At 37.7% G+C, this 72,089-nt stretch overlaps 4 protein-coding genes across 9 annotated transcripts in view; 3 read left to right on the top strand and 1 right to left on the bottom strand.

The window, feature by feature from the left end:
- Window positions 1-9,318: 9,318 nt before the first annotated feature.
- On the top strand, window positions 9,319-11,658 carry LOC112189854 (protein LTO1 homolog). Of its 6 annotated transcripts, XR_005806808.1 has the most exons (4): window positions 9,320-9,491; window positions 10,097-10,120; window positions 11,393-11,427; window positions 11,520-11,658. XR_005806808.1 is itself a non-coding variant. In XM_024329230.2 (3 exons), exon 3 carries the CDS (start codon window positions 10,551-10,553, stop codon window positions 10,968-10,970), a length of 420 nt encoding a protein of 139 aa, XP_024184998.1. In that variant the 5' UTR covers window positions 9,337-9,491; window positions 10,097-10,120; window positions 10,451-10,550; the 3' UTR covers window positions 10,971-11,369. The 6 variants fall into 6 exon arrangements, 3 of the variants coding, with proteins under 3 accessions (XP_024184998.1, XP_024184999.1, XP_024185000.1); XR_005806807.1 differs by having other exon boundaries at window positions 9,319-9,491; window positions 10,033-10,120; window positions 11,393-11,658; XR_005806806.1 differs by having other exon boundaries at window positions 9,321-9,491; window positions 11,393-11,658.
- Window positions 11,659-30,855: 19,197 nt separating this feature from the next.
- Window positions 30,856-35,712, top strand: LOC112188705 (probable transcription factor GLK1). Its single transcript, XM_024327879.2, has 6 exons — window positions 30,856-31,671; window positions 32,158-32,298; window positions 32,518-32,910; window positions 34,410-34,490; window positions 34,619-34,738; window positions 35,257-35,712. The coding sequence occupies exons 1-6, from the start codon at window positions 31,105-31,107 to the stop codon at window positions 35,404-35,406; spliced, it is 1,452 nt and encodes a 483-aa protein (XP_024183647.1). The 5' UTR covers window positions 30,856-31,104; the 3' UTR covers window positions 35,407-35,712.
- A 29,457-nt stretch (window positions 35,713-65,169) lies between these two features.
- LOC112188889 (protein E6-like) lies at window positions 65,170-67,344 on the top strand. Its single transcript, XM_024328120.2, has 2 exons — window positions 65,170-65,496; window positions 66,748-67,344. The coding sequence occupies exons 1-2, from the start codon at window positions 65,202-65,204 to the stop codon at window positions 67,221-67,223; spliced, it is 771 nt and encodes a 256-aa protein (XP_024183888.1). The 5' UTR covers window positions 65,170-65,201; the 3' UTR covers window positions 67,224-67,344.
- A 1,100-nt stretch (window positions 67,345-68,444) lies between these two features.
- LOC112187375 (26S proteasome non-ATPase regulatory subunit 2 homolog A) overlaps window positions 68,445-72,089 on the bottom strand; it is a 7,541-nt gene continuing 3,896 nt past the window's right edge. The window contains 14 exon segments of the mRNA XM_024326141.2: window positions 68,445-68,895; window positions 68,992-69,170; window positions 69,277-69,385; window positions 69,532-69,617; window positions 69,704-69,817; window positions 69,909-69,968; window positions 70,327-70,542; window positions 70,621-70,734; window positions 70,949-71,170; window positions 71,397-71,501; window positions 71,615-71,634; window positions 71,637-71,754; window positions 71,841-71,945; window positions 72,029-72,089. The exon segment at window positions 72,029-72,089 is cut by the window's right edge and continues 47 nt beyond it. Of these exon segments, the coding sequence (XP_024181909.1) occupies window positions 68,823-68,895; window positions 68,992-69,170; window positions 69,277-69,385; window positions 69,532-69,617; window positions 69,704-69,817; window positions 69,909-69,968; window positions 70,327-70,542; window positions 70,621-70,734; window positions 70,949-71,170; window positions 71,397-71,501; window positions 71,615-71,634; window positions 71,637-71,754; window positions 71,841-71,945; window positions 72,029-72,089 (1,582 nt within the window). The 3' untranslated portion in view covers window positions 68,445-68,822.

A 72,089-nucleotide genomic window follows, 5' to 3' on the forward strand; every position in this document is an offset into this window, starting at 1 on the left:
AGACCGACGCAGCCGGACGACCAGTTGCTACCCTCGACCCGATTCGGCCATCTCCAATTGGGCTGTTGACTCAAAATCTGAAAAAAAAAATAAAAATAAACAAAACAAAACAAAAAAAAAAGAGAAAAGGGGGGGTTGACTCGTCCTAACAATAAATAAATTAAAAAAAAGAGGTGTTTCCCAGCCCAAAGTAAAGACTCGGCCCAAAAATAAAAACAGGCCTCTGCGGCCCAGAAGAAAAAAAAGAATAAGAAAGAGGCCTTGCGGCCCAGAGAAAAACAAAAAGAGGAAAAGAAAAACATAAGAAAAAGAGAAAGAGAAAAAAAAAAACTCCGGCCCACTACTGAAAAAAAAAAACATCGTTACGCAAGCCTGCATCAACACGCGCGTGCCCTAGGATTGTTTTATTTTCTCCAAACTAAGTATGTTCTCTTTTATTTATTTAATTTCATACTATGATATATTTGATTATTTATAATTAGAACTTTTGAGCATGTTTAGTTAGATAATTTTGATTCTTTTAAGCATGACTTGTTATTTATGTTTTACATAATTATATTTAAGCATGTTATGCTATTGTTTATACTTTATTTTGAACATGCCATATATATTTTATTATATATTATTTATGCAATTGTGAGCATGTTTTGTGAATTTTATTTACGCTCATATAATTATTCCTAAGCATGCCTTCATATTATGCTATTGTTTTTATTTTATTTTATGTATGATATATTATTGCTAATTATTATGTGTAGTATATAATTTATTGTATATGTGTGAAATTTGAGCATGTCATGTAGTTTATTTCTTATATATGCTATGTTTAAATGTGTTATGCTTATTTTTAGAATGCAACATATATAATCCGCTTTGCCATGATAATGAAAATTCATGAGCATTATACATACATACTTACCGTGATAATGCATTTTCACGTAGCATTGAAAAAAAATGTGACCATTACGAATCTTGGTCTTGAAATCTAATTCACATATTTTGGAAAATAATTTACGTGGATGTCTTTATGACTGCGTAATTTATATCTTCTCTCTTGTTTATGTAAATGGCTGATCCAACTCGACCTGAATTTGACATCTTGGACTCAGAAGAACTTGAGTACCATCGTTGGGTTTCGGATATGGAAACTGCCTTTGTGGCAAAAGACTACACTGCCACCATTACTGACCCCAAAGATGATGAACTATCTAATAAGGTGAAAGCAGATGCCTTAATGTTTCTGAGGCGACATATTGATCCTAGCCTACGCTGGGAGTACCTTCAGTTGAAGACACCCAAAGAATTGTGGGATGCCCTTAAGGGACGTTTTGGGAACATTCATGACACTTTACTCCCAGAACTAGCTATTCAGTGGAATGGAATCCGCTTGCTTGACTACAAAAAGGTCAATGAATTCAACAAGGACATGTAGCGCTTAAAGGCACGTCTTAATTTTTGTGGAAGGGAAATCACAGAAAATGATATGATCTACAAGACTCTTACCACCTTTCCTACTTCAGCCTTTATACTAGCGAACCAGTATCAGTTGGAATATGACAACAAAAGAATCACAACCTTCAATAAGTTGATAAGCCTACTGCAAGTGGTTGAGAGACATAATGAGATTCTCTTGAACAACAATGTCAGGCCACTGGGACAAAGAAAATTCCCGAGGCTCATTATGGAAAAATGAAAGGTGGAAAGAACTCAAATGTAAAGGGGTTTAGACGTGCTAATCCCTACCCACGTGGCAACCATGCACCACGTGGAAAGGGACATGAGGATCATGGAAACAAGATGCAAAAGGAAAGAGTTGACAATGAACCATGCTATAGGTGTGGATTCATTGGGCATTGGTACAAGAACTGCCAAGCAAACAACAGAGTAGCAGCTAATTACAGGAGGTATAGAGAGTCTAAAGAACAAGAGGCTCACTATATGGAAGAAGGAGGTCATGACCTAAACGTCAACCTTATAATTGCAGACTTCAATGGCAAAGAGGAAATTGCTAAGTCAATGGATGCTCTCAATCTTGATTGATCTGCTTTATTCATTTTATTTTCCAAAGATAGTTGTGAAGGCATAATGCCTAATTTTTAATTAGACTATTATTTGGTCTTAAAGAATGGTTTGATGAATTAGATTTCTGAACAAAGACCTTGATTTGATTATCGTTGGCTTATTAATAAATTTTGAATTTTATTCTGAAGCACTGAATTTATTCAAATTTATTTTCTATACACATATTTACATGGTTCGAAATAGCACTATAAAGATGTAAAGCAATACATCTAGAAAAAAAAAGGAAAAATTATTAGAATGAAAAGAATACCATTCTACGCAAATAGAAATACTCTAAAGAATATGAGTTATATTTTCTAAATACCTCCCATTTATTTGTAGGAATGAATGGAGGAGAACTTGAGTGCTTAGATGATAGTGGGACTACCCACACAATATTAAGAAATAAGCAATTATTCATTGAACTAATAGCCTATAATTCCTCTGTGACTACGATGATTGGATCATCATAACTAATAAAAGGGCGAGGAACAGCCAAATTTTTGCTGCCTAATGGCACAACATTTAAAGTCACAGACGCTCTATAAGCACCAAGAGCTAATCGAACCTTGTTAAAGTTTCAAAGCTATTTGTGCCAACGGTCATCATGTAAAAACACACCGTGAGAATGGAACTGAATACCTTGATATTACATCTAATGAATGTGGAAGGAAACGCATCTTAGAGAAACTTATGAGTCAATCTAGTGAACTGTACCTCACTACAATTCAGATCATTGAATCCTATACTGTCACCAACAATAAAATGTGGGACACTGACTCATACAGGCTTTGGAATGATCGCCTAGGGCACCCCGATCGTGACATGATGATCCGTATTTTAACGAACTCGTATGGGCATCCCTTCTTTCGAGTGAAAAATAAAATGGGACAAAAATCATTCACACTGCAAGGTGTCGGTTCTAGTACTGCTCAAATGCAGTCATTGCCTTCTGAAGTACCAGAAGCACTACCACTCTCCCATTATGCCCCATTGACTATTTCAAAGGCACATCACTCGTTTTGCAAAGCCTGCTCTTAAGCAAAAATAGGATCGAGACCTTCCTATGCTAAAGATATAAAATAAAACATTTCATTCTTACAAAGGATACAAGGACATATCTGTGGACCTATCCATCTAGAATGCGGACCATTTTAAGTACTTTATGGTTCTGGTGGATACTTCGACACAATGGTCACATGTCGCTTTATTGTCCACAAGAAATTCTGCAAAACTCCTAGCACAGATTATACGTTTAAGGGCTCACCACCCTGATAAAGTCTATAAGGCTTGATAACGTTGGAGAGTTTACATCAAAAGAATTTGATGAATATTGCATGCCTATTGGGATCGATGTAGAGCATCTTGTACCCCATGTGCATACACAAAACGGTCTCGCAGAAGCCACCATCAAAAGGCTACAGATGTTGGCTAGGGCATTGATTATGCTCACCAACCTGCCTATATCTACCTGGGTTTATGCAATATTGCACGCAGCTTTATTTATTCTTTTCAGACCCACAGCTAGCCAACCATTTTCTGCGTACCAGTTGGTAACTGGATATGAGCCTGACATTTCACACTTACGCATATTTGGTTGAGCAGTATATGTGCCTATTGCGCCCCCACAGCGCACTAAAATGGGTCCTCAGAGACGATTAAGTATTTATGTTGGATACGAATCCCCAACAATTATCCGCTATTTGGAAAACTTGACAGGCGATCTCTTTACCGCTAAATTTGCGGACTGTCACTTTGATGAGACAGTCTTCCCGTCGTTAGGGGGAGATAGGAAAAAGGATTTTCCAAGGGAACGACAGGAATTGTTGTGGTTTGTCCCCACTCTGTCCCATTTTGATCCCCGCACTTCACAAAGTGAAAGTGAAGTGAAAAGAATAATCGATCTTCAGAACGTAGCAGATTCGATGCCTGATGCATTTACTGATATTCCAAAAGTGACGAGATCACATATACCAGCTGCAAATATGCCTGCAAGGTTAGAAGTCCCTAACAAGGGGCACGGTGCTGCAGATAGAGGCACTGCAACCGCACTTAGTGGAGGTGTGGTTGAGGTCGTGGCTCCCCAAGGAAGAGGGGGAGACCACTTGGTTCGATTGACACTTACCCAAGGAAGAAGAGGGTGAGTAAGGCACAAACCAATCATCAATGTATAGAATCTCTCTCATGAGATTGTCTCTGATTATAGTTATGTCCATCAATCAATACTGGAGGACGCTCCGATGTTAAAAATGATTCCAGAGAACAAAGAAATCTCAAAGGATTATGAGAGTGTGTATGAGTTGATAGAAAGATCTTCCATACACATTGATGATATATACTGTTGCTCAAGGAATCATAGAGCACGATGATATCGAACCACGCTCTGTTACAAAATGTCAACAAAGAGCAGATTGGCCTAAATGGAATGAAACAATCCAGGCAGAATTAGATTCTCTGACAAAGAGACAGGTATTTGGTCTAGTAGTGCTAACCATACCAAGTGTAAAGCCTGTAGGACATAAATGAGTCTTCGTTAGAAAGCGCAATGAGAAGAATGAAGTCATGAGGTACAAGGCTCGCCTTGTGGCGCAAGGTTTCTCACAACGCCCTGGAATTGACTACGAGGAGACATACTCTCCCATAATGGACGTTATAACGTTCCGCTACTTAGTTAGCTTAGTAATTTCTGAAGGACTGGAAATGCAGCTCATGGATGTGGTTACTGCATATCTCTATGGGGATCTAGATTCAGAGATATATATGAAAAGTGCCTGATGGCCTTACATTACCCAAGTCAAGTGACTCGAAACCACAGAGTGCGTTTACAATTAATTTGAAACGCTTACTTTACGGATTGAAACAATCCAGGCGGATGTGGTATACCCGTCTAAGTGACTACTTGATTGGGAAGGGATATAAGAACGATGAAGTATGCCCATGCGTATTCATAAAGAAAACAAGTTCCGAATTTGCAATTGTAGCTGTATATGTCGATAATATGAACATAATAGGTACTCTTGATGAAATAAGAGAAACCGCGAGCTACTTGAAATCCGAATTTGAGAAGAAAGATCTTGGGAAAACTCGATTCTATCTAGGCCTTGAACTAGAACACCGAGTTTGTGGAATACTAATCCGCCAGTCTGCGTATGTCCAAAAGTCAGGCGATATAACATGGACAAAGTGCATCCTGCTAGCACTCCCATGATCGGTCGAAGCTTGGATGCAAGGAAAGATCCATTTCGTCCAAAGGAAGATGACGAAGAGGTGTTGGGAGCTGAAATTCCTTATCTAAGTGAAATAGGCGCATTATTGTACCTAGCCTAATGTACTCGACTAGACATTGCCTTCTTAGTGAACTTGTTAGCTAGATTTAGCTCAGCGCCAACGCAGCGTCACTGGAATGGTATTAAGAACATTTTCGATACCTAAAAGGAACCATTGACTTGGGACTGTTCTTTCCCTACAGAGAGAAAAGGAAATGTTGATGGCGAAAGGGCCACTCACTACACTGAAACACCAAATGACGTTTTGGTTGGTTTTGCTGATACTGGGTACCTCTCTGACCCACATAAAGGTCATTGCCAAAATGGTTATGTATTCACGATTGGGAACACGACGATATCTTGGAGATCAACCAAGCAAACCCTTGTAGCTACCTCCTCGAACCACTCAGAGATCATTGCTCTACTTGAGATGGTTCGTGAGTGTATATGGTTAAGAGCTATCATTACACATATTCAAGGGACTAGTGGTTTGAGTTTTACCACTGAAGAGCCTACTTGCATTTATGAAGATAATGCAGCTTGTATCGAACAGATGAAGCTAAGATATATCAAGGGGATAATACAAAACACATATCGCCAAAGTTTTCCTTCAATTGATCTGAGGAGAATGTGGCAGATTTGTTCACCAAATCACTGCTTGAGGCCACATTTGAGAAACATGTGAAAAGCATAGGAATGCGAAGACTTTCCACGCTCACTTGATTAATGTAAAGATCAGGGGGAAGTGTAGACGTCAGGGGGAGTCTAACACACATATGTCATTCTCAAATGTAGAAGGTGCGTTGTGCTCTTTTCCTTCTTCCGAGTTTTATTTTTTGTCCCACAAGATTTTTATTGTTACTTGGTAAGGATTTTAGTGAGGCAACAACTTATGCACCATTTCGTCTTTGACTTTGCACAAGGGGGAGTGTTAAAGGAAAAACATATTATGTGCCTTCGTCAAAGCGATTGACGGAGAGGGAATCAAGGAATCAGCGATTACCATCAATCAACACAATTATAGATCAATCAGCATTCGATGTATTTAATGTAATTAATATTTCCGTTGTAATTCTATCCCTATATAAAGGGACTATGAAATGAAATGAGTAAACCAATTCCATCTCACTTTTACTTTAACAGAAATTTTTTTATGGATTTCTTAGACTTTGTGACCTATGAAGAATATTTTCTAAAATATTCTTAATATAAAATATTCAATTTAAAAAGTTCGATAATAAATCTCGCAATTTATTATTGCGCATCGGACAATGTAATGATTGCGCAAGAGATCCTTCACAAATTTAAAAATTCAAAAGGTGCTCAAGGTTTCCTCGCCTGGAAGATTGACTTGTCTAAGGCTTATGATAGACTGAATTGGTCTTTCATTGAAATGGTCCTTTATGAAACTCAGCTGCCTTCTATGATTGTGAAACTTATCATGAATTGCATCTCATCTACAAGTTTCCAAGTTAACATGAATGGTGAGTTATCTCAATCCTTTCGTGCTTCTAGAGGAATAAGACAGGGAGACCCTCTATCTCCCTATATCTTTGTTTTGTGTATGGAAAAGTTATCTCACCTCATATATTCTACTATTGAGGTAGGCCAATGGAACCCAGTTAGAGCCTCTCAATCTGGACCCAAGATCTCGCATCTCTTTTTTGCTGATGATTTACTTCTTTTTGCTGAGGCGTCTTGTCAACAAGCTACTGTTTTAAGGAAATGTCTTGACATTTTTTGCTCTTTGTCAGGCCAATCTGTTAGCTTCGAAAAGTCTCTTGTTTTCTGTTCTCCTAACACCGACAAGAATCTTGCTAATGATATCAGCTCCATCTGTGGTTCTCCCCTTACTGATAACCTGGGAAAGTATTTGGGAATGCCTCTTTTGCATTCTAGAGTAAATAAGCATACTTACAATGGCATTCTTGATAAGGTTCAAGGAAGGCTAGCCACCTGGAAGAGTAAGACCCTCAATGTGGCAGGAAGATTGGCTCTAATTCAATCTGTGTCTTCTTCTATCCCAATCTATGCTATGCAAACAGCCAAATTACCAATGAACCTTTGTCATAAATTGGATAAACTAAATCGGGATTTTCTCTGGGGTGATACTGTAGAGAAAAAGAGAGTTCATCTTGTCAACTGGGATACTGTTTGCTTACCCAAATATCTCGGTGGCTTGGGACTCAAAAGAACTGCTGACATGAACCAAGCCATGCTTGCCAAAGCTAGTTGGAGGATTTTTCAAGGTGATAATGGCCTTTGGAGCTCCATCTACAAAGCGAAATATCTTGCCAATTGCTCTATTACTGACAGAAATTATAGAACCCCCTCTGGAAGCTCTAGCACTTGGAGAGGTGTGGTTCATGGATCTGATTTGCTCCGTAATGGCCTTGTCTGGAGGGTTGGAGATGGAAGAACTATAAAATTCTGGACAGACGTATGGATTGGTAAGCTTCCGCTTTTTAATGTAGCCCTGCCTGATGCTCATATTGATATGAATGCTCTTGTTTGCTCTTTTTGGGATAACAATGGTTGGAATTTGAATTTACTATCTCTATGCTTACCTCAAGATATTATTCATGAAATTCTTTGTGCTCCCCCTGGCTTTGACGGTTGTGGAGCTGATATGCAAATTTGGGGTTACACTACTAATGGATGTTTTACTGTGAAATCAGCCTATAGTAGTGTTTTTAACCCTCTGGAACATAATCGATTCCAATGGAAATTCATTTGGGGAATGAACATTCCTCCCAAATTAAAAACCTTTTTATGGACAATTGTTCATGGTAGACTTCTTACAAATGTCCAGAGAGTTAGAAGAGGGTTTACTGAAAATGATAAGTGTCATGCTTGTACAAGGAGCCAAGAAACTCTTCTGCATCTATTTAGGGACTGCCCTAAAGCTATCACCATATGGGAGTCTCTCAATTGGCCTACCACTATCAGAAATGCTTTTCAATTGGATTGGCCTAGATGGCTTTCTGCAAATCTTCATTGCCTTATCTTCTACACTGAGAATTTAAGATGGTGCATTATCTTTGTTTTCACTTGTTGGTACTTATGGAAGTGGAGAAATAAGGTAGTTTTTGAGGATAATTTCCAGCTGCCTACCAATGCTACTCAACTCATCGTTAATGCTGCAAATGAATGGATGAATGCTCAAGCTCAACTCTCCAGGTTAGATAGTTATTGTCTTAATATCCTTTCTTGGTTGAAACCTCCAATCGGATTTATGAAACTTAATGTGGATGGCACCAGATCCAATCAATCTGGGTTTATTGGAGCTGGTGGGGTAATTAGAGATCATAATGGAGATTGGTTGTCTGGCTTCAGCATAAACTTGGGGGTTGGCCAAATCATCAATGCTGAAGCTAGGGGGTTGCTTTCTGGGTTGAAACTTGCTTCTGACCTGAATATCAGAAAGCTTGAAGTAGAATCTGACTCAGCTATCTTTGTTAAGTTGCTGATTGATGGTTGCCCTATATCTCATCCTTTAGGCAACATTATCAACAGTTGTAGACATCTAATTAATGGTTTTGAAGACGTTAGGATCCGGCATATTTTCAGGGAATGCAACTATACTGCTGATGCTCTTGCTAAGGGAAGTCTCAGTCATGACTATGGTATTGTGATTTTTGACACCCCTCCCCCTCATGTTGCTAGTGCTTTCACTGATGATCTTTGCAATCTCCCAAGAGCTAGGAGAGTTAGAACAAGGCCTGAGGGTTAATTTTCTGTTTTTCCTTTTGTTTCAGGCCTTTTAGGCCTCCTTTGTAACCAAAAAAAAAAAAAAATCTCGCAATGCGACGAATTCGTAAATTGTTTTTGGAAAGTTTTTGGGGCTAATTATTATGAATTTATAAAACTTAAAAATTATGTAAATTCATTTTAAATAAAAGAAAATTCGCAGTGCTATCTGGACCATTAACTCCAAAAAATCACTGTCTAATCTAAACCATTGATCCCAGGTATTTAGTGACCTGATCTATTTCAAAAAAAAAAAAAAAAGGGCTTGATACGGATTAAAGTCTTAAACATCCCAGATACTCGATCCGTTTCCCTTTCATTCTCTCTCTGTCTAATCAAAAAGGGGTTCTCGAACGCGCCGATCCTTCCTCACCGCCTCCGACTCTCCGATCCCTCTTCGACTTGGTTTATGAGGTACCCTTTCTTTCTCTGTATCTGCTTTGCGATCTCTTTGCCTTTGCTTCCTCTTCTCTTCTGTAAAGTTTGCTGCTTTTGATTACATGTTATTGGGTCACAGATCTGGTTCTTTATCTAATTGGATTCTTCCAACTATTTCGAGAGAAATATTGATTCTTTTTGGTTGTTTTTCTTGATGGGTTTTGCATGTATGAGGTTATTAGTTCAATTTATTGGTCTTATCTTGCTGTTTCCTATCTAATTTAAGCTCTGTTAGGTTGAAGTTTGATTTGGGTATATCTGGATTTAAAGAAAGGACACATCTTTGATTCTTTGAAACTTAATTTGAGCTGAAGATGGGACATTTTCAATGTCTTTGGTTGTTGTTTGTTCCCTTCTTCATTCTGATCCAGTTTATTGTGGTATGAAATTGAAATTGGATTTGAATTATGGTTAAGAGTTTACATCTGATGGTTCTTCCAAGTATTTTGTCAATCATTGGTGTAATTGTTTGCTGTTCTTCCTTTTCCGTTAAAGAACTTTATTTGGGTTGTGAAAGTTGTAGCTTATATACAAGTTTTGGCTATGCACTGATGAGTTTGGATGTGTTTTTGTATTCTCAGCTCGAAGGAGAGACCCACTCTCGGGTGAGTCTTACTACATTTTTATGTTTTTGGGATATGCTTTGTACTTATACGTTAACTCATGGCAATATTGTATCTTAAATTGTATAGCAATCTGGTTTCCCATCTATCCAAAAATATATATAAATTGAAGCTCGGTTGAGTTGATAAAGTATATGCTTTGGACAATGTCGGCAATGTTGCCCCAACCCTTGGTTATGAAAATTTCTTTGGCCCTAAGCCTCAAAGCTCAATGGGCCAAGGGTACCTTCAAAACTCAACCCATTGGAACCAAAATGTTTAAATTCTCATCCAAAATTCACTAACCACCACCACCACCACCACCCATTGCAGGCAATCGGAGACTGCAGATCACTACACAAACAGCAACAGGTAGCAGTTTGAATCCCTCAAACTTTCCATTTTTATTTTTTCTGCAACAATTACTTAATCCATGGACGACATATTCGGAGAGTCTCTGAACTTCGAAGAGATCCACATCAAGCAAGGCTTCGACGAAGGCCACAAAGACGGCCTGATCGCTGGAAAAGAGGAGGCCAGGCAAGTGGGCCTCAAGGTGGGCTTCGAGGTCGGTGAGGAGCTAGGGTTCTACAAGGGTTGCGTGGAGGTATGGAACTCTGCGGTCCGGGTTGACCCAACCAGGTTCTCGACTCGGGTCCAGAAGGGCGTGAAGCAGATGGAGGAGTTGGTGGAGAGGTACCCAGTTATGGAACCTGAGAATGAGAGCGTGCAGGAGATAATGGAGGATTTGAGGTTGAAGTTTAAGGCGGTTTGTGCTTCTTTGGGTGTGAAATTGGAGTACCAAGGGTACCCGAGAGCTTCATCTTCTGGGGCTAAAGACGTTGCGTTTTGAGTTGAATATATGTTGTTGTAAAAGCTTAGAGGGTTAGTTTGAAATTGAGGTTTTGGTAGCAAAAGTTGAAAGCATTATGGGATGTGAGTTAGCTTTTGGGTTGTGGGTTTTCATTGCTGGTTTAATTCACTCATTTTCTCTAGTTCTACATTTTTGTTTGCTCAATAGTTTCATAACCAAGGGTTTGGGCAACCTGAGTCCAAAGCCGACATTGTCATTTGGTTTGTTATGGCAATTTCGGTTTTGGACTGTTGATGATAAAGCATATACTTTATCATCTCAACCGAAGCTTCAATTTGTATATTTTTTTTGTATAGCATTCTCATCTTACATCGTTTTCTTTGGCTATTTGGTAAGTAGGAGGACATTTTCTAAAATCAAGAATGTCATATTTACACACGTTTTTTTTTCTTTTTGTATAGTGATCTCATCTTGCATCATTTTATTTGGCTATTGGGTAAGTAGGACATTCTATCTCTCTCTCTCTCTATCTGTCTCTCTCTCTATTTTGCTCTATTTAGTCCTTTCAACATGAACATGGATGGACAGAGTGTGAGACAAAACAAACTTCAATGGTGCATTGGTGCTCACTTCCGGCTTTTCTTAGTGAATAAGAAGTTGCTATATCCACTAAGATCCAGTTTTGGAATTGTATAGCTTAAATTGTAAGTAGTAGGTTTTTAGCTTATAAAAGTTGTTTTTTTTTTTTTTTTTTTTGTAAATTTTTTTTATCAATTTATATAAGCAATAACTCAATGGTCTAATATTTAAAGTAAGTTGTCTTACGTAATTTTACCAAACACTTTTAGCTACTTAGCTTATAAGTTAAGCAGCTTTTGTACTGCATCAGCGATGTCAAACTGGGCCTAAGCCATCTTATTAATTAAGAAATGACTACTCGTAAGTTTATTGGCGAGATCAAACACTGTATGATTGATTTGTTGAAAAGAAAAAGATTTTACATTAAATAAGTGGCAAAAGGTAATATAATTTAAAAGTTGGTGATTCACACTCAATTTTAAGTTAAAACTCAATATAGACAATATCAATCATACGATTGTGGTAGTTTAACATGACTAAGACGGATGAACTGGCCAAAGCCCAAGCGAGTTTATTAGAAGCGTTGTGTGTCTGGTAAGCGGCAACAAACAGTAGACAAGCAAAAGAAGGAGGAAGAATGTGGAGAGACAAGCCCCTGGGTTGAAGATTTTGTGGGTCTGGACCCTCGGCACTGCCACTGGTACTGTATTAACTCTACTCTAACCTCCATCTCTTCTACACTCATTGTCATATTCATATCCTAATCTGATCCAATTCAATCCAATTAAAGATGGTTTGGTTCCGTCAGTTAGGCGGTTTAACCCTATATTATATTAAAATACTATTTATGAAAAAAAATATTGTAGTAAAATTTAATCTAAATAATAAAAATTATATTAAATAAGCATAATCTAAATTTAAAATACAATAATCAAATCCAAAAACAATATTCAAAAACCATAATCTAGAATAGATTCAAAATGATTGACTTATTTGATGGCTTAGCTATAAATACTAGGTTAATATGGTAGTATTAAAGGTTCGAGAATGAGAGATTGAGATATGTGATATGAGATGATCAAATTAATCGTAGCGATTATATATTAGACTTCTAGGCCTTTGGGCATTGGATTTGATATGGTAGTATATCATTTAAGAATAAAGTTATAATTGGATATTCAGAACCTACTTAGAATAACTGGATAAATGAATATATATATATATATATATAAATTTAAAAAAATTTCTTATTACATTTCAAACATACTGGTCAATTCGGGTTTCTCGGTTTAAGCAAAAGAGAAACCAAACCAACTCAATTCATAAATGATTTGGTTCAGTATTGAACCGGCTTTCAATTTTTAAAGTTAAAAAACCTTAACAAAACCATATTTACTGGTTGGTTTTGACCGGTTTGGCCTGTTTGTACAGTGCTTTGCACACCCTAGTATGAGTAAGGTGTGAGAAATACTGAACATGTGATGTGGATTATAATCATAGTTCTCCCCTTGAGACGTAGGAGATTAGCTGTGGAGAGTTGATAATTCAGGCTGATGGTTGCAAGTTATTAAGGAGGTTAATTATCATCAAGTGCATGCATGCCTTACCTGGTTGGCAGTATCTTTCAGGTAATATTCTGGTCGGCAGTACCCTCTAGAATATTAGTCTGGTTAGTAGTATTTTCTGATGCGTCATCTGGTCGGCAATACCTTCCAAATGGCAGGAAACTGTTATTGACAGTACCGTCTAACCATTACCTCCTAGTAATCCAATTGGCAGTACTCTTTAAATGACATAAGATAGTTAGTCAGCAGTACCCTCTAGCCATCGGCTCCTTGTATTCTGGTCGGCAGTACCTACCGATGCATCATATGGTCCGTAGTACTCTCCAAATTGCATAAGATGTCAGTCAGCAGTAAATTATAGATATTTCAGCTAAAGTGAGTAGTTGTAAAGTGTAATCCGTCTTTCCGACATCTCCCATTTAGTGGTCGCCTAGTGAGTACTACTGGCGAACTGATCTTAGTAGCCGCCGGGTGAGTGCTACTTGTGACATGATCCTAATGATCGTTTGGTGAGTGCAATGAGTGAGATAACTCAGCTAGTAACCACTTAGTAAGCGCTACGGGTGAAGACAGACGTTTTCGAAGCAATCCTCTTTGGTGGTGTCAATGGCAATAAATGACTATGGTAAGGATCGATGATAAGGGAATTCCTCTTCTTTACTATAACAAATTAAGAAACTATATAAGCACTTATTTCCTAATAGTGCCAAGGTGATGCACTGACGAAAGTGCTAGATCATTAAGAGACCAATGAATAAGTAGGGATACAGTCCCTTACAAGTACAGAGCAGAAACACACCTCCACCCACAAAGAACAGCAAAACTCGAAGTGATCATGTACAAGACGTACACCCTCCATAACAATTCAAGCAGCAGCAGATCCACTTAATTACCAGTGACTAATCCAGTATATATTGCACTTTAATCATGTATATACAAACAAAACTAGCCTCCATTTAGATTAGCTGGAAAGTGCATGCTCTGCGAAATTAGAAACAGAAAGTTGGTGGTCAAATTAACCCTAGAAAAAATGATAACCCCTAGTTAGGTAGACGACAGCAACAACTTTGTGTAAGTCTCATTCAACTGTTTTACTGTTATCATCATTGAAATAAAGGAAAATATCATAAATGATTACTCAACTTTTACCTATTCGATATTTTGGTCACTCATCTTTTAAATATATTACTTTGGTCACTTAACTTTAATTATGTTATTCACTTTAGTCAATTCGTTAATTTTTTCATTAAAAAAAATTATTTGCCAGAATATTAATGATATTTTCATCAAACCAATTGTGAAAAATTGAGAAATCTGTATTAGAATGATTGGTAAAAGTGATTAAAGTGAGATAAAATGCCCCTTAATTGGATGACTAAAGTGATTGACAGAATAATATTTGAGTGACCAAAGTGATATATTTGAAAATTGAGTGACCAAAGTATCGAATGAGTTATAGTTGAGTGACCATTTGTGAAATTCTGATTTGAAATAATTCAAACCCCTTTGGATTTTACCTTGCTAGATGAGCACCAAATTTATTTGTTGCTTGATGGTGACCAATAAAACAGATCGAAGCCCATATCTATAATACTACCAAACCACGTACATACTCTTCGCCACATATATATATGCATTACTTTGATGCAAGGCAAAAGCTTCTTCTCCACATATATTTTCAGTTCCATTTGGTCCAGTGCGCCCTTAAAATATCATTTCCCATATGAATTGACAAGTCAGCATTACTCTCCATTCCTTGTTCCTATTATAGCAAGCACAAGTTTACCATGCATACGACATTAATTTGATAATTTCAAACTCCATTCGTTTATCTCATGATGGACTAGTTAAACATAAACCGAATACTAGTCGAAATTAATTATAGCCCTAGCTTTTTTCTGATAAATTTAATCGAAACTTTCTATTACAGATGCATAACCAGCCGAGAACAGCCATCGAAGCTGAAGCCTTGGCTAATTTTGTTGTAGAGTATGCCACCTTCTACACGATATATTCTTTCTTACGGTTATTGATGTAATAGTAAAAACAACAAAAAATCTGAAGAATATACATCATGAATTCATGATTTACCTCAACATTATGATATTTCAGTCCTGCTCGTGAGGCAATGATCAAATGTGACAATATTGTAATGTAAAGACAATTTATATAACTCTTTCCTTTGATTGATTGTTAGAGCATCTAGCATCTCCATCCATATATCCATTCCAACCACAAAGAATCGTCGCTAGCTTTATGACTGTATTTCAATGGTTATGTCTGGACTGTCGTCCTGTAACTAGTACAGTGCCTTCACATCAAAACCACACCAATTTGCCCCACGTGACCACATATATACTAATTCTAATTAATTATGCATGCTACCCTAGCTAATAACACCTACCTATATTACCTAATACCTATGCTCAGAGTCAGAGCCGTGTCAAAATTTCGGAGGCTTCGTGTGCAGATGAAAACGAAATAATCCTTTTTGGACATTTGTAGATGAAAATTTTCATTAAGAAAAACAAACCGGAAAATGTGATTAGAAATTCATCTTCAATTCATAGTTTTCTGTTTACATATGCTATGCATATGTAAAATTTTTATTATATTGAGAAAAATATAGAAGTTTTTTGTGAAAAAAGAAAGTGAGAGGTTATTAGAGTTAAGAGTGGTTATTCGGTTATTCCAGATCGACATGAGTAATAATTGCCTGAAATTTTATTTTTATTTTTTTATTTACCATACTACCACTCAATTATTAAAAATTAATATAAGGTCTAAAGATTTTATTGTCTTTTCACACCTATTTTAGCTAACAAAACATCTTCTCCAAAATATAGTATAGATTACTTGTATCAAGTATAAAAAGCTTCAAAATTAGGCAAGCCTGTTCTGTCGCCCTTATCACCACAGCATGAGAGCCAGCTCTGCCTATATTAACAAAACACAATTACAAATTGACATGGGTGTAATACACTAATCTATACTATTATTAAGATAAGAGAGCTTGCTCTCCAAAACTGAATTTTTTTACCAATTTAACCCTTATGTATTAAAAAACTATGAAATATAATTAATCAATATGAATAGTATAGTAAATTGTAAAATAGAGAAAACAAAAGAATAAGAATAAAAAAGATAGTAGAAAATGTGGTAGTTGTATAAAAACTTCTCACTACATTTAACTTATCTCCACACATATAGTAATGGCCCGCTATTACCATACAAAAAGAACTAATAAAATATATGAAAAAAACATCACTGACACCCTTACTGATAAGACACTTTAATACCTCCATGGCTCCATTATATTTTATCTTCTTTTTTTTTAATGCATTATATTTTATCTTTAAATATGGAGACATTTTATTAATTTTATCACAAATATTTCCCGATTTAAAGTTAATGCAAGACTTTGGTGCATAAATTATGAAATTAAACTACAAAACAACACATATACCTTCACTCTAGTGAATTCATTTTGAAAACTCAGTCAATGTAAGTTTATCACGTGATGCATGCTCTAGAGGGAGTTTTACGGTCAATGTATCAATACATTAATTAAACTTCGTTTGATATAGAAGTAGTCTAGTTTGATATAAATATAAAGTAGTTCCAAACTAGTTAATCAATACATAAAATTATTTTACCTTTAAATCAAACCAATTTACTTTATATATCGATATATTAATATAACGTAGAGTGTAGATGAACCCTACTCGCAAATAGTTGGTAAAGTGAAAAGAACAATTTTTATGAAGAGTCTCTTTACCTTATTTCAAAAAGGGGAGCAAGAAAGTGATGATAATACGCATTAACATGCATTATGCCCAATTTGGGGTGAATTATTGAAGAATTGGGTCAGGAGGGTCACGGTCAGGGCAAGGTTTGGATTGTTTTAGGGTTGGTGGGAATTGGGGACCTCTTTGAAAACGACCAATTGACAGAGAAGGTTAGATTCCTAATTGCTACATAATCGCCAGTACACAGCCAACAATTATTGTTCTTTTCAGGGCCCATTTTAACATGTACGTCCTTGTCCACTAGGACCATCAAAAAAGATGTGTGTGTCCTTTTTAGTACTAATAACAAACATGTAATTTTCATGTCACACCCCCGAATTGATCTTGCCCCTAAAACTTTGATAATTTTTCTTTGGTCTCGATTTAAGTTGGTTCAAACACACTTGATCGATGATGAAAGTCGCCTCTTCAATCTTGTCCGGTAGGTCTATTTTGATCGAAATTTGGTATCTTTGATAAATTTGTAATGCGGTACTGAAGAGGTCTTCAAACTAAAATATGTTTTTTTTTTAATTGATAAAACATATTTTCAAGTTTGCAGCGAAAGTTTGAATTGGTCAAAAACGTAACAGACTACTCGTTTTACTATCCAAAACAGAAGGACCCAAACTTCAGGGTTGTAGTTTTAGTGAGATCGAGTTTTATGGTTTTTTCTGTTTTTGACTATATAAATTTGTTTCCAAAATTACTTTTAGGTGATTAAAATCATTTTAAATTCGAACAATTTGGATATTTTTTTTTTTTTGTGTGGAGATGTACAGGTCCGGCAGGCCAATGCTAATGAACCAGTTACAACTGGGACTACTCTGACCTCCCAGTTCCTTGGATACAATGATCTTCGTATTCAACATGGTGCCTTCAAGTTTCATGGAGTGCAAACACTTATTCTGCCTCCAATTGCTCGAAATTTGTTTGGTACTCCAACTGTGCACAATCCGCGTCGTCCCATTGTGTTGAGAAGTGAGGATTAAGGCCTGCTGAAGAGAACAACGCCCTAGCATTAGTCCCAGTGGTAACTGAACCAGCTACTACAAAAAGAGGTCGACCTACATCGCCCTACACATCTCCATAAAAGCTGAAAATTCAGTTTGGTGCAAGTGACACTGCATCCAGTTCATCTATGCTACCAAAGAAACTAAAAGTCCCGGAATTTCATACTAAATTCTCTGCTAAGTCTTTGGGATTGATTGAAGCTCCAGGAGTTGTCCTAGTACCTAAGGAAGATCTACACCCAAAGGAAGCCATACCACAAGTCAAGGTGGAACAGAGGAAGAATAAAGGAAGACCTTTGGGCTCAAAAAATAAAAATCTGCCCAAGACAAAAAAGGTTTCTGCTGAAGATCTGCGTAAGGTGATTTGCCCTATCAAACCTCCTAGCCCTAGTGTTAAGGGTAAGGAGAAAGTTTAGTTTTCTTTTGAACTTTGACTATTTATTTGTCTTTGGTAACATAGGTTATAGGCTTTCTTGAATAAGTGAGCATGGGTACCGTCAAATGATCGGACCTAATCTATATATTGTTGTGGTTTACCACAAACTCTTTATCTACCCATAGATGGTAGAGGGAGGATAAGTAATGGTCATTTCTGGCCTGAGTTTAATATATTGACATGATATTCTTCAAAAAAAAAAAATTTAGATTTTTTGTATAACTTAATACACATCCCAACTATTTTACATTTCAAAATATGAAGTAGGTTAAATGACCAATATATATAAACATTTATCTATTAGAAGACAAAAAAAAATTGAATCGTGCATTTGTTCTTCTCCATACCTCTTCTTCTAAACTTAAACAATGAGAAACATCTTTCCTTCACTACACTTCACTTGAATTTCAATCATTGCCATGAATTTCCATACATGTGTATCTATTAAGTTAAGAAATGAACTCATTTTATCTCCAAATTTTTCATACATGAATGTCGTGATGATCTCCAAATTTTTCTCAAGTAACTTGTATTTTTACTGCAATATCTTTAGAGCATGTTTAACTGACTCTCTATCTTTACTCCTTATCTATTTTGGAGAGTATGTTTACGTTTTTATCAATTTTAGCAGCTGCACCAGACTCATAAGTGACTCTCCATTTTAATTTTTAGCTATCCCACTTCTAAATATAGAGAGTGAGATGAGACTCTCTATTATTTTTGTTAGTTTAAAACATTTCTTTTAAGTTATTACTTACCCTTTCAATTGGCTTTTATTTTTTTAAAATTAAAAAACCTCTCCTAATTTTAGGGAAGCTTCTCCTTTTTTCACGGGAGGTATTGCAAGTTTTTCAAATATGATATAGTGTATTGACTATCGTATCCTCATATATATAGAAATAATATTTAGGGTTAATTACATATAAGTGCATCTTTAAATGTTTTTTTTAGTCATAAGGCCACCAAATAGTTTTTTTCCCTCATAAGGCCACTAGATTAAAAAATGTGTTATATTTTAGATATAAAAACTAACATATTTACATAAATGCCACTATAGTAAAAAGTCAACAATCATTCTCTCTCCTCCCCGGCGAGGTCTCCGGTCAACTCCGGCGGGTCTCCGGCAAACTCCGGCGACCACAAAAGCTACTGTGGCTAGCAATAAAAACTACTCTGATGAGATTTCCGGCAACCTCCGGCGAGGTCACAAAAGCTACTATCACTAGCAACAAAAGCTACGCTCCTCAAAATCAAAAGCTACTGACATACTTAGAAAAAGCTACTAACATACATACAAAAAACTACTATAACGCACATACAAAGCTACTAGACCTGTAATAAAAAACTACTGACATAGGTACAAAAATCTATTATAAAACATGTACAAAGCTACTAGACTAATAATAAAAAGCTACAGACATAGGTACAGTAAACTACTATCACACATGTACAAAGTTACTGGACAAGTAATAAAAAACTACTGCCATAGATACTGATTGCACAAAACCAACTGATTGTACATGTTGATAGTGTAACACAAATTCCAAACAAGAAATGCTAGATATACAAAATCACAACAAGAAGAAAATTGAATTTCATTCAGAATCATGCTTTTCCAATTTGATAAGTCATTAACAAAAGACAACTTGTAATCAATCAAAATGAAAACAGAGAACCTACTAACATTAGCTTGAAAAAGATACTAACATAAGCATAGAAAATTACTATCACGGTGTTGAAAAACCACTATAACAGTTATTGAGAGCTACTGATTTGAAATTAATCAAAACAATAATAGAAAAGCTACTGTTATCAGCTTGAAAAGATACTAATGTAACCATAGAAAGCTAATTTCTCTGTATTGAAAAGCCACTATAACAATTGTAGAGAGTTACTGACTTGAAATCAATCAAAATGAAACAGAAAAGCTACTGACATCCCCTTGAAAATACTAAAATAGGCATAAAAGTAGCTTGTGTTGAAAACCCATTATAACAATTACAGAGAGAACTAAAGAAAATATGCACAACTGAAGGAAATTGAATGAATTGGATAAGTGATTTCTACATATTCGTTAACAAAATGCACAAACCACATAATTTGAACACTTCATGCTGTCAATTAATCTAAGCAAAAAGTACATTTAGTCTCACCTTGCTATAATTACCACTACTCGTTGCAACTAAAGGAAGCTCAGAAACTTCTTGACCAAAAACACGAATAATTGAAGTTGATACATTAGTTTATTTGCAAAAGCAACGAATGAGTTTCATGAATCATATCACAAGCAAAGTGCAAGATCAGAACTGCTAGAGATACAAAATCACATAACAAGAAAAGTGAAATTCAATTTGTCAGCTCCCTAATCATGCTTTCCTGAGGCCTGGAGATCCAAGCGGGAGCACGATAAATCAAGACAATGTCGACGACGCTCGAATCTACACCGAGAACGCAATTTGGAAGGGCACCAACACCAAATTCAAAGGGCAGCGGTGTCGGCCTTACATGTGACGGAGAGATCAAAGCCTCTTTCTTCACCGCCGGAGAGATTTGAGTTGGACTCCAGTGAGAGAATCAGAGATGAGTAGAGAATAAGAGAGATCTGAGTTGGACTCCAGTGAGGTAGCTCCGATCGGAACTTCTTCGTCGTCTTCAGGCATGGCTGCGCCGTTTCGAGGTTTTGCAAGCTTGGATCCATTGGAATCTCACCAGATCGGAGGCAGTGGTCATCAGAATCGGGGCGGGGCAGGGGGTGGATGGAGAAAGCATCGTGCCGTAATCAGCGATCGGGTGGCTGGGCTTTGGTCGGGTTTGTGTTGTGGTTCAATTGATGGTGACGGTGATGAGAGATGGTGGCCGGAATTGATTCTTTCCGGTGATTGCAGAGGGAAGAGAAGAAGAAGAGAGATCGGGGAGAGAGAGAGAGAGAGAGAGAGAGAGGGAATGAATTTCTTTTCGTTTTGGCTGGATGATCATGGAGTTAGTGAAAGGGTAAAATTGTCAGGTTGAAAATAATTTAAGGCTACAAGCCTACAAGTGGTCTTATGTATACAAGAAAACTTTGGTAGCCTTATGGCTAATTTAAGTTTCAAACTGACACTTGTATGTAATTTTCTATAATATTTATTAATATTTATATTATGTGAGGGCATATATGGTAGTTCAAAAATTTAACAATTCCCTGAAGAATTGGCTTAATTATATAAGATATATGTAATTTATAAATACATTTAAATTATTTTTTCTTCATTTAATAAATAATATAAATTCAAAATTTGCTTAAATAGAGAGAACTGATGTAGACATATTGTAAAAATGGATAGCATTACTAAAGATTAGGGCTGTTAATGGGTCGTGTCGGGTTGGGTTCATGTCGGGTCAAGGTGTTTGTCGTGTCGCAAAATATAAACCCAAACCCAACTCATTTAATAATCGTGTCAAAAATTTAAACCCAAACCCAACCTGTTTATTAAACGGGTTACCCGTTTTCAACCCGCTTAACCCATTTAATAAATAAGTCGTGTCTTGTTAGACAAAATGACCCATTTAAGCTTTAACAATGGGACCCATTTAACTAAAAAATGCATAAATTAATTAAATTCACTAAAAACTCCACAAAACGAAGAATATAAATAATTAAATCCAATAATTAAAAAGCGAAATATTTCAAATTGTCTAATATTTTGATCAAATACTCCGAACGTCCAAAATTTCAAGAAGAAACATAGCACAATCGGGTTAGACGGGTTCACTTCATGTTGGCAGGTTGACCCATGGCCGACCCATTTATTAAATGAGTCATGGCGGATTGACCCACCGCCGACCCGCTTTTTAATAGTGCGGGTTCCACCCGCTTTATTTCGTGCGGGTTTCGAGTCGTGTTATCGGGTCGTGTCGGAATTGACAGCCCTACTAAAGATGCTCTAAGTAGACTATCTATCTTGGCTCCATAGCTATTTTGGAGAGTCTGTTTAGTTTTTTTTTTCAATTTTAACATTTGCACCAGACTCCTAAGAGCATCTTTAGTAGACTCTCTATTTTGGCTCCTAAGCTATTTTGGAGAGCATGTTTAGCTTTTTATCTATTTTAGCAGCTGCATCAGACTTCTAAGTGGCTATCTATTATAACTTTTAGCTATCTCACTCATAAATATAGAAAGCGAGATGAGACTCTCTATAATTTAAAACATTCTTTTTAAGCTATTTTATGTAATTTATAAATACATTTAAACTATTTATTATTTATTTAAAAAATAATATAAATTCAAAATTAGCCAAAATAGAGAGCACTGATGTAGGGGTATTTCTAAAGTGGCTAGCTAAAATGACTTTTTAGCTACTTTAGCTAAAATTTAACTAAAAAATGGTTAGCGTTGCTAAAGATGCTCTTAGCTATCTATTTTAACTTTTAGTTATCTCGCTCCTAAATATAGAGAGTGAGATGACTTTGTCTATTATTTTTGTTAATTTAAAACATTCTTTTTACATCATTCCATGTAATTTATGTAGACATTTAAACAATATTTTCTTCATTAAATAAATAATATAAATTCAAATATAACTAAATTAGAGAGAACTGATGCATAGGTATTTCTAAAGTGGCTAGCCAAAATAATTTTTTAGCTACTTTGGCTAAAATTTGACTAAAAATTGGCTAGCATTGGTAAAGATACTCTACGTGAGTTTTTTTTTTTTTTCCTTGAGCTTTTAGCTCTTCCATTTTTTTTTTTTGCAGAATAGTGTGAGTCAAGACAACTTGTTTGTATCCTAGAGGTGGTAAGTCAAGAGATATTTATGTTGCATTAGTTTGTGGTCTCATCAAACTGTAAAAAGCCTGAATTTTCTTAGCAAGTGTGAGAAACTCACTCTTTTTTTAAATTGTTATTGTACTTTTATAGAAGAAACTATAATTTTTAGGGTGATTCTAGTTGGACTCCAAATTTGATATTTGGACCTCCAATTTTTTTTCAGTTATTAATTGACTTTGTCAATTTATATGAAAAGACAAATAAGGATAAAGAGATAAAAAATGAAAAATTAAGTAAGTAAATAAATATCTATTTTTCTTACCTCCTCCAACCAAATATAACATTCAATTTAAATTTTTTTCCTGATATTTCCTTATATTACCTATATAGTTTTATAATTTACTTAAAACAATTAAGTAAAATAATAATTTCTATACATGGCCTATCATTGATTACAATGATAAATTCAAAATAATCTGATTTGGAATTTTCTTAAACTAAATTAATTGAATATTATGATATAGTTATTATTCGATCTTCCAACCCAATACTCTTGAAATAATTATTTTAGCAAATTCAAAGGGGTTCCAACAACATATCAAGATTGCGAACCAACCATTTGATTAATTTTGGTGGATGAGAGATATACTCATAAGAGAGCAATGTCATGTGATTTTGATTCATTTTTTGAAAAAAAAACGGCTGGTGCGGCTGCTCTCAAGTCTTGATTAATGAAATTGCAGAATACAAGGGGGGGGGGGACATAGAGTCTGAACCCCAGATTACAATAAGCATAAAGAGAACATCCTGAAATAATACCAGAACTCTCCACAAAATCTATGTATTCTAACAAGCACCAATTAGCAAAGAGTGCACGAATGACTACTCCATTTACTTAGAAGCATCATTACAAATAACACAGCTTGTTGAAAATAGAGATAAAAAGTAGAATAACAGATTGTTGTATCTCATGTTCAAGTGCATTTTGGAAAAAATAAGGAGGTCTACTTAGCTTTTCAAGGATTCTAAAAGTAAATTAGAGGTGTACTAAGTATGGGAGGTCCAAATCTGTCTAACTAGAACCACCATAATTTTTATTGCAATGTTAATTTTTTAAAGGAAAAAAAAAACATCTTGTCATAACAGAGTTTAAGCATGACAATGACAAACAAAATTATTTGTGTCATTTTTCTCGAATTTTAAACAATATGTATCTTTTATTACTACAACCCAATAACCATCCGTTATTCAGTCAAATTCAAAACCTCCCACAGCAGTACATTTGAATGTTGAACTAAAAATCACTTTATAATACAAGGCAATAATTATTCTTTATAGTCACGTACATATATGGCTTCAATTTGTGTGGTTGAAAAAATAAGCTCTGTTGTTCTCGTGCATGTGACACTTGCTGTAGACACGACCAGCTTATGACAAAATACACTGAAAATGACGACCGGGCTATTGTATACGATGCAGCCGAGACAAACAAGCAATCTTGCTTAAGAAAATGACTGTAGGTGTGTAGCCAAACAATAAATTTTTGGCTCATTCATTCATTGTAAGCAGTACTTGAACCAACAACAATCATATTGAATATATATAACACCCAGCTTTGGTCGAGATCATGATGTTCGTACTTCTCTTACCCTTTTTCTACTGTTTGCCTGTTACGACCTAGGTTGCTTGTTTCCAATTCAAGGTGCAGTAATCGAGTTAGCCAGATCAACTTTAACTGTATAAGTTTTGTATGTGTCGATCCCTTGCTTAACAATCTAAATCGATCTTCTTTCTTTTGAGATTGTGGATGGCATAATACTCTATTTATTCAAAAGAACAAAAGAAATCTAAATCGATCATGTTTTCCTTCATCATAATTTATTTATATGATTATCGTCATGTAAGAAATGCAGTTAAGATCAGTCTCTTCTATAATGATGCATGTATATGGATATCATTGAAAATAGGAAAAAAAATGCGTTTTTTTTGTAATTTATAGCGGACGCTTGAAATTGATTTAGATAAAATCTAATATGCATGCTGAAATGATTTGATCATTCTGCTCGTCCCGTGAGGCTTTCAACTTATTTGACTCTTAACAGATTGTCTATTTTGACTCCTTAGCTATTTTAGAGAGCATGTTTAGCTTTTTATCTATTTTATCTTTAGCAATGCTAGCAATTTTTGAGTCAAATTTTAGCTAAAGTAGCTAAAAAGTCATTTTAGCTAGCCACTTTAGAATTACGTCTACATCAATGCTCTCTATTTTAATTAGTTTTGAATTTATATTATTTTAAAATGAATATTAAATAGTTTAAATGTTTTTCTAAATTACATAAAATAACTTAAAATGAATATTTTAAATTATAGAAAGCCTCATCCCTCTCCCTATATTTAGGAGCGAGATAACTAAAAGTTATAATAGAGAGCCACTTAGGAGTTTGGTGCAGCTGTTAAAATAGATAAAAAACTAAACATGCTCTTTAAAATAGCTAAGGAGCCACAATAGAGAGTCTGCTAAAGATGCTTTAAGTGGCTCTCTATTTTAAATTTTAGCTATCTCGCTCTTAAATATAGAGAGCGATATGTGGCTCTGTATAATTTAAAACATTCATTTTCAGTTAATTTTGTAATTCATAAATATATTTAAACTATTTTATCTTCATTTAAAAAATAATATAAATTCAAAACTAGTTAAAATAGAGAACACTGATGAAGATATATTTCTAAAGTGACTGCCAAAATAACTTTTTAGCTACTTTGGCTAAATTTTAACTAAAAAATAGCTATAATTTAAAACATTCATTTTCAGTTAATTTTGTAATTTATAAATACCTTTAAACTATTTTATATTCATTTAAAAAATAATATAAATTCAAAACTAGTTAAAATAGAGAGCACTGATGCAGATATATTTCTAAAGTGACTGGCCAAAATAACTTTTTAGCTACTTTGGCTAAATTTTAACTAAAAAATAGCTAGCATTGCTAAAGATGCTTTAAGGGATTGGATTGTAATCAAGCGAAGACTTAATCAACAATATAGGATATGATGGAAAGCAGTACAGTCAAAAATGGAAAGCTACTGATAGTTTAGAAAATGGAAAAATTGCTCGTACAGTGTCCCACGTTTCGGCTATTCTAAACTTTTGTACCTCAATTTCAAAAAATAACAGATTGGTATCTGACGTTCTCACCCCGACCCAATATTGGTAGCTAGAGCTATTAGCTCCGTTACGGAGGCTGCCAGCTGGCATGTTTTGAAGGGTATTTTCGTCCCTTCATGTTTTAATCTATTATTATTATTATTATTTTCTTTTCTCTAAGCTTTTTGTTTTTTCCTCTCTCTCTCTCTCTCTCTCTCTCTCTCTCTCTCTACAACTCGAATCGTCTCTAATGTAACCATGTTCCCTTCTGAATCTAAAGCTCTTGCTTTTCTACCTCTTTCTCTTTCTCTCTCGTTTCTGATCATAATGAAGGAAATCGTGGGAAACCCTCTTCATCTAAAATATTGTTGATCTGAACCAAATCTAACTTATCTACAAATCAATTGAAGAATTCATTGATTTTTATCAAAATATTCTTGGGTTTGTTTCAATCGCAAAGTGTCACGCCCCGATTTTTTAACATAAATAAAAATCGATATATATAATCCCATAATTATACATGCGTGGTGGTTCAGCCATCAATACAAAATACCTGAAAACTTTTTCCTTTTAAACCAAGTACATACTGATGCCCTGAACCCACAATGTCAATTTATATCCGCTCCGCAGAGTCATATAATACACGAGTTTACAAATTAAATTGCCACAACAAAATAATAAGTAAATGCTCCTAAGAGCTTACTACGAGCGAAAGTCTTAATAACGGTAAAGTCACAAAATTGGCTTCCTACCGTAATGCTACCAGCACACAACCTCAGCCTCAGCCACGATTACCCTGACCTGCTGGATTAACCCCTACACCATTAAATAGTGCACCGGGTTGCCACACAACAAACTTGGTAAGTTTATGAAAGCTTGTATGAGGTAAACTCAAAACCACAAAGCAGCAATACATTCTTAAGTCACCTGAACCTAAACACGATATGCACGTAACTCACAGCTACAACCATCAATTTCATATTCTTCCATATCATGCTTATATAAGTCAACTCGTGACTAAAGTCTCATGCTCAAATTCTTAACCTAGCATCCAATTACACAAATATCAGTCAAACAAGACTTCCTCAAGCAATGTTTGATACCATTCTAACGCACTACGGCGAATTCCAAAATCACACTCATTTCCTCTCCACTAGAAGCCTTTGTCATCAACATGACATCAAAGGTGAAAAACAATGAATCACCTTCCTATCCTCACCATAGAGCACAATCGTCACCACTATGACCTTCAAGATAAATCAAACCATCAATCAATAAATCAAGAAGAAAACAAGTCAATCACAATTCAAAACGAGCAAAACAAATCATGGTAACCCCTGCATATAGTTTAGTTCAGGAGGTCACATTAAGTCCATCAATTCAAGTCATAGTAGTCATCGTAACCCCACATTCTAATGTCCGTAGGTAACCCCGACCATCACAGAAGTCTTCTCGATCATTGTTAACTTAATAACAATTCAACTCTGCTACACTGATCATCGCACAGATTTCACCGGTCATCACACAGATAGCTATCATCCTACTGATCATCACACAGATTTCGCCGGACATCACACAGATAGCAATCATCACAAAGATTCATCACACTGATGTCAGCGATTCATTACACAGATATTCCTACACAACCTTTACATGACAATCATCACACTGATTTCAATGATTCATTACACAAATATTCCTACACAAGTTTTACATGACAAACATCATAATATTCATCACACTGATTTCAACGATAACGAGCTCAATACGTCCTATGCTGCCCATATCACAACAATTGCACCAATACATATACACACACACACACACACACACACACACGTAGTTATTCACTCAGGAATGCCACTAATATCAGCTATAGTCATAATTAACCTAATAACTGCAAGACAATATGATAATCTTGCTCATAACAAATATCGATCATGCTCATAACGAATATCGATCATGCTCATAACGAATATCAATCATGCTCATAGCGAATGTCGTGAGATGTACTCACCTCTAAATCTCGTTGCGTCTTCACACGCTAACCAAAACAAGCACAAATCGCCGCAATCCGTTCAACACAAGTCCAAAAAGCACCTAAACACATTGGGTCTCAATTCAGTGCACGAATCACAAAGTGATTAAAGTTAGAAACTCATAATCGAACAACAACCCTAAAAGTAACGCCAATTGAGGCAAACCCTCATCCGAGACCACCCAAAGTCTCTTGAATGCTTCTACGATCGATGTGACAAAATCACAAGTCGATCGGATAGTCGGATCCACAAGGATCGAAACCCGAACTGTTCGAAATCACAAAAATCCTAACATGCTCATACGATCCCTAAAAATTAAGTGATCATGAAAATAACAAAATAGAAACAGCATATTAATATAAATTATCCAATTCAAATGTGATGACCTTTCTATGCAAAAGGTCAAATGACAATAAGACATATTGCTAAAGGGACTGAACTAGCAATATTATAGAAAAAGATAAGAATAACACGAGCCAGTAGATGGTGATGGATGTAATAGCCTCTACCAAGAATAATAATATGTTTCTGTGAATTGATCTGCACCATTCGTTCATTCGAGTCAATTTGACTATGCACGTCTTTACTTAACGCTGGTGATCTTCTAAATTTGCAAAAATCTTAATTCAAATGAGAACATGACATCATGATTGGAACATAATCCCCGTCTGGTTATTTTGACACTGCAGTTACGTTTTTTTTTTTTAATGTTTTATTTAGGTGCATATTGAAGTAGAATTGAACGCCTTAATCTTAATCCAATTTCCAACCCTCATCCTATAAAATGAAATTTTCTCTGTGTCATGGGGCAATCGGTTGCCTCTTTTGCCATCAAGAACTTGTCTGCCACAGTATAAAGGTACTCATTTATCCCAAAAAAACTTTTTTCATATAACCATAACTAAAAGAAGGATGCCCTAAATGTCGGTGCTATAATCATATCTCAAGAAGTTGAAGTCAAAGCGGTTTGGCAATGTTCCCCAAATTCTCTGCGGCATACATACAGTCTAGATGTAACAATCTCCCCCCAAAATGCCCAACTAATTATCCCCTTGTAAAAAGATCATGAACAATAACATACATAGGAAAGAACGCTTCAGAGAATTTGAATTGAACATTTAGTTGCGGTACCGATATCAAATGATGAGATAAAGATAGAATATATAAATCCTTATGAAATTCTTATGCTAGAGTAACATAAATGGAACTTATTCTTTAAATGTGAAACGCCTCACCATTAGCATTAGTGGCACTAGACACAAGTAAGGTTCTAAAAAACACTAGGCGTTGATCGAGCAACAAAGAGGAGATTGGATCATTCCACGTTCTTGAACCAAACTTGATGATCCTGCCAGCATAGTCACAGAGGAGTGTGTAGGCAACATCTCCAAAAATAGTTGTCTATGGCGGAGAATTATGTGCGTAGTCGCACTATCAGCGTGACAATAAAGTTATCCAGAATCCATTCCTTGAAGAGTTGCTAGCAAGGCTAGCTCGTGTGAAGGCTGAGAGCAGGCGTTGCCTAGCGAGGCTAACCCGGTAGAGAAGGCTAGCGAGGCTAGTGGTGCAGGGGCTTGCAGAAGGTGAGCGAGGGTGCTGCGAGGCTAGCAGCGTGTTGGGGGCTACGCTGATACTTAGCGAGGCTAATGCGGCAATTTGGGTTTTGGGATTTTATGAGGGTTCCGACTATTGATTCAGGGTTAGGGTTTCGTGCTGATAACGTGTTTAAGAAAAAGAGAATTCTGGAGAATACTGAGATACTTTCATTGATAATAGGGGTCTCTTTATATAAACAATTACATATATAATATTTTGGAATTCAACATATCCTAATTAAATACGGATTAGGAGATTTAGAATATTCTTGTATATTATAACTAGAATAAGTAAATCTTATTTAGCTTTCTTCAACACAAGTATAATTAATTGTTTGACGATTTTATAAAGTCAGACGGGCATTGAGTCCGGTCCGACTTACTGGACTCGATACAATTACAGCCAATTGATGATTTAAAACACAAATTATAAAGTAGCTATCCCGTTCGCAGGAAAGTACAAAGAGCATTAAATAAGAGCTAGCAAACCAGAATTGACCTTTGATGTTATCTCTTCTACTACAAACTACAAAGCTAGAGAAAGAAAAGTATGAGATATCGATCAATTATTATCTTCAATAGAAGTACAAAGGTCAATTGGTTTTCTATCACGACTTTACATCATTTCTTCTTCTTTTTCACTGTACATATGGATGTACATAAGAGATGAGAGCTACAAAGCTGGGACGACTGTATCAATCCAATTCCATTTGCAATTCCAGCCCTGCCTGACAGCAATATTTTGGATCCACCTTCTATCTCATCTTCTTTTAGCCCCAAACAACCTTTTTGGAAATGAATTAAATAAAGCTCACGAGGCAGTCTGAATAGATTTTCAAAAGCTTCAAAAAAAGGCCATCCACAAACCTTTTATATTTGGAAAAGAACTGAAAAATTATATACGTTGCAGCCCCATACAAAACAAAAACCTAAAAACAAATCTCCGAGATCTCAACTCAAATTGTGGTCGAGATTCAACCTCTCTCTCTTTTCACTCTCCCACTACTACAAAGGAAAGCAACAAAACAAAACCAGCTCCAGCCCATTAAGCACTTATTTTCTCTCAGCCCTCAGCCCTCAGCTCTCTCTCTGCTCTGCTGTCCAATATCACTGGCCGGGAAAATTGTACTCGTCTCCGAGGAGTGCTCCTAGCACTGTCCTTCATATTTTGCTTCAATTTTTGCATGCAATAATATTATTAATTACGTAATTGCACCGCCCGATCGAGTAGTAGTATTAATTAAGGGTACGTATTTGGGGTTCTTGATGCTTATTGTATCGCCTTTGAGGGAGCAACACAAGGATGAAAACCGAGGAGGAGACCAGATGGAGAGTTTCTCAATCGGCGCCAACGTGGTGGACTTCTCGGAATTTTCCGGGGGGAACTTGCTTGACAGCATCGACTTTGATGACCTCTTCATTGGGATCGACTCCGAGATGGATGTGCTGCCCGATTTGGAGATGGACTCGGAGATGCTGGCTGAGTTTTCCGTCAGCGCTGGAGAAGAATCAGACTTTAATACATCGCCGGTATCAGTTGAAAAATGGGAGGAGGATAATAAAGCCAGTACCGCAGAAGAAAGAGAAGACGATCATCATCAGAAGGTGGATTCTTCGGGTTCGGGGACTACAGAATTCAAGTACTCGAGCTCCGATAATAGTACGCATGGAGGATGTGGAGGAGGAGAGGAAATTGTTAGTAAAAGAGATGAAATCGCAGGAGCAGTCAATAAGAATACTTCATCGTCCCCGAAAGAAACTACAGATAAAGCTCGGAAGTCATCATCATCCAGTGCACAATCCAAGAGTTCTCACGGGAAGCGGAAAGTTAAGGTAAATTAATTAATCAATCTAGTACTAGGTTAGTAGCTTAGCTAAATTAAAGTAGTACCTGAGCTATAAAAGCAGCTAGGTTATTTCTGACTGTTAGATGGTATAAAGCACGTGCTACCTCTCCCTCCCTCATAAATTCTTGAGAGCAACTCTAGTATACAATTTATCTTAGTCTTCATGAAAGATTGTATACATATGCTCTTGACAAACTTGGTGATGAATTACTGCAATCGATTCACGGGAATCATATGCAGGAAGGGAGCAGAAGAGACGGTGTTTAATTAATTTTCAAGTCGATCTGTGAAGGGAAATAAATGAGAAAAAGTTGAGAGCGATTCACTGAAATGGATCCAAATTCTTTTCAATATTATTATTATTATTGTTATTTTTTTTTTAAAGTTTGTGGTGACTTGGTTTGTTATTTCGTGGGATCTGTGTACTAAAGGGTCACTACTGTTTCTCCTTTTGTTCTTGAATTGTGTGTAGGTGGATTGGACGCCAGAACTGCACAGGAGGTTCGTGCAAGCAGTAGAGCAGCTAGGGGTGGATAAGGCAGTGCCTTCTAGGATTTTAGAGCTTATGGGAATAGATTGTCTCACTCGCCACAATATTGCAAGCCACCTTCAAGTAAATACGTAGATTAATTACGCATATGTATTGTCTTTTTGTTTGATTTTCTTCAAGATTGATGATGCTATTAAAAAAAAAATCAAATAACAGTGAAGAGTTTTCTTCAAAGAGAAACAAATCTACTTTGAAGTTGTACAGAAGTTTGTTTGTTTCACGGTAATGGAAGTGGTCTCACAGTCTCTTTCTAACTGTGGACTTAATCTGCTTTGTGCACAGAAATATAGATCACATCGGAAACATTTGCTAGCCCGTGAAGCTGAGGCTGCAAGCTGGACCCAGAGGCGGCAGATGTACGGTTCAGCTGCTGCTGCTGCAGGCGGTGGAGGAGTAGGCGTCAAGAGACCTTCGTCCGAAATGGGTCCTTGGCTTGCACCACCCACCATGGGTTTCCCTCCTCCCATGACACCCATGCACCAGCACCACCATGGCCATCACCCCCAGTTTAGACCTTTACACGTATGGGGTCATCCGACAGTTGACCAATCCATGATGCACATGTGGCCCCCTAAGCACCTTGCTCCCTTCCCATCCCCACAACCACCGCCTTCTTGGCCTCCAGCTCCTCCACCACCACCGGACAATTCATATTGGCACCATCACCACCAGCGTGTAAGTATTAATTCCCTAATTCTAATGCTAGCTTGAATGCACTATAATAACCCTTAATAATTTGTCCTCTTTTATCTTCCTAGCCGATCATAATCCTTAGTCACGGGCAAGGTTGTAAATTTCTCCGAAATTGCTGAAATTTTCGTAATTTTGAAGTACCGAAACGAAATTGATATAGCATTCCGTCAGAAGTTTCCCGAAATTTTCTGAAATTTTCCGTATATTTCCATGAAATTCTTAATTTCTGAAATATCTACACACACAATATATATTTAAAAATTCACACAGAAATTTCTCTAAAATTTCTGCTAAATTTTTATGTCACCTACAATGAATTTTTACTTCATACTTTTATAGTGAAAATTTGAAATTATGATTTTTTATTTTTTTTATTTTTTTGCAATCAAGTTGAATACAACAAAAAACCTTTTTGTTTTTATCTGCTACAAAGTTGAATGCTCCAACCATAACATGATTTCCTTTTTGCTTCGTCTCAAATATTGTATGCTTCATACACTGTAACATCATATTATGTAATTCCACAATATCCTATATATGGATTGCATGTGGAAAGGGAACAACACGTACACATACAATAACCATGTGATGAAGTACGAAAATCATTTCCAAAATTCATGCACTTGGGAGCAGTATTGTATGATACTAAATGAAAGCAGTTCAACCAGCTAGATCGAACCACATCATAGTAACTTTTATATTCCTTTTGTTGTACTTGTTCATTTTCATTCACGGAGTTTTGGTTTTACATGCCCCACCCCACCCCCTTGTAATTTTCTAATTATTAAAAAAATTAAATCATATTTACATTATCAATATACAACACATTATCATTACACATAGATAAAAACACTAGTTTAGCAACCTACTACAGTACTAGTTAATTACTCGTCCATAAAAAATATCATAATTCTATTATAAATGTATAATTAGATGTTACATTGTAATTAGGTTTATTATACGTTAGTTTAGTCTATGTAAAAGTTTCATTCAAAAATATCATTTTATAAATGCAATTAATTTGGTTTCTTTATTTTAACCGAAATTTCCACCGAAATCGAAATCTAAAATTTCCTTAAATTTGAAGTACAGAAATCGAAACAGAAACTGAAATTTGAAACCTTGGTCACGGGTTGCAGTTTGGTCATCTTTCCCATTATGGTTTGGATAATACAAAAACAAAAATAACCAAGAGAAAGTTCTACTACAATCTTTCAGCTTACATCGAAGTTGGTCTGTATATCACGCATGGAGCTGTCTTATTTTAATGAAGCTAAGCTAGTTTATTACTAGCTAATACATTCGTATACTATAGACCTTTTTCCTAATCGTTGTATACTGCTTGCATTAAATGCGTCACGGGTTCATAACATATGATCGATCTGTAGTTCTCAATGTCTCTTTTTTGTACAAAGATATTTGCCTCAAATTTAGGTTCAAACAAAAATGTACTGAAGTTTGATATTCTTGTTTTGGTGTAGGTTCCTGCTAATGCAGTACTGACCCCAGGAACGCCGTGCTTTCCGAGGCAAATGACTACAACTCATACTCCTCCTGCGACGGTAACCAATCATAATAACCTTACTTTTTGGAAGCTTTTACCGTGTACAATTTACATATTATTGAGATTCTTTGTGCAAGGAAAATTTCGGCTTATTTGGTACAGTACTGTTTCAATTATTTGTTGCAGAGATTTCCCGCTCCACCTGTCCCAGGCATTCCACCGCATCCTGGCATGTACAAACTAGACCCCGGCGGGCTCGGTGCTCCTGGACAATCTGGACCCCATCCGCTTGTTGATTTTCAACCCGTGAGTACTCTTTCCTCTCTCCCTAATCTCATCAGCCTTCTTCCTTTTCTGAACTAAATGCATGGTCAGTCTGGGGCAACTCCGTGATTGAAATCTTTCGTTCTTATTCTTATACGGGAAGTTTATAGGATATCCTATATGTTATATTTATGTTAAATGCATTGAGAGTCTTTGAAAGAATAGTTAGTCAAAGACCAAACTATATATAATTTAAACTTCAAAGGGACGAATCATGTAGTTAAGATTAAGACAATCCCATTAATGTGTGACCCAGAAGCTAATATATCATCGTAGAGAGCTAGTCTGATCTACTACTACTGAAATTACATATTAGGCTAATGTATGATTATGTATCTAATATTGTAATGAGAGGAAATTGTAATTGATTGGTACTCGAGAAGAAATGTACGTACGTTTTCCTTCACATGCAAAATAGCTAAACGTAATTTTATATATCTGTGAATTTAGATGACAATATTTGGTTAGATTAACTGATTGTTGTTTATATAATATTACAGTCAAAAGAGAGCATAGATGCAGCAATTGGAGATGCTTTATCGAAACCATGGCTGCCTCTTCCTCTTGGACTGAAACCTCCTTCCACTGATAGCGTTATGGGTGAACTACAACGACAGGGAATTCCCAAAGTACCGCCCTCCTGCGCTTGAACCAGCACCATGCACAAGTACTATCTACTATGTTCCAGACAATTAATTACAGAGATGATGGAACCCCAAATTTGACGACATGTCCTGCGGTCAGATGTAGCTACCTGCATCGATCTCATCTGCGAGTTTTTCTTCTCTCTTTTTTCTTTTTAGTTGTTACTGTTGATCCCATCATCTTTCCAGCTCTTCCCCAGTTCCCCATAACTATGACCAGTACTACTACTACTACTCCTTCATCGATCGGATCCTTCGTCACGTATAGTTATAACTTGTATGAGAACAGCATCTTCGATGTATTACCATATATATATATATATATATATATATATATATATATATATATATATATATATATATATATGTGATAATAAAGCGAACGATTTTGTAATTGGCACGTACGTGGCTTTTTGTCTGGGTATGGAAAACCAATTGACTAACCCTGGCCCGAATGATACACCCACGAGTAATGTGTCCCACTTGTAATAGATATTTAACATTACGGGAAGAACGTTAGGACACTACAGCCTTAAAGTTGAAAGAATTCTAGTTCCGGAAAATTCTACCATGTTCCAGGTGGGTTGAATTATGGGTCATTAAAAATTATATCGATAAAAAACTAAATTATGTTTTAGGGAATCAAAAATTGAGAGATAATCGTTGTGTCTTTTCATTGATAATAGGGGCCTCTTTATATAGAGGATTATAATGGATAGAGTTAGAATCATACAAGGAAAGATAATCTCTAGATTCTTCTAATTGAACTCTATTACCACTAGGTCAAGTAACCTAGAGTTTGGATCAAACACAAATAGAGATATCCTTAAACACTCCCACTTGTGTTGTCCAAATGCGGTGCTTCTCTCGTTGCCTCGTTAAAAACCTTGCCGAGTAACAAAAACCCAGTGCGACAAAAATAACCTCAGTCGAAGGGGAAAAAGAGCACAACACACCCTTCACTTTTCGAGACCATACATGTAGACATCTCCCCCTGATGTCTGCATCTCCCCCTGATGACTACGGTCATGGTTGTTCGGATAACTTCCGCAAACGATGCTACCAACATGTTTCTCGAAAGTGGAATTTAGGCAATGACTTAGTGAGCAAGTCCGCCACACTGTCCTCAGATCGAACCAAGTTCAGTTTGATCTCGAGGAGAGTCTGTTGTTGCTGATTATGCTTGGTGTTATCGCTTTTGATGTAGCCTTGCCTCATTTGTTCAAAACAAGCAGCATTAGCCTAAAGCGCTCGTAGGCTCATCTGTGGTAGACTTCAAACCACAAGTGTTCGAACATGCGTAATTATGGATCCAATCCATATAAATTCACGAACCACTTCGTGAAGAGCAATGATCTCTACATTGTTCGAAGATATAGCAACTAGGGTCTATTCTGTAGACCTCCAAGATATCACGGTCTTTTCCCATGGTGAACACTTAACCAGTTTGGAAGCGACCTTTGTGTGGGTTAGAGAGATACCCAACATCAGCAAAACCTTCCAAAACACATGTCGTTTTGGGATGGGGATAGTGGACGCAGGCCAGTGTTGGCGGCGTACCTGGTGTGTGATGGGTCCGAATTCATCATCTCTTTGTAGGGATAAAACAAGCCCATATCAATCATACATCTCCAATATCGAAAGATATCTTTTACACCAATCCAATGGCATCGCGTTAGCGCAGAGCTATATCTAGCTAACAAGTTCACAACATGTGAGATGTCCGGTCTTGTGCATTGGGATAAGTACAATAATGCGCCTATTGTACTAAGTAAGACACTTCTGCCTCTAGCACATCTTCGTCATCATTCTTTCGACGAAGAGGATCCTTTTCAAGATCAAGACTATGGACGATCATGGAGGTACTTGAAGGCTTGACCTTGTCAAAATGCTTAAGCATCTATCGACATGATGCTCAAGTTCTAAACCGAGACCTAATCGTGTTCTCCCAAAATCCTTCATCTCAAACTCGGATTTCAAGTGTTCAGCGGTTTCCCTTAACTCTTTAAGGGCTTCTAATGAAGATCATGTCCAACATGAACCGCGATAGAATCCGAAACTTGTTATAGAAATGCGTGGGCATATCCCTTCCCAATCAAGTAGTCACTTTAGTGAGCATTTCAACCTTATTGTAAACGCGCTCCGTGGTCTAGAACCTCTTGACTTGGGTAAATGAAGTTCGCCATGAACCTTTATGTATATTCCGTATCTAGAACCTTATAGAGATACGTAGTGACCACATTTGTAAGCTGCATGTTCAGTTATTCGGAAACTACCAAACTGATAGGGTAGTGGAGTACAATGACATCCATTACGAGAGAATATGTCTCATCGTAGTCGATTCCAGGGCGTTTTGTGAGAAGCCTTGCGCCATAAGGCGAGATTACCATATCTTTTTCTCACTACGCTTTCTAATGAAGACCCATTAGTCAACAGGTTTTATGTTAGGAGGTGTTGGCATCTCTAGCTTGAAAACCTTCCTATTCGTTAGAGAATCTAACTTAACCTGGATCGCATCTTTCCATTTAGGCCAAAAACTCTCTACGTTGACATTCATTAATCAACGGAGCGTGGTTCGATATCATCTTAGCGTGGTTCGATATCATCTGACTCAACAAACTCATGCTCAACGAAATATGCAACTACATCATCAATTATGATGGAGTTTCTATCCCACGTCTCATGTACAAAAGTGTAAGTTTCATAGAGCTCTATATTCTCAGGAATAGGTTCTGACGTTGAGGCGTCCCCTTACGATAACCATAACCCGGAAGATACTCATGAGATTGATTTTGAGTCTTGAAGATCCAAGGATTGGAATGTGCCAAAGTATCCTTCGAACCTACGGGCCTCCCACGCATCCTAGCTGGGGCCATGGCCTGTAACGCCAGAGTGCCACTCTCTTTGACATTGGCACCATGCCTACCTCCGTGTAGGGTGGCGCTACGTCTTCTCGTAGGAACATCCTTCCTTGCAGGCATGTTTGCAGCATATTTATGTGATCTCGTCACTTTAATAAGGATCAAGATGAGACATAGTGGGGACAGAGCACGACAATTCCTGTCGTTCCTGTTGAACATCTGTGTTCTTATCTCCCCCGAACGACGAGAAGACTGTCTCATCAAAGTGACAACCCGCAAATCTAGCGGTAATGAGATCGCCTTGCAAGGGCATTAAGTGGCGGACGATTGTTGGAGTCTCAAATTCAACGTAGTTGCCCATTCGTCTGTAAGGACCCATCATAGAGTGCTGTGGCAGCGCAATTGGCACATAAATGGCTCACTCAAATGTGCGTAAGTACAAAATACGTGTACCCAGTCACTAGCTGTAACGCAGAGATACATTGAGTAGTGGTAGGTCGTAGACGTATTAGCATAGCTGCATGCGATATTGCATCACCCCAAGCGGATGTAAGAAGATTGGTGCGCATTACCAATGTTCGGACTACCATCGTAGTTGTTTCTGCGAGACCAATTGGGTGTGTACATAGGAATGTGATGTCCAACATCAAGCCCATTACAATATCCATCGAAAGTTTTTCGATGTAAACTCTCTAGCATAGTCAAATCCAATTGACTAAATAGGATGATCTGGGGAGGCCTCAGTCCTAATCTCCCTAAGGAACGGGCTTGGGCTTTGTAAAATGAGCGAGAGGTCTTAGAAGCAACCATTGAGTATTTTGGTTAGGCCTGAGCGTCTAAAACGCTATTTGAAGCAAGTTTGTGATTGCAGCATCACCTGGGGCGCCATCACCATGATGGACGCCATCCATGGCGTCATTGATAGGGACTGCGCCAGCCCTAGGCTGGTGGTGGACGGAGGCAGTGCCCTAGGAAGCTGCATCGGTCACACTTAGTCTGGAAATCAACTTTTGATTCATGCTTCGTTTCACTCGAGAGAAAGGATGTCCATATGAAGTCTTTGTAGACGGATCATCATATCATGACCAGGATGATCTATCCTGTCGTGACAAAGCCAATATGTGTCTAAATCCAAGAGATCTTCTCTCATAACTTTATTGGATTAATAGCTCGAATAGTGACATAGAATCCACTAGAGAGACACATAAACTTCTCTAAGATGCGTCTTTGTTCGCAATCATTAGAGGTAATGCAAAGGAACCCATTTCCATTCTCTAATGCGTTGGCTATTCATAGGGTACGATTTGCCCTAAAACCGTAGAGAGTTTCTGTGACAGCTGTAATCAAGGTGCCATTTGGCAAGCGGAACTTGGGCTATTCCATGTCCTTGAATTAATATTGATGGCCCAGCCATCGTAGTCACAAAGTAATATGCTCAAAATTACAATTGAGTCATAATGAAAAGAACTCGAAATTTTATTCATAAGCCAACGGAGTACATCATTGTTTCTTTGATCAAAGAAAATCTAATCCAATAAAAAGTAATATGGCAATCGCCTACATCTCTTGGAAAATAAAAAGACTTAATCAAAATCGCCAGTTTCTGGGTCTTGATCCTTGTAGTCTTCCACCCTTAGATCAAGATCGCCATCTTGATCTTCTTGTTCCATGTAATTTGCTTCCCTTGCTTCACGATACGTCTTGTATGCGTTTGCAACATTCTGGGGTGTTGTACATGCTTTGGCCCAATGTTCAATTGATCCACATCGAAAACAAACATCATTATGGTCAGGCTCCCTTGATCAAGGCACCATTGGGGCGCAATTTGGATGACCTATGCTCTTGGTGGCGTTACCACCATGGTCGGAGGCTCCGCCTCTCTCTCTTTTCACACGTTGACCTCCACGGTTCCGTGCACGCCTCTCAGCTATTTCCTTCTTCTTTAGGGCAAACATATGGGCCAGAATGTCCAGAATTGTCCCTACTCTTAGGGTTTCGCTCCTTGTGTCCTCCATTGGAGGCACGACTATAGTTAGACTCCGGAATAGGCTTAGTTCCCACGGGTCTAGCATTATAGTTCTTCACAAGAATACTGTCGTGCTTTTCAGCTACGTTCATGGCGCCAATGAGCTCATGAAACCTTGTGATACGTCCTGTATTTACATCAATCCGATAATTCTTTGAAATCATCAGTGCAGAGACGGGGAAGGTAGAGAGAGTCTTCTCGATCAACATCGTATCAGTTATGGCTTGGCCACAAAACTCCATCAGAGACTTAATATGAAGAGCTTCCGAGTTATAATCAAGTACAGACTTGAAATCACAAAAGCGGAGGCTATGCCATCGCACTTCTAAATCAGGAAGCAGGGAGTCACGAACGTTGCCAAATCGCTGCTCAAGTTCTACCCATAGCTTTCTTGGGTCTTCCTCATTGAGGTATTCATTTTAGAGCGCGTCATTCATATGCCTTGTCATGAGAATTATGGCTTTAGCTTATTTTACTTCAAAAGCAGTAGCTTGCTCAATGGAGAGCACATTCTGACTAGGCTCTTGGATGACTTCCAGAAGTCCATCAGCCTTAAGATGTTGGCGCACATCTCTGACCCACCTATGGTATCCTGCGCCAGTTGTCTCTAGTGGAACAAAGTTCAACTTGTTCAGGTAACTCATCCTGAAAAACAACACAAGATTAGGGTTAGTTTCGGAGCGAAAAAGACTACCACGAAAAACTATTAAATTTATTAGCGTAGTCGCTTCCAAGAAAATCCGATTCCAAGAGGGGTTTTGGATTAGATCGAAACAACGATATATGTGGTCGATCGTTTTCTTCTCAACAAACTCTAAGTTTGGAGGACTCTACAAGCTCCAAGCTTAGAGTGATCACAAACCCCCACAGTTCGGCTTTTGGTCTCCCCTATCTAGAGAAAGGGGGGTAGAAGAAGGGATGTTGGAACTCCCCGAGAAAAGAAGAAGAAATTTAAAAAAAAAGTTCAAAAAACGGGAACTTATAGGAAAAATTACCTTAAAAAGTGGCCGGAAAACTTGACCGAAAAGTTGGAGAGGAAAATGTCACCGAAAAAGTGTTAACGGCCGTTGACCGGGGTGCTGACATGGCAGATCAGAGCTGACGTGGCAGTGTGGCCTGAAGTGGCAGGGCTGACTGGATGCTGACGTGTGCTTGCGTGGACGCTGACGTGGCAGCTGACGTCAGTGGGCCGCGTTGTGATACGTGCAAAAGCAATCGCCAATTTAAACCCTGAAAATGTCGAGCGTTAGTATAGGATAAGCAGGGATCGTTCCAGCCAGGGATTAAGGGTGCTAACATGTGAGATAAATTTAAAGAAAAGAATATACAAGTATACGAAAATTATAAGTATAAATAAACATGTCGAAATTTACAAGAAAATACAAATACAAGTTAGAATTAGATTAGAAATCCTGCTCCTACTAGAATACATTTTACAAGTCATAGTCAAATTAGAAATCCATATACAACAAAGAATACTAATCATATACAAATTAGAAAACAAAATCAAAATAGAAAATAAATTCTAAACTAACACGAATTAGAAATACAAATACAACACAAACACAAACAACAAATCCTAATTAAACTCTAACTACACAAATCCTAAAATACTATTCATGAAAACACTATTCAAGGAATTAAATTATATTTTCAGATTATTAACATATTATTCACAATTTACATGCATACTAAAAACCTAAATCGATTTTATTTATTTACAAATATACAAGAACACAAAACATAAAAGATAGGAGGGTTTTAAAGATTAAAGTATAAATTTTCAGAAAATAAATAAAAGAATAAAAATCGTTTCTATACAAAGGTGGGAAAAGAAGAACTTTTGGAAAACAATTCATCAAGAACTAATCAAGAACAACATATTCATGCATCCCTTAATCTTGTTAATTACCATGGAAAGATATCAACCCAAGAAACAAAGTTACAAGCGCCCAATGTCCCCTATATGACTTCCCTTTACACAATTGATCGACGAAGCGCCAAACCAACATATTCCAAATGCAAGTATCACACAATCGAAGCGACTCATAATCTCATGCGTTCAAATCATTAAGAGCAAGTGAAAGTTTAGTCAATAAACATGCAAATTCAAGTACTCGAAGCGAATCTTTTCATTACATGCATAATCTGATCTCGACCTTTGTCCAAAACCTTTACTACTATATCGAATTAGGGTCACGAAGCGTTAACCTAATTACTAGCTCCAATTACATGCAATCATCCTAAGTTGCGCACCCAAAGAACAAAAACATGCAAAAGTTATCTATAAAACAAAATCAGATTATCATTCCATATATTTGGCAATTAATCAAGAGTCAAACACACATAAACACATCAAACATTGAAAACAACATCAAAATTGCATCCAAAAATCAGATTGTCAACTCATGGTTTCGGTTTTACACAAAGAAAAATAAAAACAGAAATTACATCTACAAGAACACTAAACCGTGAAGTAGACATATGGAAGGTGGTAAGAACAACCCTTGATCACGTCCCAAAGACCCAAAGAAGCTCCAAGGTGGTGGCACAAGGTGAATATCACGGCAAAGATGGACGATGGCACGGCTAGGAACTTGAAGTAGAGAAAACCTGAAACTCAAGAGCAAACCGGTGAGAAATCGAATTTGTGGAGAAAAAGTGTCAACCCCCGAACGTCTAATACACAAGGTATATATAGAAGAACGTCCCAAGGCACTCCCAATTCGTTTCTACTTGGTTTCTCTGAGTTCGTGTTGATTTAGGACTTCTTTGGCTCAGAACAGATTTCCGGCAGGATTGACCTCAGTCCACTAAAACGGCCATACATTCTCTATAAAATAGGTATTGATGAGCTGTAAAAATATCTGGAAACTAGACATCCGTAGCTTTCCAACCATATAAAGATCATAATTTTCTGAGCTCTGAGCGATTTTTGACACTCCGTTGAAGTTGACTGATCTGCACAGGCAGATTTCCGAATCTGTAATGGATTTGACTTTTGAAGCACAAGTTGAGTCCAATTCGGTTTTCCTTTGCATCACATGCCTCTCACATGTCTTCCATGCCTATTATGAAGTAGAAACGTCAAGAACTCCCTAGAACCTTCAAGAATCTCACGGCAATTCCAATCTAAACTCTACAAGAAGTCCAAATTCCACATTGCTTTGTAATTCGAATCTCTTGTTTCTTCCTCTTTCATGTGCACGGCATATGACCTTCTTGAGACTTATAGATGCTTCCACAGGTCTCCTAGTATGAGTAGAACTCCATATGCAAGTCGGTTTCCTAGTTGAATACAAACTTATTTTCTGCGATTCTTCTACACTCTTCCGGAACCTTCTTGAGTAATCCTTATCCAACAGGGACTTCTCGTCACATTAGGATTCCTTATCTAAGTAGAATTGGGTTTCCTTGTCTAAGTAGAACTTCTAATTCCGCGACTTAAGAGTTTGAATCCAAGTCAGCTTCTGATTCCTACTCCAACTAGGATTCCTTTTCCTAGTCAAACTGGGAGAACTTCCATTTCTTCATTTCTTTCCATTTCTGCGCCACTTGTGCCTTCCTTAGCCATTTTCAGACTTTGAGACTCCATTTTCACCTGCAAAACACTAACTAAGTTAAATGGATCAAGATAAAGGAAATAACTTAGCAAAATATAGGGAGTTAAACATTATAACGTTGCATTTTTTGCTCCTATCACGTTGCTGGGCTTCTTCTGCTTCTGTGCTATGGCTTGGGTTGCCTCTTCCCCTTTTTTTTTTCTTCTTCTGCCGGTTGTTCTGCCGGACCTTTAGTCGGCCGGTTCAGCAAGTTTTAGGTCGGTTTTCAGGGAATTTCTTCCGGTTCCGGTAATCTGGGATTAGGTTGCAGCTTCTGGTGGAGTATGGCTGCAGGAGGCTGGGAGGAAAGCTTTGAACCGGGCAGAGGGACTTTTGCTACTTCCGGTGGCCGGTTCGGTGGTTTTCCGGCCGGTTCTGGGGGTTGGTCCGCCGGTTCTGGACTCCTGGAGTTGAGATCTTCAAGGTGGGCAGCGGTGGTTTCTGGGATTTGAAGGCTACGAATTTAGGATTTCAGGATTAGGGCTTCGTGCTGATAACGTGTTTTAGGGAATCAGAAATTGAGAGATAATCGCTGTGTCTTCTCATTGATAATAGGGGCCTCTTTATATAGAGGATTACAATGCATAAAGTTAGAATCATACAAGGAAAGATAATCTCTAGATTCTTCTAATTGAACCCTATTACCACTAGGTCAAGTAACCTAGAGTTTAGATCAAACACAAATAGAGATATCCTTAAACAAATTATTATTTTAGAAAAACTGAAATCGAAAGAGAATACTTTTATTGATAATAGATGTTTTTTATATAGAGGATAACAAGCATAGAGATAGAGTTGTATATGGAAACATAATCGTACATTGATCGGACATCTACTAAGATTCTCCAAGATTGTCTCTAATACAAACTCTATTACAACTAGAGCAAGTAACCTAGAGTTTAGGCCAGACACATATTTGAATTTACTTGAACACTTCCTTTTGTGTCCCCAAGCATAGTTCTCATCTCATTGCCTCATTAAAATCCTTGCCCGAGTAACAAAAACACAGTGGCACAAAAATAACCTCAGTCGAAGGGGAAAAAGAGCACAACACACCCTTCACGTTTCAAGATCAACATGTAGACATCTCCCCCTGAGGTCTGCATCTCCCCTTGATGACCACGGTTAAGGGAGTTCGGATAACTTCCTCAAACCAATTCTTGCAACATGTTCCTCGAACGTGGATTTATGCAATGACTTAGTAAACAAGTCTGTCACACCGTCCTCAGATCGAACCTAGTCGCTTTGATCTTGAGGAGAGTTTTTTGTTGCTGATTATGCTTGATGTTGTCGCCTTTGATGTAGCCTTGCTTCATTTGTCCAAAGCAATTATCATTATCCTCATAAATGCTCGTAGGCTCATCTTGTGGTAGACTTCAAATCACAATTGCTTCAAACATGCGTAATTACAGGTCCAATCCATATATATTCACTAACCACTTTGTGAATAGCAATAATTTTTGCATGGTTCGAGGATATAGCGACAATGGTCTGTTCCGTAGACCTCCAAGATATCGTGGTCTTGCCCGTGGTGAACACATAACCAGTTTGAGAATAACCTTTGTGTGGGTCAGAGCGATACCCACCATCAGTAAAACCTTCCAAAACACCAATGTTGTTTTGTGATGGGGATAAAGGACTCAGACTGGTGTTGGTGGCGTTCCTGGTGTGTGATGGGAATCCATCATCTCTCTATAGGGATAGAACAAGCTCATATCAATCATACATCTCAAGTATCAAAAGATATCTTTTACACCAATCCAATGACGTCACGTTGGCACAGAGCTATACCTAGCTAAAAATTTCACTGCAAATGAGATGTCCGGTCTTGTGCATTGAGCTAATTACAATAATGCGCCTATTGCACTCAAGCAGGGCACCTTTGCCTTTAGCACATCTTCATCATCATCCTTCGGACAAAAATGATCATTTTCAGGATCAAGACTACAGACGATCATGGGGGTGCTTGAAGACTTGACATTGTCAAAACGCCTAAGCATCTATCAACACATGCTCAAGTTTCAAACTGAGACATAATTGTGTTCTCCCAAATCCTTCATCTCAAACTCGGATTTCAAGTGTTCAGCGGTTTCCCTTAACTCTTTAAGGGCTTCCAATGAAGATCATGTCCAACATGAACAGGGATAGAATCCTAAACTTGTCTTAGAAATGTGCGAGCATATCCCTTCCCAATCAAGTAGTCACTTTAGTGAGCATTTTAACCTTATTGCAACCGCACTCCGTGGTCTAGACCAACTTGACTTCGTTAAATGAGGTTCACCATGAACCTTCATATATATTCCGTATCTAGATCCCATAGAGATACATAGTGACCACATTCGTAAGCTGCATGTTCAGTTATTCTGAAACTACCAAACTAACAGGGTAGTGGAGTGCAATGAAATCTATTACGAGAGAATATGTCTCATCGTAGTAGATTTCAAGGCGTTTTATGAGAAGACTTGAGCCATAAGGTGAGATTACCATCTCCTTTTCTCATCACACTTTCTAACGAAAACCCATTATTAGTCAATAGGTTTTATGTTAGGAGGTGTTGGCATCCTTGGCTCGAAAGCCTTCCTCTTCGTTAGAAAATCCAACTTAACCTGGATTGCATCTTTTCATTTAGGCCAAATCTCTCTACGTTGACATTCATTCATTAACGAAGCGTGGTTTGATATCATCTGACTTAACAAACTCATGCACTATGAAATGCTCGAATACATCATCAATCAGGGTGGAGTTTATATCCCACGTCTCATGTACACTAGTGTAATTTTCAAAGAGCTCTATATTCTTAGGAATTGGTTCTGATGTGGAGGCGTCCCCCAACGATAACCATAATCTGAAAGATTTTCATGAGACGGATTTTGAGTGTCGATGATCTAAGGATTGGGTTGTGCCAAATTATTCTTCGAACCCACAGGCTTCCTATGTATCCTAGCTTGGGCCATGGCTTGTAAAGCTAGAATGCCACTCTCTACGGTGTTGGTGTCATGCCTACCTCCGTGTAGGGTGGCGCTACATCTTTTCGTAGGGACGTTGATCCTTGCAGATATGTTTGCAGAAAATATGTGTGATCTCGTCATTTTAGCAGGGATCGAGATGAGACATAGGTAGTGGGGATAGACCAAGACAATTTTTGTTGTTCCTGTTGAACATCAATGTTCTTATCTCCCTCTAACGATGGGAAGACTGTCTCATTAAAGTGACAATCTACAAATATAAAGGTAAGGAGATTACCTAACACGGACATTAAGTGGCGGACGATTATTAGAGTCTCAAATCCAAAGTAGTTACCCATTCGTCTGTAAGGACCCATCATCGAGAGCTGTGGCAGCGCAATTTGGCACATAAATGGTACATTCAAATATGTTTAAGTACAGATACTTGTACCTAGTCACTAGTTGTAATGCAGAGGTAGATTAAGTGGCGGTGGGTCGTAGACGAATTAGTATAGTTGCATGTGATATTGCATCACCCCAAGCGGATATAAGGAGATTGGTGCGCATTACCAATATTCGGGCTATCATCGTAGTCATTTCCACTAGACCATTTAGGTGTGTTCATGGGAATATGATTTCCAACATCAGTCCCAATGCAATAACCATCGCAAGTCTTCGATGTAAACTCTCTAGCATTGTCAAGTCCAATTGACTGAATAGGATGATCTGGGGAGTGAGTATGTTGTCATATGATATGTGCTAGGAGTGTAGCGTAAGTAGCATTGCAAGTGGACAATGGTGCAACACGTGAATAGTGTGTTTGTGTGTCAACCAACATCATGAAATATTTGAATGTCCACAAGTTGGTTGAATCAGTCCACAGAATCCCCACGGATTCTATGTAAGAACAGAATGAGTATTTTCATATCTTTTTCATAGGACGGTCTCTCTCCTAATTTCCCTAAGGAACGGACTTTGTAAAATGAGTAAGAGGCCTTAGAAGTAATCAATGAGGATTTTGGTTAGACCTGAGCGTCTAAAACACTATTTGAAGCAAAGTTGGTGATTGCAGCATCACCTACGGTGCCATCACCATCCATGGCGTCATGACCATGGGAGACGCCAACCATGGCATCATTAAAAGGGACAACGATGGCCCTAGGCCTGTTGTGGATGGCGGCAATGCCAGAGGCGTAGGCGGCGGTGGTCACACTTAGTCCAGGAATCGACTTTTAATTCTTGCTACTTTTCTCTCGAAAGAATGGATGTCCATGTGAAGTCTTTAGTAGACGGATCATCATATCATGACCAGGATAACCTATCATGTCGTGACAAAGCCAATATGTGTCTAAATCCAAGAAATCTTATCTCATGACTTTATTGGATTTAATAGCTAGAATAGTGACATAAAGTCCACTAGAGGGATACATAAACTTCTCTAAGATGCGCCTTTGTTCGCAATCATTAGAGGTATCGCAAAGGAACTCATTTTCATTCTCTACATGTGTTTTTGCATGGAATCCGTTGGCTCGAATGGCTCAATAGGGTTTGAACCCTAGGAGCTTAGTGAGTTTCTGTCACAATAATCAAGGTGCCATTTGGCAAGCAGAATTTGGGCTATTCCATGTCCTTGGACTAATCTTGATGGCCAACCAACGTAGTCACAAAGTAATATGCTCAAAACAAAATAGAGTCATAGTGAAAAGAACTAGAAATTTTATTCATAAGCCAACGGAGTACATTGTTTCTTAACCATTAAGAGATTCTAATCCAAATGCTAGCTAATACAAAACAAAGGTAGTCGTTTGACTTCTTTCCGTAACTCCAAAATAAATATGACCAGGTGAGTAGAGAGATGTCGGTGGAGCAAAGCTAGCTTTAGTACCACTTATTTCAAAACCTTCCTAGACATCATACTCATTTTGGATAAGCCTATATGAAGAAAACCTAAACTAATGGCATTTACTACAAAATATATGGCAATTGCCTATTACATCTCTTAGAAAATTAAAGACTTAAATAGAATTGGCGATCTATTGATCTCAGCTAGATTTGAAGTCTTCAACCCTTCACTCTAAATCACCTTCTTGATCGTCTTGTTCCACATAGTGAGCTTTTCTTGCTTCACAATATGCTTTATAGGCGGTGACAATTTCTTCACTAGCTCTGCAAATGTGTGCCCAATGACTGGATACTCCACATCAGGAACATTCATCTCTGTGCTCAGACTCAATTGATTAAGGCACTTTGAAAGCATCATTAGAATGGCTCTTAGTGTTGGTAGGGCCACCAACATGGCCAGAAGTGTTGTCACCCTCTCTCTTTCCACGTTGACCTCTTTGGTTTCGTGTCCACCTATTTTGGCAGTTACTTTCCTCATTAGAGCGAGAATATGGAACAGAAAGTCCATAATTGTCCCTAGATTTAGGGTTTCGCTCTTGGCTCCCTCCCTTAGGGGCGTGACTATAATTGGACTCCAGAATATGCTCTGTTCCCACGGGTCTCGAATTATAGTTCTTCATAAGGATGTTGTCATACTTTTCAACAACATTCATAGCTCCATTAACAACATTCATAGCTCCAATGAGGTTATGAAACCTTGTGATCCGTCCTGCAGTAACATCGATTCGATAGTTCTTAACAACCATCAATGCAGAGAGAGTCATCTCAATAACATTGCATCTGTGATATCTTTTCCATAGAATTCCATTAGGGATTTAATGCGAAGTGCTTACGAGTTGTAGTCAATAACTGACTTGAAATCACAAAAGCGAAGGCTATGCCATCTCACTTCTAGTTCAGGAAGCAGGGAGTCATAGACCTTGCCAAAAATTTCTTCGAGTGAGACTCACAGCCTCCTGGGGTCTTCTTCGTTCATACACTTGTACTGAAGCGAATTATCCATATGAAGAGTCATTAGGATGATGGCTTTCACCTTATTTGCCTCTAAGGCTGCTCTATTTACTTCCAAAGCTTGAGCTTGCTCAACAGTTAGCTTGTCCTAGTTAGGCTCGAGAATCGTATCCAGGATTCCATCGGCCTTGAGATGCTGGCGAACATCACAAACCTTCCTGTGATATCCAGTGTCAGTTGTTCCCAATGGAGCAAAGTCCAGTTTGTTCAGGTTACTCATCTTGAAAGAGAACAAGAAAAAGGGTTAGATTTGGAGCGAAAAATGCTACCACGAAAACATATAAAATTTCTTAGCGTAATCGCTCCCAAGAAATTATGAATTTCCTAGAGTAATCGTTACCAAGAAATTAAGGATTTTTTAGCATAGTCGCTTCCAAGAAATCTGATTTCAAGAGAAATTGGATTAGATCGAAACAATGATATGTTTGTGGTCGATCATAACATCTCAACAGACACTAAGTTTGGAGGACTCTACAGGCTCCAATTTTGGAGTGAGCGCGAACTCCCACAGTTTGGCTTTTCTCCAAAAGGATGTTGTAAGTCCCTGACAAAAAGATGAGAAAAATGAATAAAAACTCAAAAAGGGAACTTACAGAACCTTTAAAACATACATCTAAAATTGCCGGAAAATTCATAGGAAAAATCACCAGAAAATTGTCGGAGGGTTGTCGGAAATTGGGATGGCGAGTGGTGGTTGTCGCTGGCTGAAGATAGTCGAAACTGGTCGGTGGTGGCCGGAATTATCCTAAAAAATTTTCTGTCTGGTTTTCTCCCTGCAGACTAGTTATTCAGGCGGTCGGTTCGGCAAGTTTTAGACCGGTTCCTGGAACGATATGACCGAACTCGAAGGTTTTGCTACGGACTGTGTGGTGACCCAAGAGAGGGGTCCCATAGCGCCGTGACCCCGAGCCAATGAGAAACTGACATGTCATAGATGACATCCCGATAACTTATCAACCCGAAACCGTAAGGCCTTTTGGGTTAAGGTTGTTGGTTTACAAAACACTTTCTTGGATAAATCATTCTAGCAACAGAACAACGTATTTTCAAAAACAAAATTTAGATTGGGCTAAAGGATTTGGACTTATAATAGGAGCCCAACTTTAGAAAATAACAAATCACTAAGTAAATACAAGTATGAGAGACGCGCCCCAGGTAGGTCTCCCAAAATTTTGTAAATAAGCAAGTACGTAGTAAAAAAAAAAAAATCAATAAGAAAGTAAATAAATAAGGGACTTCAAAACCCAACAAAGGACGAAGACCTTAATTTAATAAAGTCAGATAAATACGCCAAACCGGGCCATGTGCCTCCCTTGTACCCTTGATAGGCGCATTTTAATGTGATATTTTAAATGTTAATTCCTCACATTTTGCTTAGTTATTCCTTAACGAATCGATTTTTAACTTAATTTCTATTTTTAGGTACATTGGAGTAGATGAAGAAGAAATGAGTGTTACGTCCATAATTACCTAGAAATGATGGAGAAAAATTGAAAATGCACTAAAAAGTCAACCTTGAATATTTTCTTACTCCGGCTAGGAGAATCAGAGCCAAGCAAGGAAGAAGGAGCGGCCACCTGACCAAATGAACTCGAAATGAGCTGAAACTCTCCAGATCCATTCTAGACACCCAAAGGATCATTTCTTATGAAGAGTGCCAGAGAAAAATATGAGTGGAAGGCCTTCAAACAATTAGCCCAATTTTCTACAGAAGCAAAACCGGAAAACTGGACCTGTAAGAGGTCCAGCAGCATTTCCGGCCCAACCACATGGAATAAAGCTCTGAAAATTTGTGAGGATGATATACACTCATAGTGGAACATTTTTTATGAAGAAGTCGAAGGCTCATTCTGAAGTTTTGATGGAGAAATAATTGAAGGAATAAAGGGGAAGAAACTGACCTGAAAACAGCTCAACACCACATATTCATGTTTCCCACCCATATGAAGAAAGCATTTCTTTTTCCTTGGATACAATTTTTCTACCCTAAAAGATCATCATCACTTCCACATTTCTTCACCTTCATGCTTTGCTTTCATCATTACCTCATCTTTTACATATTTTACAAACCACTCTCATACTCCACTTTCATTATTTTTCTTCATCTCATCATTTCACTCTTCTTTTTCTTCTCTATTTAAACACCTTCTCCTCTCACTCTCAATCACCAATTTCTGAATCCATAACACCAATTCCTTCATCCATTCCATCTTCTTTGTCTCTCCATTTCCTTTCCATTTTCCTAAACCAATTCCTTCATCCATTCCATCTTCTTTGTCTCACCATTTCCTCTCCATTTTCCTTAGTCACCAATTCCTTCATCCATCTCATCTTCTTTGTCTCTCCATTTCCTTTTCATTTTTCTCTCCATTCTCTAGTTTTAAGTTTCTGCATTTTCAAGCAAGGAGAGGAAGAAGAAGAAGGAGCCGTGAAGATCATATCCTCCATCATCCACCTTGAAGGCTTGCTTCCAAGATTCAAGATCCAACCATCTAGCTCTCCATCTCCATCTCCACTCACGGTGTAATTCGTTCCTTTTCCTTGTAACCTTTTTGGTTTCCTTGTTTGATTTCGTATGAACTTGTTTCTAGTTAACAATAATGTTTAGGGCAAAGTTTAAGCCCAATTTCTATGTTTAAATAAAGTTTTCGAATTCTATAATTGTGATTCTAAGTCGCTTATGTGAGTTTGTTCGATTAAATTTGCTTTACAGAAAACTTTTATATGTTTATCTTATTTGGGTCGACACTTATAGGATTTACATGTAATTGGTGCTAGGTTTAAGAACATGAAATCGACTTTTCGTTTTGTGTAACTTGAATCAAAAGTAGTAAAGGTTCTGGACAAGAATCGAATTTAATTGAAGAGGATTGCAATTAGGTGGACTTTTCCATAACTAAGTTGTACACTTGAGTTGATAGCCTTTCTCTATGTCTAATGCGTTGAACATGTCATGATTGACTAGCTTTCTAGGGCTTGATTGCATGTTTGATAGGATTAATCTAGGTGCTTTCGCTTAGGTTAATTAGCATTGAAAAGTAAAATATGGGAAATCATTTGCTTTCGAATGTTTCACATGATCAACTCCTCTCTCATGACTTGGAAGAACAATTATAGGGTTTGAATCGAATTTGATTACATGGAATTGATTTTGATCTTTGTTCCTTGCGTTCCACCCTTGTATATATGTTTTTACGTTTTCTTTATTTTATTTATTTTAATTTTAATTTTAAGAATCCTAATCCCCCCCCCTTATTTTTGTTCACTTGTATATATTTATTCTTTATTTTATTTTTGTAAATAATACTTTTCTTTATTTGTTTCACAATTACAAGTGTACCCTCAATCCCCGGAATAGAACGATCCCTATTTGCTTATACTACTAACGATATTTCAGGGTTAAATTGCGCGCTTCCCAAGAGCGCATCAACCCTCCCCGACCACCTGCTCGAAACCTGCACACTGTTATAGGGGTGAGCTTTCGTCCTCGCACTCCCAGTAAGGGCCGACCCAACCATGCTAAGTTTGAAAAATAATATATTTGAAAATATTTACTACATAATATTATGCACGTTTAACAAAAATACATTAAAAAGAGGCAACCACAAACATTTGTTCTCTTTTATAAAACATATGCAGCATGCATCACACAACCTTGGAGCTCCGAGATACTTACCTGCCGGCTACTCTAAAACAATTGGTGACCGGCCCAATTCGTCATCATTCGAGAACCGGCCAACTACTTTGTAGTGCTTGTGACTACAACTAGCGAAAGTGTCCATTTCCTGGCCCTGAGTGTCCTATGACTGGTTCACCATCGGTACTTACGTTTTTCCTCGACGAACATAGGAGCACAGCCCCCTCTAGAGGTTCATGGTTATCGACACCGTGGGATCCCTAGGAATCAACGCGTCTAGGTCCCATTCACTTTCAGGTCACAAGTACAAACATACAATGGGTACAATATCTCAACATGCAAATCTAGCTAGCCTCGGTTTTCATAATCAGCAATCATCAGTTATGAAAACACAGGTATCACGAGGCATAGACTAATGAACAACCAAAAACGTACTTGCAAGCAACATACTATTATACTAGAGCATTCCACATATATCGAAAATCCTCTTACAAGGAAGGGACAGCTTACCCTACCTGGATATGGAGTGCTTGTCCACAATGAGGTTCGTTCTTGATTTTCAATGCTTCATCCAGTTCCAAATGCACATGCACGAGTCCTTTATAATAAAATTAACCAATGAGTAACTTGGCATCATTATAACACAACTAACCGAGCAACCAAAGCATTTATTTAATTTCCTTAAAGTTCATCGGATTATCCTTTAATCGAACAATGATCTAGACCTTGTGTTTGTAGAATTTTCCTTTAGTTGATAAAATCTACTATCCATTCCCAAATAATCCAAATGACGTACGTAACATTTGAATCATTTAGGATATGGTAATTATACTTAGCACTTTGACCAAAATTTGTTTAGCATTTCTACTTTAAGAAAATAAACGACAATTACCATTCCCGAATGATTACATTCTTACGATAATTCCGGGATATGATGATCCTAAAATACTCCAATTTCTAACCTTGTTTCATGACGAAACTTGGTTGAGTAAGTAAAATCCATCATTTTCATTATCGACTTTCCTTAACATTGTTCGCAACATTAACTCATTTTCATAACTGGTCCTTTCTCATTGATCAATTTCTTTCTATATTAAACATAACCATTCACACATACATAATCTCATTTGCACCAACTCATTCACATTCAACTGAGCTATAAAGGTAAGCAACTATCCATTTCTACTCACTTCTTTCGATTTCAAGTGATACAATACAACCACAGTAAACATAAACTCATATCTTTCATCATGCTATTACCTTTCTCATAACCTTTCCAAATCCTTCATTTAGAAGCCTCGGCTTAACTTCCTTGACTTGGGTATTTATCTCCATCTCAAGACAACATGATCAATTAATCAATTCCAATATCCCAACAAAACTGAAAATATGAGTTTAAGGCTGGGATCCCTTACCTTAATTCAATCCTGTCGAGACCATAGTCTCTATGATGCACCACAACTTGTTGCCTTTCTCAGTTCTTCATTTTCCCCTTAAAAACTTAACAACAACAAGACCAGAAGCACTCCTTCTTATATGAATTCCATCATTTTTTTTTCCAAGTTCAGCACTCAAGAACACCAACCAAAGAACACAAAATTAATAACCCATTCCAATCTGGACTAAAACTTAATCAATTAACCAAGAGGGCTTTGAGATCGTCTTACCGAAATAAGGAGAGGTCGTCAGTGACACTACATGGTGGCGTTGAGGTGCTCACGCACCAGCGGCTACGCGTGAGGTGGCTCCAGTCGGAGTAGAGGTCGGGGAGGTTGGGTTTTGGTGAACAAGAACACACTAACTCCATTTATGGTGGTGGTTTGGCACAATCGTGGCCGGAAGTTGGATATTGGAGACAGGTAATGGCGGGACTCTGACGTTAGGTGCCCTCGGTGGTCAGATGGTGCAAAGGCTTCTGGGTTTGGGCGAGTGGCTTGTTCTGAATCAATTCGTGGTGGCGATAAGTGGAGAAAGTGATCAGAAGTAGCCTTTCTAGCTAGGCATGGTGGTGGGAACTGTGGTGGTTGCATGCGGTAGCTGGAGGCGGTGCATACCAGTGATTCTTGCTGGGTTTAGGTCGGAATTTAGTCTTGGTTCGATTGGTGGTGGTGGTGACTAGAGGTGGTTGCCGGATTGGGGAGAGAGAGAGAGCGTGCGACGTGGCTGGGTGAGAGGAAGAGAGAGTTTAGGTTTTTGGGTTTCCCAAGTTCCTCTTAATACTTGCACATGTGAAATGTCGAATTTTCCCTTCCGACGAGTTACAAAATTCTGCTTCTAGGTTTTGGCCTCATAACTTTTCTTTTCTTCATCTTTCGTCGACAACACCCTTTTTAAATTCTTGACTTTGCCTCAAGTCCAAAAATCAATTTCGTAAAAGCCCAAAATCTAAGACTTTGCTACAACTCAATTTATCGTCTTCGAAACTTCAACAAACTATCGCCTCAATAACCTTATGTGACCTTCTAGGTCCAAATGAAAGAATCTTGGCCCAAACTTGATAGGAGCATTTTAATGCGATGTTTTAAATGCTATTTCCTCATATTTTACTTAGTTATTTCCTTAAATAAATCATTTTTAATTTAGTTTCTATTTTCTAGGTACATCAGAGAAAATGACAAGGAAATGAGCTTAAAGACACATGAGAAGGATGTGAGACGTTGGAGATGACAAAGGCAAGGCACCAGCGATGCAGAAATGAGCAGAAATGAAGAAATGGAGTATTCCTGGTCCAACTAGGAATCCCAGTCAAAGTAGGAATCCTGATAAGGCTAGGAAACCTGAGGGCACTAGGAGACCATGTGATGCGGCTGAAATAACCTCACAATTTAACCCTGTAAAATGTAGTTGTAAGTATAGGATAAGCAGGGATCGTTCAGTTTGGGGATTCTATGGTACATCTACACAAAAAGGTCAATTAACAAATAAAAGAATAAAATGGGGGGTTTTGAGATTCGGTTCCTAATCTACTTAACATAAAAATGAAACAGATAAAACTATAGACAATGATCGACTTCCCTAACGTAAACTCATACCACTCGGAAATTACTAAGTGTAAAAACAGAAAATCCATTTCAACATGCTACAAAAATGTGCCCATCTTAGATGCCTAGATAAGCGCTCAAATGAAAAGCCTCAGCGGATCAATCCATTTATCTAATTCGTTCTAATGTGGTCGTGGATCGGAAAAGTCCTTACCAATCCCAATACTACTAATTTTCGAAAACACTAAGCGTAATTCTCTTAACTAGTAGTATTATCTAACCCTCGAATCAACTCACACGTGCAAATTAACCATTACACATAGAATTTAACACGTAATTTCCATAATCATTTAACCATTGAACATGGTTTTTACCACTTTTTAGAACTAATTGCTACTTGTTTAACTTAGCGCCTTAACAAATAACAATTACTCTTGGCAAATTAAGCAAACACACAAGAACTCTCACCGTTATTCTAGCATGCAAACTTATTATCCTAACTCTGAAAATTACCTAAACACGTAAAAGGACACAAAATTGTAACATGCATCATAAAAGAATTCTTGAAATTAACTCAATAATAAACTGAAAAGCTCAAAAATATTAAGAAAAATATTCTGAAAATTTCATGTCTCCAATTACACAACTCACAAATCCAAACACACAAAACCAAAAAAAAAAAATTGTAAGTAGAGTCATAGTTACACTTTAAAGCTTTCCTTAGCGGCTTGGTAACAAGGTGATGAACTCGTCTCTGCTATGGTGGTGGAGCGTCGACTTAGCGCCTAGGTGCTTCGTGGATTGATGGATGGATGGTGGTCAGGATCTTGTAGATGATGGAAGTTTGAGGAGTGAATTGGGCAGAGTCTTGGAATAGCTTTTGGCCAGGAAGTGATAGGCAAGGAAGTGATGATAATTCTGGTCTGGACGTTGCCTATTTATAAGGGAGCATTGGTTGGCTTTTGTCGATCATACCCTTCATAATTTGCACGGATGGGATTGCATCATAATTCTTTTAATTTCCCAACTGAAACGTCTCCTTTATGGCCTTAATTCCTCTCATAATGGGGTCTTTTAACAAGCTAAAATATCTTTTTCTTATTTATTTTCCTGTTGAAACATCTTTTTCCTTTGTTCCCCAACTGAAAAAACTTATTTCTCCTTTATTTTGTCTAAAATGCTTTATTTTCTGATTTCATCATTGTTGTTTCCAAGAGTTCCACCAGGCAAGGTTTCCTACAACAAGGAGGAGAATATCAGAATTTTTTAGAGAAAATAAAGGGAATTAAAATGTAACGATCACAAAAACGTCGACGGTGAGGAATCTCGATCCAGCTAGGATTTTTCCTGAATTTTGCGTTTTTCACCTATTTCACGCCAAACACTCAACAAGACTCTCAAACATAACTTAATAACAACTTTCTCAACTACAACAAAGCTTAGAAATATCTTGGGACGTCCAAACAACTAGTAAACCAGTAAATTGAGATATGGGACGTTACAGTTATGAATGCTTTAATGATTATCCAATTTGCTAAAAATTTGCAGAGATGATCTATTCATATATACCTAAAAACTGAACTAACTACCTCTCTAGCTCGATCAAGCAACTTTACTCTCTAGCTGCGTCTCTCATCCTTGAACCCTAGGCGGCTTCCAGCCTCCAATAGCTGCTCATCCGACAATGGTCGAACTCCACGTTGATCTTGATCGCACTGATGTTGCTGCTGCAGCCGGACAAGTGTTGAATTCTAAGACTGGTCTTTGAGATGGCTTGGCAGAAGGCTAAATGGTGAGGCTTGGTTTTCTTCTTGCTCGATGCATCGATGTGGTTGACCTTCTGTACACTGATGGCAACGCGACGCGAGCATCATCAGTAGAATTTGGTGGCGATTTGGATGCAAGACCATTAGCAGGATTTTGGTTCGAGTTTGGCTCTTCTTTTCTGAGGTGTCGTATGTCCTCCCGGTGGTAGTGGTTCGTGGCGGCGAGGATCGAGTTGTGTGGTGGTTGTGTGGCGTGTCATGGAGGCAAGGTGTGAGGAAGACGTGCAGCGGCCACCAGGCAGTAGGTGCACGAACTTGGTTTGCATAGGGTGAGAAGAGGGGAATGAAGTTGGGCCTGCTATTTGGGTCTTGAGTTGGGCTGTACGTGGACCTTTTGGGCTACTATTTACAATAATTCCCTATTTTTTTAGGGAGCTATGCTTGTTAGGTTCTTAATGAGAGCTAACAAGTGTAGTTTGGTGGTTTTTGAGCCTGCAAATTATGATGTTTCTTTTTATATCTTGATAATGGAAGCTGCTGGTGCACTGCAATTGAGCGCATTGGCAAAGGAAGTTTTCACACAAAATTATCACTTTGTAGGGTAATGTTGTAGTTTGTTAGGCTCCTTGATTAAGTGAGCTTCGATGTCTTAAGCGAATGATGCATGATGACAGGACCCGCCCCTAATTTCACCCTGAAATCCGAGGTGGCCCTGTGGGGCCCACCTCAGGAATAGCTCTACCGAAAATTCGGCAGAGTCACCCCTAAAATGGACTACCCAAAAACCTGTAAAACACACAAAACACTTCAAGCAAGCCAACCTTATACTCCTGGAGCCACCTTGCTCCCAATTACTATCAACTCCACTTTCACAAAACACAAAACTCAACAATACTAAAATCAAAGGTTATCAGAGCAATACTAATACACAGAGATATAAAAAGAGGAGTAAAGGATCAAGGAATCCTACAATGCGGAAGTAGTGACAATTATGCCTCATATGCCATGTACGCCCGACCTCCACTAACTTGCCTGCAAACTGGGCATTTGAAACCGAAGGGCCCAGGGGAAAGTATTGAAAAACACGTTAGAGTGAGTGAACAAAAATAAATAAATGGAATAATTCAAATGAAAGTAAAGCTTTGATACTTTCCCACATCTATTCCTTTAAAAACCTTGATACATGCAACGTATATAAAACATATTTCTCACAATACGAAAATTCGTAAAAACGTTCCAGCCCCGCTGGTCAAAAGAAATCGAGCTAGCCCCGCTAGCTGAAGGTATCAATCAAATATGGGGAAGAAGTTCTCACCATACAAATAAGGGAGCCTCTCAGGCTCGGGTCGGAGTGTCCCACACTCTGGAGCATCCCATGCTCTGCTCTACTCACCCACGAACACATAGTAAGAAGGGAGGAGTACTAATAGGCTAGCTAGCAATAAATATGGTGACCCAGGTATGGTGGTTTAAAACCACACGAAAAATCGAAAATCAGTAAGGCTTCCCCATTACTCACGAGAGAAGACATATCCCAACGACGTGGCCCCGCACGCCAAAATAATCTCGAATTTATAAACCATCAGGCGAGAAATAATCGATAAATATAATTCCCTCGAAAATCCCATTTTCGAAAGATATTCCAGAAATCTCAATATCGACGAATAGAAATGTATTATAAATTTTCAGAAATCACCTCGGAAAATAATTCGTCGAAAATCATGCTTTCAAATAAAAGCCATATATCAGAGATACTTATCGAAGGCTCAAAATCCATTTCCGAATCATAATTGAAAATAATTTATAATTAATCTCCAAAAATAAATCATATTTCCGAAATTAAATCATAAATCCAAATCCGAGCATAATAGGTTCGTAACCGAAATTCATATGGAAAGACCATGTCAAAATTATAATCCAAGGCAAAATATTATGCTCAATAAATAAATTGATAATTAAATTATTCAATAATTTCAAAATAAATGCATGCATCATTATTTAAAACAAAAGTCCACTCAATGTACTATTCAGGCGATCACGCATTCGAGTTCCTTCGTCGAGCAATAACTCGGTACATCACCCTGTACACAATTATTTTCCGTAAATAACCATTCAACAATTAAATACGATTCCCATAATCAAATCCTCACAAATCATCTCTCCACTTGTTCTCGGATTCAACCCAAATTTTACCTCTAATACCAATTCGTTATCTTAAAGGTTCCAAGTCAGAACCAAGAGATATCTGAAGGTTGAATTCTCGTAAATCGTAAATCAAAACCTTAAACTTCAAAAATTCATAATTAATTCCAAGCTTCTCCAAAATTCACCAATTTTCATATACAAGCTCTACAACAAATATAGGATTTACTTGGCTAAAAACAAGAATTAAAAACCTGCCCTACGCGCCTCCACGCTCCATCCACAGTGGCAGCGCGTGGGGCCCACGCACCGCCGGCAACCTCCTCCGATGACCACCAAAAATTGGCAGCACCACCTACTCAATAGACCCAACATTTTTCTCAACCACAACACAATCCAATTTTACCTTTAAGAGCTCCAATTCGGCCGGTGAAAAAAATTCCAGAAAACTCCAAACCCTAGGATCGGGTTTTTCCTTGATTCTCCTTCTACGCTGCAAATTGTGACTCAAGGCTAGGGGGAAAATGATCCTTGACAAAAACCGCACCTTCGACGCCGGTTTGGTAGCCGGAGACGGTCGGAATCGCCGGAAATCGACGAAAGTTCCGAACTGCTACAGTGAACTTCACGGCTCAAATCCGAGCTCCTCCGGCCGAATAGCAACGACCCACGACCACCAGCATGTAGAGGGGGAGGAGGCGAGTCGGCAGCCACCAGGGTCTCGCCGTTTGGTGGCCGGACAACGGCAAATCGAAGGAAAAAGGGAAGAGGGCCGATGCGGGAAAGAGAGGGAAGGAGAGGGTCAATCTCGGGGGGATGGAAACCTACCACAGTAACTTTCCATATATATAGAACGTTACCGTGAACAGTAACCGTAAACAGTAACTTTAATCTTTCGCTCATAACTTTCGCATACGAACTCTGATTTAAGTGTACCACATGTCTACGGACTCGGTTTAACGTTCCCTACAACTTTTATGAAGAACATTTCTCAAATTTTGGCCCAAACAAAAAGTCGACTTTTAGGGCCACTAAAGTACTGAAACGATAGTAAAAGTGGAAGTAAAGGTCGTTTACCGTCCAAATGACTAGTAAACCGGTGAACTCAGGTTCGGGACGTTATACATGAATCTCGTTTTCTGGGAATTTTGTAAGTGTCATTCTGGCCTGCAATTATCAATGAAATCTTCATTTACTGAAAAAAAAAATATATATATATATAAATACACACTTAAAAACTAAACGGTTAAGATGCGAATATGTAATAAAAAAAGTGTGTCTATTGAGCGATCTCTTAAAATGGCCAAAAAAAAAAAGGAATCCCTCTCTAGAAAGGGCCTACACACACATACATATATATAGGCCCGTTCTAGAGAGTACGTCCTTATTTTAAGAATCTGAGAAATTTTACTATTTTACACTACCATATGATTTAATTTAATGATTTCAACATTTGATCTCTCTTCTCCCCCCGCGCTCTAGAGATGACCTCCTTACTTCAAGAATATGAGAATTTTTACTATTTTACACTGGTATATGATTTAATTTAATGATTTCAACCTTTGATTTCTATTGATCTCCTTCCCCCCCCCCCCCCCCCCCCCCCCCCACCGGTTTCTCTACACCCACTTTTCTATTTTCGTTTTCCCTCCCAGACATCTCACTTTCATCTCTACTCGTCTATCACCATTAATGGAGTAGAGAACCAAAACAAAATGTAGAAACAAAAAGAGAAGGAAAATGATGGGGCGAGAGAGGGATTGCAGCACAATTGTGATGATGGTGGGATGATACTTGCCTCACCATGAGCATATGTCATTGTTAAAGTTCTTCCGGTCACTGTCATTGTTTTTTTTTTTTTTTCACTAAAATCTTCCCCACAGTTTGGATAGTTAAATTTAGAATTTTCCAGTCTAAAATCTGTCATTGACCTTTTTTTTCCTTTCTAATCTTGGCCACAATTTCTGGAGCAAACTTGCAATCCAAAAGTCAAATGAGTTGCCGCATGCCACATGTTATGATATCTTGGCAATTATTTATTCATTCTGCTTTGCAGTGATTGCGCCATTGCCTTGAACATTACTTTGCTTAGAACCAAATCAAAGATTTCCATGCCTCCCCTTTTGCTGCAACATAATTATGAGAAAGTAAAAGATATCCTTTTTTCTTTTCATGAATGACTTGTAATCACAGTGAATAATGCCAAATATATACAAGAATTCTATAGTGAATTAAGATAGATAAATATTTAAATCACATTGATGGAAAAAAAAAAAAAAAAAAAAAAAAAAGGATGGAGATGGAGATGGAGATGGAGGCAATGCTTGATTCTTGTACAAGGAAGACTATCAATTAAAATCCCCTATACTGGGGCCTTTCACTCTCTATTTCTCTGTTCTTTTCCTTTTTCACTTGAGAGTTTCTATTGGGACCTCCAAATCTGCTCACTTGACCTCACTCTATTATTAATTATTAAATGACATATATAACCTGCTATAAAATGACTATTAAGGACAATAATTATATCCAAAAAAATGGTTATATTTATTTTCTCTAGACTTTCCAATTCAATAATATTAGATTGCATTCTTTATTATTTTTCCTATCTCTTTTCATTTTCCAATTTCACTACATACTCATTAAAGCATTCATATATTTATGGGTTAAATACTTGTTACTTCTCAAGCTTTTGCCTGAAAAACAGTTTAGTCCCTCGCCTTTCAAATTAAACTGGATAGTCCTTATTCTCTCTAATTCTCACACAACAGGTCCAAAAAAGGTCTAAAATGACTATAATACCCCCAAGATCCTTTTTTAATATTTTTTTTCTCTCTTTTCTTTTTCTCTTTTTTATCTTTTTATTTTTAATCATTTTTTTAATTTTTTTTTGCTTCTCTCTCTGCTCTCTCTCTCTCTCTCTCTCTCTCTCTCTCTCCCCACCCCCCTCCTCGTCCTCATCGCCGACGACGATGCACCCACACCCCATCCCAACTCCTCCGACTCATCCCCGTTCTGCGCCACGTACGAGGAAATGGTGGAGAGCGGCGACCCGGACTTCCAGTGGGCCCTGCCGGAGAACGAGTGGGACCCGATGACTCTGAACTACACTTCCGGCACGACTTCCTCGCCCAAGGGAGTGGTCCACTGCCACAGAGGGCTCTTCATCATCACCGTCAACTCTCTCCTCGACTGGGCCGTACCCAGACAGCCCGTCTATCTCTGGACGCTTCCGATGTTCCACGCCAACGACTGGAGCTACCCGTACGGGATCCCACGCTTCCGTTTGTGAGCCTGAAAGATGACGTGGGGCAGAGGCCGATGGAGAAGGAGATGATAGAGTACTGCAGAGGAAAGCTGCCGAATTTCATGGTGCCGAAGACGGTGGTGTTTATTGAGGAGCTGCCGAAGACGTCGAAATTTGTATGGGATTGAATCATTTGTATGGGATTGAAGGCTGGGTATGAGTGTTCAACTAAGGAATTTATTCGATTGAATTCGAGATTTGGGGGTTGGGATTTGTGGTTGGGATTCGATGGAGCAGAAGAGGCAGATGAGGGTGAGAGATTGGGGGTTCAAGTGGTGGACTAGTTCTGGAGCTCGGTCCTGGTTGGAAATGGGATCGGAGCTAGAATTGGGGGGAGAGAGAGAGAGAGAGAGAGAGAGAGAGAAGCAAAATAAAAAATAAAAAAATGATTAAAAATAAAAAGATAAAAAAGAGAAAAAGAAAAGAGAGAAAAAAATATTAAAAAAGGATCTTGGGGGTATTATAGTCATTTTAGACCTTTTTTGAACCTGTTGTGTGAGAATTAGAGAGAATAAGGACTATCCAGTTTAATTTGAAAGGCGAGGGACTAAACTGTTTTTCAGGCAAAAGTTTGAAGAGTAACAAGTATTTAATCCTATATTTATATATATATATATATATATATTTATATATATATATATATATATTATATATATATATATATATATATTAAGAAATAAAACTATGATAAAGATACAAATGTATGATATGTATATTGAACGCATATTGGTTAGGGAGAATAAAATAAATTGTATTACGCTCTAAATCTAAATCTAAATCTATCCATTATATTTGTAAAAAGAAGAAGAAGAAGAAAAAAAACGAACTAGCAAATAAAAATAAATAAAAAATATTTAAATAATTAATCATGAGCTACAGAAAATAGAGAAACATTAAGAAAAAATGATTAATCTTTATTTTTTTTTTAACAGCCAAAAAAGAAAAAGTAAATAAAAAAATCACATAATAGTTCATATTATTTTATTTTTATTAATTTTTAAAACTCAATACCTTATGTTTGAATTTTTTTTTAATAGATAAGAGATTTATGTTGTCTGATTAAGGAATGGAAATATAATTAAGATTTACAGAGTAATTAAATCATTGAAATGATTAAGTTTTTATTATAAAGATCTTAGTTTGTTTGTAAATTAATTGTATGAGTGAGGTTATTTGAGGAACTTTAGTGAGGTTTAATGAGTAAATTTAGTATTTGAAAATTTGATAGGAGGTGTAAAAAGCATAGAGGTCAAGTGAGTAAATTTGGAGATTCCAATAGAAAAACTCTTTTCACTTTTGCTTTGCCAAACCACCCCAAACAGTCACATCTTAATCTTGAGACACTACCCACTTAAAAAGCAATAGAGAAATCTAATTAAGTTGGTAGAAAAGAAAAGCTACCCTTTTGACTGAGACTGAGACACAGGTTTCTCAATCAATGGCACTGTCCCTTGATAACGTAGAGAATTCTCATATCGAGATTGCACATGTGAGAGCGTGCCCTATTCCTCAATCTCCCCATAATTGCTCCGCCAATTAACAGAGCCAAAAGTTCCTTTGCCCTAAACCCTATATATAGGCCCTTACCTTCCAAGTTCAAACTTCAAACCACCATTGCCCTTCAATGACTTCCTCTGCAAAAGCTCTCCCATTTTTCTTTCTTCTAGTGCTTTTCTCTTCTCTTCAAGTTGAAGCTAGACAGAGATTGTTCTTCAGCAAAGTCACCCACAGTAATGGGAATGAGCCCCAGATACCGGTCACAGAAGATCCAGCAACACCAACACCATCATATGCACCCACATATACACCAACATATTCACCATTATATGGACCAACATATGCACCAGCACCAGCACCAGAATTAACAGTAGCAGAGTCACCAGAAGGAGGAGCACCAGTACTTGTACCAGCACCGGCACCCAGGGACGGAGCTACTCAAGGGCCTGAGGGGGCCATGGCACCCCTTAACTTTTTACCTGCATATGTATTTGTTGCTTGAAATCTAGTTGACTTGAGTTTCTACACACATAATTATTAATATTGGCACCCCCTAGCTAGTTCCCCACTTCACATTATAGGTTGGACTTTAGAGAAAAGAAAAAGAAGAAAGAGACATGTTGTCTGAGAGAAAGGAAAGAGAAAAGCAAGCATGGGCAGAAAAGAACAAAAGAAAGCAAGTTTCATGGCAGAAAAGAAGGTGTGCTGCCGGCACCTTGTGATTCATTTCACAATCCTTCATAAGGAGCTGGAGAAAGAGAAGCAAAGAAGTTCTTATCATTCTCAAAAATTCGGCAGAATAGAGAGAGCTAGAGACAGAGAGTTGTAAAAGAAGAGAAAGAAAATCCTGCTTTTACAATATCCTTGTGAGTTGAACAAATTTGTTTATGTGAATTGTGATTTAAGTTATGAAATATTCAGAATTTGTTTCAATGATTTTGAATTTTTATGTATATATTTTCACTTGTAGATGAGTAAACAATAAAAAATTCATGGATTTTTCAAAAGGAAGAATGCCCAATCTGATGCTAGTACTTCAGTGCCTCCACCATTGCCCAACTCCGGTACTGAAGCATCAACACCTGCTCCCGAAAATCCTCATCCTCTCAAGTCAGCTTTAGATCCTCGTGAAATTTGTAAGTCATTTAGAATTGATGATGTTTGTGAATTAGTAGACAAATTCTATCCCGAAGACTTTGAAGATCATGAGAAGATACGCTTGAAAAGACAACTTCAACATTTTCTTAATGATGTTATTCGACTTTCAGAATTTAAAGCTTTGTTGACTATTTCTGAAATGGCTCAATGGTTGGTGAAGACTCGAAGATCAATGATGTACCAACTAGTTTATAGGGTGGTTGTGTTGGTGCTCACTCTTCCAGTCTCGACAGCAACTACTGAGCGAGCATTCTCAGCTATGAAAATAGTGAAAACTAGACTTCGCAATAGAATGGATGATGATTTTCTTACTGACTCTTTGATTATGTACATTGAAAAAGAAATCGTTAAAAAATTTAGTATAGACTCCATTATTGATGACTTTCGTTATATGCAAGAGCGACTAGTATTCATTATTAAGTTTTTTTTTTTAATATTTTGTTAATATTTTTTTTTTCATCCATCTTATATTGGCCCCCCTTATTTGTAATATCTGGCTCCGTCCCTGCCGGCACCGTTTGATTCTGAACCAGAGTTCGGCTATGAGCTATATGGTTCTGCCGATCAGGAGACACCAACCACCATTGATGTCCAAAATGAAGTTGCAACTCAAGAAAATGGTCATTATGAAAATACCAACTTGTACAACGACAACAGTAAGTACGCGACCAATTACAACAGCGATGGATACACCACCAACTACATCAATGGCAGAGAAGGCTTTACCAACAGCTATTACAGTAATGGCAATGGAAACAGTGTTGATGGGTTTGAACAGCAAGGGATGAGTGACATAAGGTTTATGGAAAATGGAAGCTACTATCAGGACAATGACGTGAAGAATGAGAATAATGACAAGTTGAATGGGTACCAGTCCGGGAGAGGAAGCACTACAAATGAAGCGTATTTTGGTAACAGTGAGAAGCCCAATGAGTTCAACACCATGGAGGAGTATGAGAAGTACCAGGAGAACCAAGGATATGTGCCTTGATTTGATTTTGATATCCATGTTCAACATATACACACAGAGAGATATCTGAATGCATGTACTAAGAAGTCAGTACTCTTAGTTAATTAATTAAATGAGATTTTTGCTAATGTTATTTTGGGAATGCCATTTTTGTCAAAACATAATTGCTAGATATATATGCCCGAGTGCTTAAAGCTATTACTTATATTGGCACATGAACAAATACATACAATATAGATGTATAGTGGTGCAATGTGTCTTGGAATCTGATAGTCTTCTCTATATATAATCTTGCAATAAGAGATTTTTTTTTTTTTTTTCATTTTAAGGGATCACACGTGTGACCTCATATCTCGACAAATTTACTGTTTGTATCTTAGGTCTCCATGAGTATATCACTTGTGCAAATTTTCAGCTAAATTTAAAATTTCATTAACGCAATCATAATCGTGATTTACCATTATTCACATTAGTTGAGGTCGAACAAATTTAGTTCGTCCATAAATTTAATCTATTTTAGTACCTAAATGAGTTCCAAGATAGCTAAATTTTTGTAGAAGTGAACCAAGTGATCTATATATAAACACCTACGAGCTAAATGGTAAATTAATGACATGATAGAAAAGTGAGTCTCACAAACGATCCCTTAAAATAATCATTATAATCAATAGAAATGATTATTTTAAGGGATCGTCTGTGAGACTCCAAAAGAGAGGATCTCCTCATCCCGAATAATTTACAATGGAACTCGGTCAATAAAATTACTTCATCATTTAGGTTTCTTTCGAAGAACTATCCTTGCAAAAAGTCAGTCTAATTGGAGATTGTTTTTGTTAATTTATTCCTTGTATTGTTAAATGGATAAGGGGCACAGGTACAAGGATTGTTTTGAAAATATCCTGTTTTTTTCTTTTAAAAAAAAAAAAACAAACAAACAACACCAAAAAAAATAGAAAAGAGTACCATAATATTATTGTGGTCACTTGGCCCATTCGATCTATAGACATGTCAATCTTCTTTCGATTGTGGATGGTTAATCTTAGGTCAGTGACATCCGTCGTTAAGGTTGTCAGCTCAGCCAAATGTGAGGAAACAGTGACAGCTGTAGAAGGCGAATCAGTGTAAACATTGGAACATAAACCTATGCAAGGATGATCTGAAACGGAGAAGGGGTTAAGAAACTGGAGAAGTAGGCGGAAGGAAATTGAGAGAGGAGAGGAGTAAGGTGTGTACACTATTAAGTCAAGACCACAATGACATGTCTAGTTTCAACAGTCTTCAACTCAATGACTACATGCTCTTGAGAATCAACAAAAACTACTTGTAGTAGTCTTATATTGACACTGATCTATTTTAGTTTTGAAAGCAAGTGATCAACAGCCGCCAGGTTTACATTCAGTTACCGAAATCAAGTTACAAGAACACTGACAAAACATTAAAAGTACAAAAAACAACATGCTATTGAATGATATCATCAACAGTATTTGCATATCTTCTCTCATCACAGAGGCATTTGAATATATATGCATTCATCTAACTCCTACCAATGTGCTACCTTCTTGGAACCAGCTTGCATCCAAATTCATCCACACTGCCCAGCTAATGTCGATGTTGGCATATTTACTCTTCCCGATACTCTGGATTTTCTTTCAAAATCACAAACCCTTCAAGGATTGGGGAAAGGGGAATATACCTGTATAAAAGCAGTATAAAAGCAATTGTTAACATTGAGTGGGTCAAGGAGCAGAACATCAATCACAAGCAACTTAGATAAAAAACAATTCCATACTTCTCAGTCGCTAGCTCAGCTCTATCGCCGGCAGCCAAAAGAACTGGTGTTGAGTGGGTCTGAAAGCCAGTAATTGTTTTGGGACGACCAGCCTGGCCAACAACATCCACAGCTTGGCCGACCCGAACAGGGACAGACAACGGCTTTAGATTCTCGTCTACAGTTAGCAACATTCTCGGCTACCACAAAAAAAAAAAAAAAAACAGTTTGATAATGAGAAATAGTGAAATAGAGATTTAATTATCAGGAAAAAGCAGTGTAAAACATAAGTTATCAAACACCAACCTGCATTGCCAATATCAGAAAGTAGAGAACATAATGATACTTCCCCAAAATGATGGCTTTCATATCAAGACATGCATGCAGCATGGTTATGATTCCACCAAGTGCTGCCCTGTAAGCGGAAAGATAATATACAAAAATTAGACTGCAAGAATGAGGCCAGCCAGCAAGGACGCAAAGGATCATCTGATTGAACAGTAATTAAACATCAAGAGAAGATGACATATGTTTAACATGTTCCACAACATGATTACTTACGGTGATAACAAGAAGCGATCAGAATGATATGGATTTAGAGTCAATAAACCCTTTCCTAAATGAACAAGACCTTGAGCAATTCGCACCTGCAATAGTGCCAAAGAAAAAAAAATCAACTCTGAATACAATGGCAAACAAAAAAACCAAAGATAGAAAGCATAAGATGTATTACACAGAAGAGTAGGCTGGCATCCTTGTAGTAATAACTTGAGAGATTGCGAAGCATGGCAGCTATTCTGGCATTGTTGGTTCCTGCCCCTATCACACCTAAGGAAATTACTGCTGCCTGAAACATCAAAATGAAGAATTTAGACTTGAGGTTCAAGTGGGAAAATTATGTCAATAAGCGGAAATTAAAGCTTTCTATAATATCTTACCATTCCTACTTCTGAATCCGTATCATGGCTAAGTCTGCTTAATGTGTCCATAACGGTGACCTGGTCAAAATACCCGAGTAACAAAATAGTGAAAAGATGGCAAAGTTATTGAAAGAAATACCAACAATCATTTCCCTCTTTCAGAGTTTGCACTATCGCCAGAAGCCTAGTTATAACTAGATAAAACAGTATGAATTGTTATAATATGAAGAGCAGTTGAATAAGCATAGCACTCAAGATACGAGTTTTTTCTTTTTAAAAGCTTTCATCTTTTGAAAAATTAGTGGAGAATTACAAACTTGACAGTAATAAAGTTGTGCCAAAAACTCACACACTACGTGAATTTCATGAATTTCTTAAATAAACAACCTCAATCATATACAGCCAAGATGGTCAGCTTGACCTAACAGATTAATACCTTTGGATTTGATATGCAAAGGAGACCAAGAGCCAAAGGAACTGCCCGACGGATATTTTGTTCTCCATACTGTAGAAGATGCTCCAATGAACGAATTGCCATCTCAAGTCCCAACTCTTCAGCCATTGCTATCATCGCAATACCAAGCACAGCAGGGCCCTGGTGTGTTTCACCCTTCTCAAGATGTTGTGAACAATGGCCAAGAAGGTTTTGAACCTGCATGAAATAAAAGCTCGCTACTTCATACATGTGTGACAAGGGAACTTAAATGAGTAGTAGGTCTTAGGATATTACCTTGAGAACATTTCCTGTTCCCGCATAAGCACAAGAAAGCAGAGTCATATCACAATGTTTTCTGATTTTTTCATGAAATGTCTTTGAAACTTCAGCTGTGGCCTCAACACTTTCCTGCGAGTCACAAGTGAACTAGCATTAGAATGTTCTCGAGTTCTGAAAGATTGAATGACTTCTTTGGCAGCAACAAATGGTTAATAATAAGCAAGCTCTGACTACATAATATTTACTAAATGAATTTGATTTTGTATGAAAAGAACGAAAGAAAGTTAAGTAGTAGTGATGCATTCCAGGGAAGGGAAAAAAACGCCCTTGAGAAAAAGTGTACCTGCTTCCCAAGGTACAGAAGACCTAGGCTGAGTGGTATTAGGCGAGCAAGGGGCTCCCCCAACTCAGCGTCACTTCGGTCCATTAGTGCAAATATAATTGCCTGAGCCACCTCCTCATTGCAAGAACCAACATATATCAACCCCAAGGAGATTGCAGCGAATGTGATAACATCAAGGGGAGCTTTGGCGTCATTTAGTATAGGAGTCAGCTTACTACGTATCTGGCACAAAGATAAGTTGGTTTTGATGAAAATAAGCATATTATAGCAGTTCAAGAAACTCCAACTAAACTAGCATTCTTCAGCTTATATGCCACCTAAAATAATAAAAATAATCAAGACACCAGTGAAGGTTTGACTGTAACTGTACTCATGTGATTCTTGAGCAAAGAATGATATAAGAACTAGGTCTATTGAAAATCGAAAGGCAAAAAGCAAAACATTTTACCTGCTCGTTCTCAGCACCAGCATATGCAATCCCTAGACCCATTATTGCACCAATTCGGATAGATGGATCTTCTTTATCTATGTATTCGCCCAGAAGTGCCAGTGCCTGGGAAAGAGATCAAGTAAGATCAATACACGGGGGGGGAGACGATAAAGATTTAGAGAGAAACATTTATAAGGTCAAGTAGACAAATGGAAAGGTTGAGGTAAGGCACTCACTGGATCACAATCATTTTTATACTGCAATTGACAATCCCAACCCCTAACAACGCACCAGCAATAACATGGTTGTCATTGCTGTGGAAGTACTTGTCAATTTGAGCCAGCCCGGAGTCAACATCCCACAGTAAAATTGTACCCTGTCATGAAAAATTCCATACAAAACTTGAGAAATACAGTTAAACAGATAAACAGAAAATATCAATGCTAAGAAAGAAATGCACACCAGACTTGCTGCAGCACTGGTCTTCCCATGCTCCTTATTCTTGAAAAGCCAGTTTCCTGATGCACCACCACTCGAGGCATCTGATGGGACAGTCATCAACTTATCCTGCAGGAACATTAATATTACATGTCAATAAAATCCAAAATTCAACAACATTTCACAGGCAAATCAATTCTGAATAATTTTACCTGACCAAAGCCAGCATTGACAAATGCATTAACAAATGTAGCAGCTAAGTTCTGTCTGGCT

The sequence above is a fragment of the Rosa chinensis genome, chromosome 2 (genome assembly GCF_002994745.2).
Source record: "Rosa chinensis cultivar Old Blush chromosome 2, RchiOBHm-V2, whole genome shotgun sequence".
NCBI lineage: Eukaryota > Viridiplantae > Streptophyta > Magnoliopsida > Rosales > Rosaceae > Rosa > Rosa chinensis.

Bases quoted from the DNA above. Each gene is read 5' to 3' on its own strand.
- LOC112189854 (XM_024329230.2), top strand. From the start codon at position 10,551: ATGGACGACATATTCGGAGAGTCTCTGAACTTCGAAGAGATCCACATC.
- LOC112188705 (XM_024327879.2), top strand. From the start codon at position 31,105: ATGCTTATTGTATCGCCTTTGAGGGAGCAACACAAGGATGAAAACCGA. The intron at 32,911-34,409 runs GTAAGTATTAAT...GTTTTGGTGTAG, and splicing joins GGCACCATCACCACCAGCGT to GTTCCTGCTAATGCAGTACT. The intron at 34,739-35,256 runs GTGAGTACTCTT...ATAATATTACAG, and splicing joins CGCTTGTTGATTTTCAACCC to TCAAAAGAGAGCATAGATGC.
- LOC112188889 (XM_024328120.2), top strand. From the start codon at position 65,202: ATGACTTCCTCTGCAAAAGCTCTCCCATTTTTCTTTCTTCTAGTGCTT. The intron at 65,497-66,747 runs CCAGGGACGGAG...CCCTGCCGGCAC, and splicing joins ACTTGTACCAGCACCGGCAC to CGTTTGATTCTGAACCAGAG.